The sequence below is a fragment of the Bidens hawaiensis genome, unplaced genomic scaffold (assembly GCF_021521415.1).
Source record: "Bidens hawaiensis isolate Kalapana, Puna unplaced genomic scaffold, B.hawaiensis_p1.1 tig00015452_1, whole genome shotgun sequence".
In the NCBI taxonomy this organism is placed as follows: Eukaryota; Viridiplantae; Streptophyta; class Magnoliopsida; order Asterales; family Asteraceae; genus Bidens; species Bidens hawaiensis.
The window spans coordinates 266,015-338,103 of NW_027492382.1; the positions used below are offsets into that span (position 1 = coordinate 266,015).

At 37.7% G+C, this 72,089-nt stretch overlaps 2 protein-coding genes and 2 pseudogenes across 2 annotated transcripts; 1 reads left to right on the top strand and 3 right to left on the bottom strand.

The window, feature by feature from the left end:
• Nucleotides 1-3,803: 3,803 nt before the first annotated feature.
• On the bottom strand, nt 3,804-5,016 carry LOC143549256 (transcription termination factor MTERF8, chloroplastic-like; annotated as a pseudogene).
• A 4,196-nt stretch (nt 5,017-9,212) lies between these two features.
• LOC143549243 (transcription termination factor MTERF8, chloroplastic-like) lies at nt 9,213-10,534 on the bottom strand. The gene has a single exon (XM_077040188.1). The coding sequence runs from the start codon at nt 10,364-10,366 to the stop codon at nt 9,230-9,232; it is 1,137 nt and encodes a 378-aa protein (XP_076896303.1). The 5' UTR covers nt 10,367-10,534; the 3' UTR covers nt 9,213-9,229.
• Nucleotides 10,535-27,013: 16,479 nt separating this feature from the next.
• Nucleotides 27,014-28,541, top strand: LOC143549244 (uncharacterized; annotated as a pseudogene).
• An 827-nt stretch (nt 28,542-29,368) lies between these two features.
• Nucleotides 29,369-32,871, bottom strand: LOC143549245 (uncharacterized). Its single transcript, XM_077040189.1, has 7 exons — nt 31,289-32,871; nt 30,808-30,898; nt 30,549-30,706; nt 30,415-30,466; nt 30,256-30,335; nt 30,071-30,164; nt 29,369-29,985 (listed from the first exon to the last, which is right to left on the bottom strand). Exons 1-7 carry the CDS (start codon nt 32,849-32,851, stop codon nt 29,369-29,371), a joined length of 2,655 nt encoding a protein of 884 aa, XP_076896304.1. The 5' UTR covers nt 32,852-32,871.
• Nucleotides 32,872-72,089: the final 39,218 nt, after the last annotated feature.

The window sequence follows — 72,089 nt, forward strand, 5'->3', positions numbered from 1 at the left end:
ATTTTGATTTTTCGGGATCGGGATTGGTACCGGTACCATCTCAAGCTCATCTTTACTGTAAAATATAATCCACAACACTAACGTAACATTTGATACACAATTATACATGAATAATAGAGATAGTAGAATGAGTCGGTATCCTCCAACACTATCCACACACACAACATGTTTTTTTATTAGATGGGTCCATTACACCCGTATTTGAGACACACTTAATGACGTGTGTCTCTAACATGTAGAGGTAGCCCTAATATAAAATTTTTGCATTTGCTCCACAAATGAGCATTGCGGGTGGTCTAAACAATCGGTTATCTAAAAGGAACACAACGATTCATTACAAAGCCTAAAACCTAAGCCTACGTCATCCTTTTCATCTCTTTTGTCCTAATTTCCAGGCTCCAGCTACCATCTACTCTCTCTTCTTGACCTCACTTGATCGCCACTCATTCTTGTAATCTCACACATTAACCCAAATACTTTTTTGATCATGTCCTCTATATCTCATTCGTTTATACTTTAAACCCCTCAATCTTGGGCTGCCACACGTACAGAGATTGTTGCTCTGCACTTCAACCGTGCATAGGTATTGATGCTTGCTTCTTTTCAAGCTAACATTGTTGAATAACAAAGGCACCAAAAGAAGCCATTGTTTGGTGAGAAGGTTGTTGGCGATTATAATCATGAGTGGTTTTTATGAGGGTTGAAGGTTGTTGAAATTGGTGATTTATGGTTGTCTTGAAGAATGCATGACAAGGTGATCCAAATTCCATATTCTACTACAAAAAGAACAAATCTTCATTAAAATTATTTTACTTTCAAAATCACATCCAGTCATGCATTACATTACGTACACTCCATCTCGTTTGTCATACTAACATCTCTACTTTCACCTGGCATCTTATCTCTTTATGTATCTTTCTAAAGACAACTTCTCATTCTTCCCTACTCTCTAAGAGCTTTTCCTTTGGGATGTGATTTTCATACACCGCTCCCATGCTAACTGGACAAGCCTATACGAGTCGTATAGGCTACACATGATTGACAAGTGTAAGATGGGGAAAAACAACTTTTTGCAGCCTATACAACCGCATAGGCCTATATGAGCCGTAAAGGTATTTAATTGCTCATATAGCATCTGGTACACCATAAAACATATACGGGTTGTATGAGGCTATATTACCATATAGAAAACTTTTGTAGAAAAACGTTATAATATAATCTTAAACGAAGATTCTCATGGTACAACTACAATTACTTAGCCAAGTATGTTATGTAAATGTAAATTCAATTCATCCTATTCCCTTATTCAACATTTCAATGTTTTACTTATCTTCAAGTCTTTCTGTAAATATAACCTCGTAAGGCAGTGAATTTACACTCTCTCCAACTTTCAAAATAAACATAACAAAAAACATTATATAAGTGTCTTAGAATTTTAAAAAAAAATTATGTCTGTACGCCCGTATGGGCTATACTAGACGTGCACAAATCGGGTTCAACTGGAAAACCCGAACCGGTTCGAAACCGGTTTTTTCACACCGGGTTGTAAAATGGAACCGGTTCCAATCAAGAACCGGTTCGGTTCCCGACCCGAACCGATGCCCAGATATGCTAACTTTTAAGAACCGGGTAGGGTATGAACCGGAACCGGTTTTTACGTAAAAACCGGTTCCACCGGTTTTTTTTTAAATTTAAATATTGTAGCCGTTAGGAACCGGTTCCAACGGCTATATAGCCGTTTTTGACCGTTGGAACCGGTTTTTTAACTACAAATAGGTTATTTTCTTACTATAAATAGCAATGTTTGTTTGTGTACTTGTTAAACCAATTCTAAAACTATAAAACACACTCCAAACCACAATTAACCTTAAACCGACAACAAATGACAACTAATGATGACGTTGTTATGGTGATCGAAACAACAAGATGCCCCGATGTTTGGATTCATTACGATTTGTGTCTCATGACCGACTCACATGAGTTGGCACGTTGCAAATATTGCTCGAAGTTTCTTAAAGCAGGGTCCAACTCGATATTACGAAAACATACGAATAAGTATTGTCGAGAGAAAAGAAGGTTGGAAGCTAAAAAAACGGAAGTGGGAGAGTCGTCCGGCTCTACAACCCAAAAATAAGTATTTCCGGATTAAAACGACGGACTTTGTTTTTTATGTTTTAGTTGTTATGTTTAGTATCGTTTATGTTTTAATAATATTTAGTTGGATGGTCGGGTAAAGGAACGATTTTGCTAAAGGAGTAGTATTTTAGTTTGTTTTTGAGTTTGGTGGTAAAACAAGTGGCGGAAACTAGTTATATATCGGTTTGGGCATCAAAAACCGGTTCCAGCGGCTATATTACCGTTGGAACCGGTTCCAACGGATCTATTGTCTCAAAAACCGGTTCCAACGGCTATATTACCGTTGGAACCGGTTCCAACGGCTAGTTTGACTTTTGTTTGACCCTTCAAAAAAAACCCTTCGGAACTGGTTTTTCCAGGTACGAACCGAACCGGTTCCAATTAAGAACCGGGTAGGAACCGGGTTGGAACTGATACTGACATACAAATAGGAGAACCGGGTACGATTTTCGGGTACAAAAATACCCAAACCGGGTATTGTACCAACCGGGTTGGAACTGGAACCGGTTCCGGTTCGGTTCCACCAGTTAGGTTCCGGAACCGGTTTTTTTGTGCACGTCTAGGCTATACGAGGTACCAGAAACAATGACCGACAACGTCCGACACAACTTGAATGCTATACGGCCCATATAGCTCTATACGAGCCGTATAGGCAAAGGGTGATGTATGAGGATCCTAAGACTTTCCTTTTACTACTTTGACAACTTTGTCCTACCGTTAAGACAACTTCTTCTCTTGTTGTTCAACAACTTCTTCACTTTTCTATACGCAACTCATCTCCTCATATTTTTCTATCATATATGTATCTACAGAGAGTGTGTAAGTTCTCGTTAAAAAAAAAGTTGTCTTTCCAAGTTGTGTGGGTCAAGCCCGGTGCTTGTCAGTATAGGTGTAACTTAGGATTAGATTAGAGAGTGTGTAGTTATTCAAATATATATGTATCAAAGGGCCTTTGGCCTAGCGATATCATGAAATTGGATAAGGTTTTATCTTTCCAAGTGGTGTAGGGTAAAATCCTATGATTGTAAGTAAAGGTGTAATTTAGATGCAGATTAGAGATTGCATGAGTTATCGTTAATATACACACATATGGTAGATAACCCGCAATGCCGGCTATAATTTGCAACGCGGTACACATTACTGTTTGTTTATCAAATCTGTTCAATATGCCTATCAATAGTAATTACTAGAAGAGGAGATGACAAGAACAGATCAGAAATCATCACCTGTAAAATAGTAAATATAAGTTTGCAGAACTACATGTGTTAGCCTCCATCACCATCAAACTCTATAGCGTTAACCGTACAAAAGATTTTATTTGCATGTAAAAGCATTCATCCTCGCCACCACCAGCAATTAGCCCATGATGCTTTAATTTAACAAAACGAAACGTATACTTTTGATATCTTAGGAATCTGCAATGTTGTGAGTTGTGACATGAAAAGAACATGTTTACACTAGACTATGTTCGTCAAAGGTTTCATTAACTAACCTCATTTTATATCAATAGAGTTAACATCTTATCATTAATCTCCTATGGTACATCTAATAAATTAGTATCTTTGGGATTTCAACTAATCAGAAAGCTAAGAATTTGTAAATTCCCAAAAAGGGTTTTGTTTAATTATATGAACAAACACTAAGGACATATTGATATTGTACTAAAAGCCAATAAGAATGTGAATTACAAACACATTGTTAATCCATATCAAAACGGGTCAAAAAATTCATCACATCAAGAATCAACTTACTTATCTGCCTCCTTCAAATGCTTTCGATAAACCTTCAATATTTCAGAAGCTTCCTCTTCATACCTCTTTACAACCCATTTTAAAAACTGCGTTTCCGAGTACATCAGCCACTTTGTAAAATTGAAACCCTCATTCTCCTCAATCACCCCTTTCTCCCCCAAATACTGATAAACCAAACACCTAGGAATAACCCTCTTCTCTAAGCTAAAACACATAACTATCGGCCACTGAACAATATAACTTGGTTTCCAACCCATCGTATTCACAAGAAAATCCAAGATTCGTGAAATCTTCTCCGTTGAAGCTATCATACACCCTGGATACTTCTCAAAAGCAATAAAGATCTCATCTTTAGACCAACCCCACTTCATATAAATCTCCACTTCTTATCCCAAGTCGATTTACTCATAGCCCTAATCGCATGAATCGCCCAAAGAAACCTAACCTTCGACGGGTCAAACCCCATATCCAACACATCCTTAACGACTTTCCTAAACCTACCTGCAGACGTAAAAAAGGTTCTCGGCTGCCACGCCAACATGGCTTGTATTGTTGAATTAGGAACCCCCGCATCTAAAAGTATTCGAATGTTTTCCGCACCATAAACTTGTAAATCGTAAGTTAACGCTAACGGGTAGCGCTTAATGGCATTGATAACTTTATCATCCGACTGTAAAACAGATTTCAAGAAATCAACACACGACGGGGCTGTTTCTTGAAACTTTGCATTGGATATAAGTTTTGGTCTAGAAGTCACAATTTCAATGAGATTACGTTTCGGAAGACCTACAGATTCCAAGATTTGGAAATTGGGCAAAAGGGTGTTTTCGGGATCGGATAATAGGACATTAGGGTGTTTGCTGATTAGTTTAGAAATCTGGGATTTGGTGAAACCTTTGTTGGTAAAGAAGGCAAGAACAGAGTCGGCTGTGTTTGGGGATTTCGATAAATCGAGACGTTTGGGGGCTAAAATTGCAGATTCTGGAGGAAGCCCACATGAGTTAATGAGATAAGAGACTGTGAACGAGTGTCGATTTGAGGATTTGGTTGTGAATTGGTGGGACAGTTGGAGCTTGGTGTAAGGTTTTGCAGGGGTTAAAATGGTTCTAAAGATGAAATTTAACAACATTTGTAGAGAATTGAGGATAAGGGAAATTGAAATTTACCAGGGATGTTGATGATGATGATGATTGATTGATTTGTGATTTAGCAGAAGCATGTGATGAGGATTGAGAGATGAAATTTGGATCGCAAAACCCTAGTTTTTCAAACAAAAACCCAACGGACTCAATACGTAACTAGTATCTAGTCGGGTCATGCGGTGAGGTACACACGAACGTTACTATTTTCAGTATGCTTTTAGTAACGGTACGTTCATATCCTGATGATGGTATGTGCTTAATGTGGCTGGTCGCGTAACTGATGACGGTAAGCAAGTCACACAACGCCTATACGCGAGCAATCTGGTTCGCTTAAACAATGTCATTGTTTTGGTCAAAAATCGGTTTTAAAGATTAAGTAACCAAATCGGTTTTGTGAGGTAGAGTGCTTGTATAAGAACAATGAATATGTAGCAAAAATTGATATGAACACAAAGATTTGTTACGAGAAAAAAACCCTTGATCGATTAAGGATCGCTGACACAAAAACCCCGGGTGATGACAATTGTCGATCACCAATATATTAATCAAAAGAGGATATTACAAATGTGGAGCGTATGATCAGTGAATACAATAAAGCTAAGTGTGAGTAATTGTAGCTAGAATAATCTCTACGAGTATATTATGAAAGTTGTGTGTTAACTGCTATAGCATGCTCTGTCTATTGTGTACGATGTGTGAATGTTGACCTAGCTGATCATAACTCATTATAAGTACACAAAAGATGCTAACTAATATTCCTACAAATCCGCCACTACTCCATGATACGTTGTAACTCTTTGACCACATGCTAAACTCCATAGACTTGTGAACAAATAGGTAGACTTGGTCTCTTAGCGGTTATATCTGTTAAATATAACACCATTCAAAAAGATACAACCGTGAGTGAACAATTAGTACTGAGGATCCTTAATCCTGCGTAACCTAAAACATATCTTAAGGATAACTGATCCAAACATAAGGATAACATAAAAATATGTGCCCTAACAGTCATCTACATAAATGAAGCTTGAACGCGAGTAACTGAGCGAAAATCAAGAAGCAAAAATAAAATGTATAGTAATTTCAAATAAAACATTTTTTAACCCAACCCATTATGGCCCAACATCGTTTTAACTCGAAGCTTGTTTTGACCTGAAACCATCCCGACCTAAACGAAATTAACCATTTTTTGTATTGACATGTTCCGACCCTAATCTGTATTGACCCATGCGTCGAACTAGTCTGACATGTTGCCGGTATTGATTAGTAATCACGTATCATGTTAGTTTTTAAAAATTAATAAACTATTGCAATAAAATACTCAAATTAAGAAGAATAAAATGCTAATTTTTATAGTGTAACTTTTTTAAATATATATATATATATATATACACTAGCTTTTATCTCCCGTATTACGGGGTTGTTTTACATTATTAGTTTTTAATATTTATATATTTTTTGGATTTTAATTTTATTTATGGTTGAAAATTAATAATATATTTAGGATTTGAATATGAAATAGTTTCATAAATAAATAAGATGTTATAATCGGGTTTAGAAGCTATATGGGTTTTATGTGACACATGACCCACTTATTTTTTTAATATAAAATTGTTTCTTAATTATAAATAATATTTTTTTTAAAAAATTGTATATTAATTTTTAGTAAATACCTATTTGTAAGATTTTCATATCAAATATTTGGTGAGATTAATTTATTTTTAATTTAATAAGATGTTACAACTCGTTTAAGAGCTATATGGGTTTGGTGAGACTCATACCCGTCAGGCCCGGCTATGAGGGTGGGCTGGGAGGGCTGAAGTCCCAGGCCCACTCCTTTTTTAGGGCCCATCAGTTTTTAAAAAAAATTATATATGTATATGGCCCATGATATTTGAAGGCCCGTTTGGCTGGGAAAAAAATAATACTGATAATATATAGAAATTGGAATACAATCAGACGCATGATGCCACGACCATCCCGCTTAAACAAACACCGGCTTTCTTACCATCGTCGGATTTCTTCCCTTCGCCGGAGAACTTCTGCGGCTTTGCTTTTCGCCATCACCGAAGTCTGACACTCCGAATCAGTTTCCTACCGACCACGCTTAAACCAGGTTAAACATATTATATGTTATATGTTTTATTTCTTTTTTAATAGTGGGGTATTTCGTATATAAATATATGTTTTGTTATGTTTATACTTGTTTTTGGTGTTTGAATTGTTGATGTAGGGTTGTTTAATTATGATAAATTACATATTTTCATATTATGATATTATAAGTTTTGTGTTTTAAAACTCAGAAGACTGATGGTTTTGGTTTTCGGTAACGTGTATTTAGTTATGAGTGTTGAAAATTCTTATCTATGGAACACAAATTAACTATTCTTATGATTTTATTATTATCTTATGTTATATGTTTTACAATTTAGACTTTTAAGTTTAGACTTTTAGATTTTTGATTGAAAAAAGATAGATTAGTTAATGTTTTTTGTGTTACTAAGTTAATGGAATCAATTTTATGTTATTTCTATTTTGTAGATATCATGCCTTCTAGGCCTAAACACTTATCCGGTAGTCAAAAACGTAAAAATAGAAAAATAGAAGAGGAATCACGATTCATTTAAGTTTTTCATTTTGCTGAAAAAAAAAACTTTCGTTTTTGTTTTATTATTATAACATTTGTCTAAATTATGTTAGAGTTTTTGAGTTCGTATTTTAGGGCCTCTTGCCTTTCATGCCCCAGGCCCACCTCTTTTTTTGTATTCTCAGAGACGGCCCTGATACCCGTGAATTTGGTTCAACTGCATGAGAAGCCTCCGTTTATAAATAAAGCAATCTGGTGGCTTGAGAAAATGTAGGGAGCAACCAGAGAGCTTTTAAATGTTTCGTTTATATATATATATATTCAAGATATATTAAAGTGTGAAAAGGTTGTGGTCGTTTTAAGTCGTGGAGGTGGTTTGTTTAGAATAAGGTTAAAAGCAGTGTTTTGAAACCCCGCCCGGCTGGTCGGACCTGTCTTACTGGGACCCGGTACCTATACAGGTCGAGTCAGGGTATTTGGCCCGTTTTCTAAAAACCTGGTCGAGTTTTCGGGTGGTGGTCGGCCCGAACCCAGTGACCACATAGGTGAACCGGAAAAAGGTTTTTTTTATTTAAATAAAAATGGTGTGAACATCGGGAATCGAACCCGGGTGCATAACCGAGATTAAGTATTGTTGAATATTCCACTGACCAACCAACCAAACTACATTTATGTTAGTATGAAAAAAATATAAATGTTATATATTTAAAAAAAGTTGTGTAAATGCACACTAAAGTTGGTTATTATTATTATTTTTTTATATTTATATTTTTTTATATATAATATATATATTTATATTAAATTTATTATGACATGATGTGTGTCAAACACCGTTCCACCTTACCAGGTCGGTCCGACTTTTAACTTGGTAAGACGTCCGTAGCATCTCTCTCTCCAAGTGACATCTTATCCTTCTCTGTCTCTCTTTAGAAATAGCGTCTCATTATTTCCTACTCCTGGGGAGTTGGGAGCTTCTCCATTTTTTTTTTCTAATTGACAACTTCTTCCTACCGTTAAGACAATTTCTTCCCTCGGTGCTTAACAACTTATCCTTTGTTGTAACTCTACTTTTGTATAATTACGCAACTCCTCCTAAGCAGCTCATCACCTCATATCTTGTATCAATATATGTATCTACATACTTGCGTATTGTTATTATGGTTAATTACATGCTTATCTTGTATAAATAACTGACTTGAGCGTCGGAGGGTATTTCTGGATCACCTTCTAGAGAGTTCTCTATATGTTGCAGCTTGGATCTATACTCGTGAACAACTCAAAAATGCTAGATCGATTAAAAAGAAATACAGTGAAGTTTTGGTATTTTATAAGATAATGGGCTTTCAGTAGTTCTTTAAAACCCCATCCAATGAGGAATATAGAAGCTAACAATAGATCACAAACACTTAATAAGTTACTACAGTTTAGAGGGGTGTTTGCCTTGTCATGGACATGAAAAGAACATGTTTCCACATGTTTGTCAAATGCTGCAGTTTCATCAACTAACCTCATTTGATATCAATAGAGTTAACATCTAATCATTGATCTCCAATGGCAACAAAAGTTTTGAAATTTTTTTGATACACATCTAATACATCCTATCAAGAATTAAATTACATCTTTGCCTCCTTCATATGATTTTGATACACTTTCAATATTTCAGAAGCTTCCTCTTCATGCCTCTTTAAAACCCATTCTAAAAACTTTGCATCCGAGAACATCAACCAATTTGAAAAATAAAAATCCTCATTCTCCTTAATCACCCCTTTCTCCCTCAAACGTTGATAAACCAAACACCTAGGAATAATCCTCTTCTCTAAACTAAAACTCATAAGTACCGGCCACTGAACAATATAACTCGGTCTCCAACCCATCGTATTCACAAGAAAATCCAAGATTCGTGTAATCTTATCCGTTGAAGCCATCATACACCTGGGATTCTTCTCAAAAGCAATAAAAATCTCATCTTTAGTCCAGCCCCACTTCATGTAAATCTCCATCTTCTTATCCCAAGTCGATTTACTCATGGCCCTCATCGCATGAATCGCCCAAACGAACCTAGTCTTTGACGGGTCAAACCCCATATCCAACACATCTTTTAAAGCTTTCCTAAACCTATCTGCAGACCTAAAATAAGTTCTCGGCTGCATTGTCAACATGGCTTGTATCGTTGAATTCGGAACCCCTGCATCTCTAAGCATTCGGACATTTTCCGCCGCAAAAACTCGTTTGTTATAAGTTAAAGCCAATGGGTAGCGCTTAACGGCATTGATAACTTCATCGTCCGACTTTAAAACAGTTTTCAAGAAATCAACACAAGGTGGGGCTGTTTCTTGAAACTTTTTGTTCAATACATCATTTGGGCTAGTAATTACAATTGCGATGAGATTAGGTTTCGGAAGACCTATAGATTCCAAGATTTTGAAATTGGGCAAAAGGGTGTCATTGGGATCGGATAATAAGACCATAGGGCGTTTGCATATTAGTTTTGCAATCTGGGATTTGGTAAAACCCTGGTTTTTGAGGAAGGCAAGAACAGAGTCAGCTGTGTTTGGGGATTTCGATAAATCAAGACGTTTGGAGGCTAAAATAGCAGATTCTGGAGGAAGCCCACATGAGGTAATGAGGTAAGAGACAGTGAATGAGTGTGGATTCGAAGGTTTCGTTGTAAAGAGGTACGACTGGAGGTGGATGTAAGGTTTTGCAGGGTTTAAAATGGTTCTACTTCTACAGATGAAATGAAGCAACATTTAAAGGAGACTGAAATTTACCAGGGATGATGATTGATTGATTGATTTGTGATGCAGAAGCAGCTTGTGGTGAGGATTGAGGTATGAATTAGGAGCGTAAAACCCATGATTTCTCAAACAAAGCCCTAATTAGGACCTGCAAACAAACTCGATGCAAGTTATATGGGTTTTATTTCTCGTTATCATTTTCATTCATTTTGTTATAATTCTCCCTTACCATCTCCTCCCTCTGACTAAGATACGTGAAGCTCGGACTCGTTTGTATCCCTATGATAGAAAGAGATTGGCGCTACTGAGAGTGAGATGTGGATCATCCATGGCACTTTAATATGGCGTGATTGTTATTGGTTCTTGTAATTACATGCGTCAACCCAAATACTTTTCATATCATGTTCTTCTCCATGTCTCATCCATTTATTTCTACTTTCAAACCTTAATAATTATCTAAATAAACAAAAACAGTCAGTCGATACAGTGTGCTACCACACATACAAAGTTTATTCCTCTACACTTCTATCGCGCATAGGTATTGGTGCATGCTTCTTTTAAGCCAACGTTTTTAAATAACAAATGAACTCAACCTTACACTCATGGACAATAGTAATATCTCTACCTTCACGTGACATCTTATCTCTCTATGTCTATCTTTTGAGACAACTTCTCATTCTTCCCTACTCTTGGGAGTTTCTCCCTTTGTTACCTGACAACTTCTTCCCTTGCTTCTTAATAACCTCTCTCTTATTGCAACTTCTTCGCTTTTGTTTAACAACGCAACTCCTTCAAAGCAACTCATTTCCTCATATCTTTCATCATATATCTACATACATATATATATTGTTAACTAGGTTAGATCCCGTGTTACACGCGAACGAAAAATATATAAAATTTCATATGTATATGTATAAGTGTATGTGTGTGTTATATACTTTTAATGAATTGTAAACGTCAGATAATCTAACATTATTATTATTATTATTATTATTATTATTATTATTATAAGATATCACATTGTTGTTTTAATTAAAAGAATTTAACATACAAAGACAAATTGAAAAAAATAACAATTTAAAACATAATTCTAAATGCCACATATTTCTAACTTATACCAGGAAACAAAAAGGACCTATTAATTAAAACTTCATCATCTGCTGAAGTCGTATGTTGTAAACTATTAAGCACAACCATGTAGATGTAACATAAATTGTGTGTTATAAAAACTGTTTTAATTGAAATTATAAAACATATAAGCACAAAACATAAAGAATACTAGAAATATGAATATAACAATAAAATCTAAATCTCGTGACGTAAACCATCATCTCAATCCAAACATCCATACATCCAGTCCAAACATTTATAAATAATTTCCCAAAATAAAAATAAATAAATAAATAAATAACAAAGTCTCAAAAATTTAAAAAATAATTATGAAAACAATTAATTGTCTTTATTACTCAATAAATGATGACTATAACCATTTATTTTGAAACTTTCTCCTACTTAGGAGTTAACGTTTAAAATTAACTAGTTTGAGGCCCGTGTAATATACGAATAATTGATTAAAATTATAAATTTTTGCCATTAAGTGAAATACAATCAACAAAATGATCATATATTGTTAATATAATTACAATTCACATTAAAATTACATAACTAAAATTCACAAACAAGTTGTAAATAAGTAAAATCTTCCTTGTAAACTACATTTGTGATTGTATTGGTCGGTATACATTGTTTATCAAACATCAAAATCTTTAATCAATGTTTGCTTGTAACTCTAGATAAGGTAACATACATGTCTGCTTATAATTCTTCCGTGTGACAAATAAAGTTCTTCATGTATATACCAACTCTAGATAAATGATAATGTATCAATGAAACTAACAAAAAAATATTCATGCACATAAAAATATATATTAAAAAGTCAAAACTTTTGTTCAAAAGAAGCCAAAACTTGTTATAGAATCTTGGTGCAATACAAAAAATAACCAACAAATACGAACGTCGTGTTCAGTTCATGTGTACGATGTAATTTGGTTTCGAGTCGTGTTCGGGTTAGCTAGACCTACCAACCCAATAACACGAGTACACGAACCGTGAAAGAATTTAAAAAAACATTTAAAACAATATTTTGTCGGCTATTGAATCTGAATGTATAATAAGGCTACGGGTTGTCTTTGGGTTAGTTGGGCCTACCAACCTAGGAACACGAGTGCACTAACCGTTCTGCAATATTTTTTAAAAAACACACAAAAAAAAAGAATATAAAGAAAACAAAAGAAATCCAAGTGACCAACAGTTATAAAGCAAGGAATTGTAAAATTACCTAAAAGTAAGCGACAATGGAACGGTTTGAAGCAACGATGGAGATGAACGATAACAGCGGTGGAGATGAACGGTCTCGTAGGTTTAATCAGATAAGGGATAAAGAAGGAAAGTAATGGCAAATTGGCAGTGAAGGGAAGAGGCGCCTGATTGAGTGTCTACATCGTAGGGTTTTTTATTTAGAAGGGGAAACAAATGGATTGAATAATATAAGGATCCACATAACATTAGTTGGACGGGATGACCCAAAATAATACCATTTTAGTGAATATGGGTTAAAAAAGGTGAAGAGTGATGAGAGGTTGACAAGTGGCAATATATAGTAGTCTTTTATTAGAGTAGTAAGATGTTAAAATTAACATGTGAAAATTATATAAATGAAAAACTGGTGAGTTGGAAGTCTATGTGGACATGCTAGTTGAATGCCACATGGAACCTTGTATTGCTTTAATAGTATAGTAAGATGCTTAAATTCATGCTTATATTGTATAAATAACATACTTGAGCCTTGAATGGTGTTTATGAAGCTCTGCATCTGGTCACCTTCTGGAGAGTTCTTTATATTTTAAAACCTGGATATATATTCGGGAACAACTCGAAATACTAGATACGACATAATCAGACAATAACACCCAGCTTGAATTTGGATATAACAACTTTAGGTAAATTATTATAAGTTTATTAAAAGAAAGGCTTAAAGATTAGATAAATAGAGGGCGGTTACTATACATTAATCCCTTATCATACAAACCGTACGCGACAACTTCAAGCGTCCTATATAAAATTTAAAACACGCGTCTCTATTCTTCAAAAAGGGTAAGATCGTCAAATAGTCTTCATTACTCTCCCTAAAATCACTCGCAATAATCAAACTCTAATCAACTGATTACTCTCCCTAAAATCACGCGCAATAATCAACCTCTAATCAACTGATCTCGGCGACGAGGCGTACTCAGAAAACTACTGTAAATCAACTGAACTATTCTACATTCAATCGTAACGAAGATGGATAAAAAGAAGAACCCTAACTCATCTGCTTCTAGGAAGGAACGAAGATCAAAGAAAAAACAAGATAAACCTCAGATTACTGATAAATCAGGTGTTTGTTTATTATTGTTTTAATCGTTATAGGTTTTAGAGAGATTGTAACTATTCTTTTCGTAAGCGTTTGACAAAAATGTGTAATTGTAATCGTTTTAGGTTTTAATTGTTAGTATAATTTGGCGTTTAATAAGTGTTTTGGTATGATTTGTTTTTTATTATTGGTTATTACGTTGTCAATTAATCTGTGATTTGAAGCGTTTGAAATGATTACAACATATGAATCTGTCCAATTAACCTGAATCTAATCTTATGCGTTTGATAAGCGTTTAGGGTTTAGGAATGATTGCAAACATATGAATATGTCCAATTAACCTGAATCTAGTCTTATGCGTTTGATAAGCGTTTGATAAGTGTTTAGGGTTTTGGAATGATTGCAAACATATCAATCTGTCCAATTAACTTGAATCTAGTCTTATGCGTTTGATAAGTGTTTAGGGTTTAGGAATGATTGCAAACATATGAATCTGTCAAAATAACCTGAATCTAGTCTTATGCGTTTGATAAGCGTTTAGGGTTTATGAATGATTGCAACATATGAATCTGTCCAATTAACTTGAATCTAGTCTTATGTGTTTGATAAGCGTTTGGAATGATTGTGTTGGTGCATGTTTTGTAACAGATGATCTTTTGTGTTTGTTAGAATTGAGAGCAACGGTCAAAGGGGAGACTGTTGGTGCATTTTATGACCGTCGCTATGCAATTCAGACCAGCGGAGACGCCATAGGTGAAGTTAGAACAACTTCGCCTTAGGCGAAGTTAGAACAACTTCGCCAACGGCGAAGTTAGGACAACTTCACCTTAGGCGAAGTTATCACAACTTCGCCATAGGCGAAGTTATGAACAACTTCGCCTACTGACGCCTACTGAAGTTTATATATATATATACGTGTGTCTTGTTTAGGTTAAGAATCCAGTAATTCAGAGAGTTGTGTGTTACAGTTTGAGTGTCGAGAGAGAACAAACAGAGAGAGAGAGTGTCGTTAGGGACGACCCGAGGTAGAGCTCACCTCGGGTCGGACGTGTTTCTGTTTATGTTACGGTATGTAACGTGTTTGTTTAATTATTATTATAAAGAATCTGCAGATTTGTTTATCCCGTTCTTGTATTCGTTATTGTATTTGTTCGTGTATTTGTTCGTGTACGTGTTTGTGTTCTTCATCTTTACACCAATAAACGAGTCTAGGAGGATTCCGCACTTCTAGACCTCGTGCGGATCTCGTATCGATCGGCGACGCCCCGGGGGGACCTACATGTGGTATTAGAGCCTTAGGCTCTTATGCTATGGTTCGAGATCTGCGTTTTGGTGTTTCTGGCACGTTTCTGTGCGTTTCTGGCCGAACAGCGCCGCAGGCGAAGTTATTGTTCATCAGGCGAAGTTGCCGTCACTGTTCGTAGGGTTTCAGCGAAGATATAAGGTCTGGCGAAGTTATGGACATGCGAAGTTGCCGTCACTGTTCGTAGGGTTTCGGCGATGTTATTGGCCAAGCGAAGTTAGCAGCCAAGCGAAGTTATGGCCAGGCGAAGTTATTGAGGGGCGAAGTTGACTTTTAGGCGAAGTTAACGAGAGAAAAAAAAAGTATTTTGGTGTTTTCGTCTGTATGGCTCGGTGTACACGATTATTGTGAGACCGAAAATGTTGTTCCGTCAACGAGTGAAACTTGTTATCTCTGGGTCTTACGTGTGAACAAATACGTGTCAACTCTGGATATGGAGTTGAGTTTGTGAATGGGATATTGATTGAAACTGGATATTGACACATATTTGGGTGTTTGTGGGCAATGAAATTGTTGTTGTTCGAGGTTGACCAACTGAAGAAAGTCAAATTGAACTGAAGGTTTTCGTCATTATTGGATTGCGGTCAGAGCATATTATTTATGTTATTTTCAAGGCGTTCGAGAATTGGATCCTGAAACGTGATGTTCATTTATTAGAGTGAAAATTCTGGAACAAGTTGGATTTAATCGGGAATTAAAGTGTTTATGTTCTTGATCGTTATCCCTGGTGATTGAAGATGCTTCAGATTAATTAATGGTCATGTGTTAGATTCTGTCAAGGTGGTTTTGTGATGAAATTGATCACTTGATGTTGAGTAGTTGAAGATTAAACCTTATCGTATGCCGACGAGTTGGTGAAGTTGTGGAGGACGCCCAACTTCACGTGTTGGTGAAGTCAGATGGACTCACGTGATTGGTTGAGATGATCTATTTGCACGAGGATGCATGCATTTCAAAGACCTCAATCATTATAGTCGGAGAAGCTTACACTGAAGGGGAGATCTGATATGGAAGACGCTGGGTGATTGGTAGATTTGTGAAGCTACAGGACAGTTTCAGACACGGCTGGTTGATGAGCAAACAGAAGATCATCAGTTAAGAGGGAGTCTGTTGGTGCATGTTTTGTAACAGATGATCTTTTGTGTTTGTTAGAATTGAGAGCAACGGTCAAAGGGGAGACTGTTGGTGCATTTTGTGACCGTCGCTATGCAATTCAGACCAGCGGAGACGCCATAGGTGAAGTTAGAACAACTTCGCCAACGGCGAAGTTAGGACAACTTCACCTTAGGCGAAGTTATCACAACTTCGCCATAGGCGAAGTTATGAACAACTTCGCCTACTGACGCCTACTGAAGATTATATATATATACGTGTGTCTTGTTTAGGTTAAGAATCCAGTAATTCAGAGAGTTGTGTGTTACAGTTTGAGTGTCGAGAGAGAACAAACAGAGAGAGAGTGTCGTTAGGGACGACCCGAGGTAGAGCTCACCTCGGGTCGGACGTGTTTCTGTTTATGTTACGGTATGTAACGTGTTTGTTTAATTATTATTATAAAGAATCTGCAGATTTGTTTATCCCGTTCTTGTATTCGTTCTTGTATTTGTTCGTGTATTTGTTCGTGTACGTGTTTGTGTTCTTCATCTTTACACCAATAAACGAGTCTAGGAGGATTACGCACTCCTAGACCTCGTGCGGATCTCGTATCGATCGGCGACGCCCCGGGGGGACCTACAGATTGCAACATATGTATCTATTCAATTAACCTGAATCTAGTCTTATGCGTTTGATAAGTGTTTAGGGTTTAGGAATGATTGCAAACATACGAATATGTCCAAACATCAAATCAAACGTCATAAAGTAATCCAAACACGCTCATAACACGCTCATATGATAAAATCAACCATTTTAACAATAATAATATGCACACACTCATAACACGCTCATATTCTATAACATTATAATCAGTCACATTATCGCGCTCATGATACGCTCATAGTATGAACACCAAAAATCAACCATGTTAAAACACTCTTAATATGAACACGCTCGTAACACGCTCGCAAACTAAACTAATCAATTATCATATGATTCTCATAGAAACTAACATACAGGTTATTGCCACGATTATAAACATAGTATACATCTACTGTTGATTAGTTCAAACAGAGCAAAAATTTACATTCACGATCGTCTTCCATTTCAAAACCCTAAATCACAAAATCGATTGAAAAACTGGTTCGTGTACTCAAAAGAGCTCAATTGATAGTTTTCGGTACAAAAATTGTTTCGTAAATAAGAAATTGATTTTGATTAAGCTAAATATCAGGATCGTAACCGTTTATACGCAAATTACCAAATTTAGATTACGAATCAAAAAGACAATCGTACCCTTCTCGCTTAAAATACACGGAATCTTCTCAACCGCTCGCAACTGAATCGAAGGTGTAGATCGACGCTCCCAGATGTCGCGTACGGTTTTGTACGATAAGCATTAGCATATTCCATCATTTCTCTAGTTATATATGGTGACGTGTTGGTGTTTTGATGTTTGATTTGTTAATAACATCATGAAGTTAAAGACTGTTTAATTTATAAAATAGTGGTCTTTCAATAGTTTTAAAAGACCATTGAATATAGAAGCCAATAATATATTACAAACATGTATATGTTATAATATTAGCCTTAATTACAACAAGATTATTGAAGTAATATTTGAACAAAGAAACAAGAGGATAAAAGGGAAAAGATGAGAATGTGTACTAGGATAATCTTTCATTTACATCGTAGTATTATATATACTACACAAAAGTAAAATTGCCGACAAGCTCAAATTATTAGATTTTTACTTGGAGTGTTCATGTGACCATATTTTTGACAATTGTGTAAAGGTGACATACAACTTGCACAATTCGTCGGTGGTTTCATAACACTCCCCCTTGGATGACACCTTTTCAAAACTTCGGGGTCTTGAAGTACTGCCTCATTAAAAACCTTGCTAAAGAAAACCCAATGGGAAAAAGCTTTAGCTAAGGGAAAAAGAGTGCAGTAGATAGCTCCCCCTCAAGTTGCAGGTCGTTACATTGTTCGTACATGGCGCATGCCAATATCATGGACATGTTTTCTGAATGTTGCTGTGGGAAGTGCTTTTGTGAAAAGATCAGCTGAGTTGTTGCTGGATTGGACATATCTCATCTCAACTTGATTTTCTTTAATAAGGTCCCGAGTATACTCAAAGTATCTTGGTGGTATATGCTTTGTTCTGTCACTTTTGATAAACCCTTCCTTCATTTGCGAGACACAAGCTGCATTATCTTCATAGATAGGAGTTGGGATTCGATCTTTCTCTAGACCACAAGAAATCAATGTGTGTCGTGACATAGATCTTAACCATACACATTCTCTTGAAGCTTCATGCAATGCAATGCAATGACTTCAGCATGATTTGAAGATGTTGCAATGAGTGTTTGTTTCTGAGAACGGCATGAAATCGCAGTTCCTCCATTCTTAAATACGTATCCAGTTTGAGATTTTGCTTTATGGGGATCAGATAAATAACCTGCATCTGCATAACCAACTAACCCTTCTTTTGAATCGTTAGGATAAAATAAACCTAAATCAACAGTTCCTTTTAAATACCGAAAAATATGTTTAATGCCATTCCAATGTCTTTTAGTAGGGGATGAACTGAATCTTGCCAATAAATTAACTGCAAAAGAAATGTCAGGTCTTGTACAGTTAGTAAGATACATAAGTGCTCCAATTGCACTGAGGTATGGTACTTCGGGACCAAGAATCTCTTCATTATCTTCGCAAGGACGAAATGGATCATTGTCAACATTGAGTGATCTAACAACCATCGGTGTGCTTAAAGGATTTGCTTTGTCCATATTGAAACGCTTTAAGAGTTTCTCAGTATAAGTTGACTGATGCACAAGTATCCCATTATACATATGCTCAGTTTGTAAACCAAGACAATATTTGGTTTTTCCAAGGTCTTTCATTTCAAATTCTTTCTTTAAAAGAGCAATCGCTTCTTTAATTTCTTTTTGTATTCCAATTAAATTGAGATCATCAACATACACAGCTATGATCACATATCCTGATGTTGTCTTCTTGATGAAGACACATGGATAAATAAGATTATTTGTGTATCCTCTGCTTATCAAATAATCACTCAAACGATTGTACCACATCCTTCCAGATTGTTTCAGTCCATACAAGGATCTTTGTAACTTTATGGAATACATTTCCTTAGGCTTTGAGCTTATAGCTTCGGGGAGTTTAAATCCTTCGGGAATTTTCATATAGATGTCACTGTCTAGTGATCCATACAAGTAAGCTGTGACAACATCCATAAGACGCATCTCTAAATTTTTAGAGACTGCTAAGCTGATTAAATATCTAAACGTAATAGCATCCATGACAGAAGAATACGTTTCTTCATAGTCAATTCCTGGCCTCTGAGAAAAACCTTGAGCTACAAGTCTTGCTTTATATCTTGTAACTTCATTTTTCTCATTTCGTTTTCTCACAAAAACCCATTTATATCCTACAGGTTTCATTGACTTTGGTGTAATGACAATAGGTCCAAAAACCTTTCGATTATTTAGGGAATTTAATTCAGCTTGCATGGCATCTTTCCATTTGTTCCAATCTTGTCGATTTTTACAATCATCTACAGATTTTGGTTCAGGGTCATCATTTTCTTCCATGATATCAGTTGCCACAGAATAAGAAAATATATCATCAATATTTTCCATTTCATCTCGATCCCACATTATATGTGATTGACCATAGTTGATTGACAATTCTTTATTGGAATCATTTATTCCTTCCTGAGGAAATGTTATATCATTTATTCTTTCTTGAGGGAAGGTTTTGTCAATCATTCCTTCCTTAAGGTCAGTATCCTTTTCAGAGCCCTTTCTTTTTCGAGGATTTTTATCCTTTGAACCGATTGGCCTTCCACGTTTTAAACGTATTTGGGATTCATGAGGTGCATTATTATTATTTTGCTTTCTTGGAATCTCAACTCGAGCTGGAGCATTAGCAGCTGGTATATGAGATTTAGTGACCCTGTTTATATCAGTAAATGCATCAGGTAACTGATTTGCAATTTCTTGTAGATGTATTATTTTTTGAACCTCTGTCTCACTTTGTTTTGATCTTGGGTCTAGGTGTAACAATGATGGCACACACCATGATATATCTCTTTCTTGCTTTTTCATTTCTCCCCCTAATGCCGGGAACATTCTCTCGTTAAAATGGCAATCAGCAAAGCGTGCTGTAAATACATCACCTGTTAAAGGTTCAAGGTATCTTATGATGGAAGACGTTTCATATCCAACATATATTCCCAACCTTCTTTGGGGACCCATTTTTGTGCGTTGTGGTGGTGCAATAGGAACATACACAGCACACCCAAAAATTCTAAGATGAGAGATATTTGGCTCATTTCCAGAAACAAGTTGTGTGGGAGAGTATTTATGATTTGCACTTGGTCTCACACGGATTAATGATCCAGCATGCATGATTGCATGACCCCAAATAGAAACAGGGAGTTTTGTCCTCATTATTAATGGTCTAGCTATTAGCTGTAGGCGCTTGATCAATGACTCGGCTAAGCCATTTTGTGTGTGTACATGAGCAACAGGGTGTTCTACAACAATCCCCACAGACATGCAATAATCATCAAAAGCATGTGATGTAAATTCTCCCGCATTATCAAGCCTTATTCTTTTAATGGTATAATCTGGAAAATGTGCACGTAATTTGATAATTTGAGAAAGAAATTTTGCAAAAGTAACATTACGAGTCGATAATAAAGAGATATTAGACCATCTGCTGGATGCGTCTATTAATACCATGAAGTATCTAAATGGTCCACATGGTGGATGAATTGGTCCACATATGTCACCTTGAATTCTTTCAAGAAACATTGGTATTTCTTTATCAACTTTTAATGGCGAAGACCTTGTAATTAATTTACCAAGAGAACAAGATGTACATTGAGACATTTTATCTATTTTGTGGATCGTTTGACCTTTCAGTGGATGCCCATGTGTATTTTCAATGATCTTTTTCATCATTGTGGATCCTGGATGGCCTAATATGTCATGCCATAAGTTTATGATACCAGAATCGCAACAATTTTCTTTGACTGCCATATGTGCTTGAGGCACATTTATATATGTATAATGCAAACCAGAATGGAGCATTGGCAATTTTTCCAATATTAGATCTTTGCTTATGATATGCAAATATTTTTCATTACTAACAGTCATTGACTGAGTATCATATCCATTATGATATATGTTTTTGAAACTCAACAAATTTCTTGTTGATTTTAGGGAAAATAAAGCATTTTCTATTTTGAGCTTTGTGCCATTTGGTAATGCTAAATTAGCTTTTCCACTCCTTCTATCAAGTTTGTAGGACCTGATATTGTATTGATGATCTCTTTTGTTGGTTTCAGTTTATAAAAATATTTTTAAGATCTAAGTATAGTATGCGTGGCTCCACTATCCGCTATACATATATCTTCTTCATTTGTTTGATCTTGAGCTCCAGTGATTTTCATTTTAAATATTGAAAAATATTAAGAAAAATAATAAGTGTATAACGAAGACATTGTGACATTTTAATAAGAACTTTATTTAATTGAAAAACAAACAGTACATGAAGGAAACTACATAACTAAAGATAATGTGAAACACACTTAATTATTGCATATAATTATTTCTTGTCAATCAACACTTATTTCAGAGATCCAAATCTTAGTTTGCAATGCTCAGATCAGCATTGAGATCACCAAAGTTATCAACATGGTTCACTTCTTTTTCTTTTCCTTTGAGAGAGGCTTGGTACAGTTCACACAGATGTGGAGCTGTGCGACAAGCCTTTTCCCAGTGGTTTGTACTTCCACATCTAAAACAGGGTGTACCATTGTTTTCGGACCTACCAGCTTCATTCCACTTATTGTGGTGGTTGGAATTGGTATTATGTGGAACATTATTGGCTCTCTGGCTACGACCACGGCCACGACCGTAAGAATTAATGTTCCATTTAAATGGATGTTTACGATCATTAAAATGCCTTCTGTCAAAATGACCACGGCCACGTCCACGGCCTCATCCACGACTTTGTTTCCATTTATGACCAGAAATTTTGTGAGAATTTTTGTGAGCAACATGTGCTTCTGGTATTGCTAATGAACCCGTGGGACGAGATTGATGATTTTTCATCAATAATTCATTATTTTTCTCTGCTACAAGGAGTAATGCATTTAGATCAGAGTATCTCCTAAAATTCTGCAAACGATAATGTGTTTTCAAGTTTATATTTGATGCATGAAACGTGGAGAAAGTTTTCTCTAACTTTTCTTCCTCTGTTATGGGATACCCACAAAATTCTAGCTTTGAGCAAATTCGATATAAAGCAGAGGTGTAATCATTTACCCTTTTAAAATCTTGGAACCTAAGACTGTTCCATTCATCTCTAGAAGTAGGAAGTAAAACTTCCCTTAGATGACCAAATATGCTTTCAAATCTTCCCATATCATATATGGATTATCACAATTAAAATACTCATGCTGTAGTAATTCATCAATATGTATATGGATGAAACATTAGCTCTTGCTTTATCCTGGTTAGAGCAATCATTGTCTTCTTGGATTGTTTATAACACATCCATTGATTTCAAATGTCTTTTGACATTTGCTGTCCAAGACATATAGTTTTCTCCAGAAATGTTGAGTGCAGGGAATTCAAGTTTTGATATATTTGACATTTTGTTGCTAAACATAATAGAGCAAATAATAAGATAAATATTAGAATCCATATATATCAATCAACAATGAGATACAATACATTGGTAGAGCTATAAACATATAAAAGAAAAAGAAAATGCCGAAACCTTCAGATGGGAGATTAAAAATTAGAATGAGAAGTAGTATAAGCATTATAGTGACCAACAGCAAAACCGGGTGAATCATTTTGAAAGCTTTATCTTGGATAAATTTTATAAGAAGAATGTTTGCTGTAGATGAAATGGGGTTGATAATTGGTTATTTATAGTGAAAATTTATAACCGTTTTACAATGGTTATATTACCGTTTTATAACGGTAACATTACCGTTTGTATGTGTGTGTGTTTATATATATATAATATTAATTATTTTAAAGTAAGATAATAAATAAAGTTTATTTTTAGAAAACATATAACTAGTATGAATAATAATAAGAATAAAACTTGTTAGTGTAAATAAATCTAACTTCTAAATGAAATATTAGTGTGCATATATAAATAAAGGTTAGAATAATTATCAAATTTTAATAACAATGTTTATACACATTATTGTTATTACTTATATATGTATATATATTTTCAATGTACATAATTAAAGAAGTGTTTATGATGCTTATGTGGATACCTTTGTGTCTATTACCTTTCTTGATTAGGATATAAGCGGCTCGTGCTAATAACGTGTTATAATATTAGCCTTAATTACAACAAGATTATTGAAGTAATATTTGAACAAAGAAACAAGAGGATAAAAGGGAAAAGATGAGAATGTGTACTAGAATAATCTTTCATTTACATCGTAGTATTATTTATACTACAGAAAAGTAAAATTGCCGACAAGCTCAAATTATTAGATTTTTTACTTGGAGTGTTCATGTGACCATATTTTTGACAATTGTAAAAAGGTGACATACAACTTGCACAATTCGTCGGTGGTTTCATAACAATATAAGATATATAAATTATTTATTTTAAATAATATATGTTTAAAAAAAGCTATTGAATAATGTAATAATTATTTTATTTTATTTTTCGTACGGCTATAAAGTTTTTAACTAAATATTCATAAAGTTAATACATTGAACTAAATATATGTATAAGACTAGTACGCTAGTCAATGATTTTTGTGTTAAAACTGAAACCAAAAGTAGTCTTGTAAATTAGTAAATTATTGTTTTATTAATAAGTAAATACCTTAATAAAATTGATAAAGCTACATGTCTAAATGTTTTTTATTTATAAATGTTATGACCACAATAATTAAAAGAAATTCGTCCTTTAAAAGAAAGCCTAACATTAGAATAATTTATGTGACATAGTTTGATTAATTTGGGGAAAAAAAAACAACCGGCAATGATATGGTAAACAAAATATAAACGTACGTTATAAAATTTGAAATTATTTACGCTACATATCTCCAAAAGTAAATATTTAGATTTGGAAATAGTGCTTATTTATAATTTACCAAAAAGTATGCCAACCGATCAGTTGATCATTGAAGGTTGATGGATATGCTTTATGAAGCAATTTACAATTCTTCTAGCCGGCCATGCTTCGTGATAAACAATGTAGGACATGATGCCTTTCAGTTTCCACAAATATTATAATAGTGTCTTTCTGTAGGTAAAATAAGTAATATTATTTAAATGCAATGATAATTTGTTGGTTGCAATACTGTTCGTTACAATCTTAGCTGCATACGTTTCGGAAAATAAAAACGTTTCGCTAAAAAACTTAGTTCCATAGTTTTCGAAGGATTTCCATATTAAACTATTAAAGTCAAACTTATCTGACAACGACTGAAAAACTTGAAAAAGATCTTGTTAAAAGTCTGATATTTACGGTGATAGATTTTCAATGAATAATACAAAATTTAAAAGTCTAGTTATATTATTAATGCTTTCGTGAAGAGATGACATGATTAGGGCCGTCTCCAATAATATAAATACCTCGGCTGAGCCAAAATAAAAAGGCTCGTCGGCCTTAACGAAAATTTTTATTTGTTAATTACATTGATAAAACTTTTATCGATCGATTTATTGCATAAACCATTATGAGCATGTAATGATCTCATAAACCATTACAAATAACCTTATTTTTAACACAAAAAGCATATATATATATAATATGTATAAAAAAGTTTATGCCCTCGAAACTTATGTGCCCCGGCCGATGGTGCGGCTCGCACACCCTCTAAGCCTTCACATGATGTTAATGTTCAACATATCTATGGTATATAGAGTAAAATGTAAAGTTAAAATACAAAGAGAGACAAAAATGAGAAGTGTGAGAAGGATTTATGACCACACAAAAAAACCATTAAAAATAAATTCAAAAAAAAAAAAGAAAAATCATAAATCAAAATATAAATAAAAAACGAAAAAAAATTTAAAAACTAAAATGTTTCCACCATCATTCCCGTTCCAAAAAAAAAGAAGAAAAAAATGACGAAATGACAGAATGCCAAGATCAAAGACACAATGACGAAAATGAACAAAAGACACAATAGATCACAAAATATAACACAATTATGCCGAACAATATAACACAATATAAAGAAAATATGACACAATGTCAAGGGAAAAAGACACAATCAATGACGAAAACAAACCCAAAACACAATGATAAACAAAAGACATAACGACTTTTTTCACTCACCTTTGTGTTTTTTTAGAACGAGAAAGACGGTGGAAACGTTTTTGTGTTTTTACTTTTTTCGTTTTTTTATTAAATTTTGAGTTATGATTTTTTTATTATTATTTTTTTCAATTTTTATTGAGAGGTTTTTTTATGTGGCTAGAAATCCTTCTCATTTTTGTCTCCCTTTATAGAATAACCTGACCCAACCTTATAGAGTATTATAACTATTTCCACTTTTTTGGGGTAGTATGCAGATGCTTTAGGTGATTCATCTGTGTCGACAACCATTAAGTCATAATTTTCTATTTCTCTTTTTTAAAGTTTGACCTATGAGTCGGTGATCATCGACATATGTGTCCGTCAATGAACATCCTTTTTTTAGTAGTGACTCTCAATAACAATTAAGACTTCTAAATAGACGTCTCTTCGTATTCTGATCAAAACTATTTTAGAATGACTGATTGCTACTCTATGAGTAACATTAAACGACCAAAGTTGTGTTCATGGTTAAAAACATCTTAGTAAGACTTGAGACATTAATCTTTTTGACTTGATAGATACCTACCAATCTATTCAAAATTGCTATGTTCAACCTATTGGTCTCTTGATTTGCTAGACTTTTATAACTTACTTAGGGCTACATTATTTAACATATATATAACATCAATTTGGGTAAAATCAGATTTGATAATCTTATATATCCTCAACTAAAATATGTTAAAGTCATAAAGCTAGATGTTATACTTCTTTTTCAAACAAATAAAAGGTGATTACTTATAGATTAGAAAAAAAGGGTATTTTATCTTTCTTTAACCAAAAGGTGATGTATTACATGTTATAAGAAGTTGGTACTTGATTGCACTCCAAATAGCACATGCTGATACACCAATGTGAGGTCACACAAAGTGTATATAAAACTGAAAAAATAATATCTGTTTGACCATTTATTTAGTATTAACCAAGATTGATCATAGATACTTGAACCCTAATAACCTTTAAACTCCTAAAAAAGAATCTAAAACAAACATACAATACTTTTATAGCATAATTTGAGAAAATATGAGATTTTATAAATTTAAAAGTATATGAAACTGTACCGTAAACTTGGTCCAACTAAATTCTTAATTTCCTTTTATTTTATTATATCTTCCTGTACATGATCTGAATGTTACCGGGCTAACTCACTTGTATGCATCCTGACCCTATAAAAGCTTTGCCTGCATCCATTCAAAAGCCAAGTTCTATTTCCTGTTAACTGTTTATCTACACCATACATAACTCTAAACCAAACCGGCCACGAAACTAAACGAACCTTTCGGCTCGAGCCTTTTATTCTACCTCGACTGAAGCAGCTATAGGTAACCAACATCATCTTTACATGTTCTTGATGATATTATGTTTCATGTGTTTTTAATGAAACTCTCCCAATGTATACGTTTTAAAGACATTAACTATTTAAGTTTCACTAAACAGTTTTTTTTTTCAGTTATGATGGGAAAAAAAGTGTTGGTTCGGTTTCTTTAAGAGATTTTTCGCTTGCAAGGCCGAATCTAAAGAGGAGAAGGTGAGCTTAATTTTTGACGAACATAATATTATACTGAACAGTGACGGATCTAGGATATTTTTTTACGAAGGTCGGTTCAGATACATAATAATAAGTTACATAATATTTTCAGGGAACTAAGAGGAGAAGATGGTGTTTCGGGATCCTAAAGATCAACCGACGTTATCATGCACTTGAAACACCTGATAGAAAAGTGATCAGCAATGTGGAGGATGATGATAAACAACACACAATGGCTCTAGCCAATGCTATGAAGGCTGCAGCCGAAGCAGCCGTGGCGGCTGCAAATGCAGCTACCGAGCTTGCTAGGCTCATAAGGTTCCCTGTAGACGTTGAAGGGGCGACCCGAACCGCAGCAGCCATCAAGATTCAATCTTTTTATCGTGCGCATCTGGTACTTGCATCTTTCTTTAGTACTAATTGACCCATTTGACTTTTTTGGTCAAATCTGATACTTATTTTCTTTAGCACAAATTGATACATTTTGACTTTTTGGGTCATATTTAGTACTGATATCTTTCTTTAGTATTAGTTGACCCATTTTGACTTTTTGGGTCAAATCTGGTACTTAAATTTTTCTTTAGGACTAATTGACCCATTTTGACTTTTTGGGTCAAACTTGCAAGAGTTGAAGTTGAATTTCATAGAGATTTGGTCAAGTATCTAACATCATTATTCTCTATATGTTAAACCAGTTAAAATATATAGTAGTTTTGATAATATTTTTATTAAATTTCATATTCTTTTTGCTGTCAAAACTTGTATATTTGACTTGTTAGAAGTCAAAACATAGTTTCTGATATGTTATGGCCATTTCTATGTGGTTAACACAGGCACGGAAAGCATTAAACGGACTGCGAGGAGTAGTGAAACTGCAAGCCATGATCCGGGGCCAAATCGTGAGGCGAAAATTCTTAAAACAGATTAAAATCCAACAGATCAAGAATCCACCGAATACGGGTCCCTAAATTTGATCAAGTATTCTCTAACATCTATAAACAAAAACAAGATCTTTTTGACCCATTGAATGATACAAGAAACAAAAATATTATTGAAGATTCAAATGTCATAACAACCCGCAACTGGTTTGACCAAGAGACCTCAGTCGGGTCGAGTCAAATATGCAGAATCAAGAAACTGAGATTCAGACACAAACACCAAATAGAGGAACATAGTTCACCTTCGTTTAGACCGAGAATGTTGTATAATCCAACAGGACACTATCACTTATCACCTGATCGATCAGACGACTCTTCGGTACAGAATTCACCTGTCTTTCCTGCTTATATGGCAACCACTGAGTCGTTCATGGCAAAGGCTCGGTCACTAAGTACCCCGAGACAAAGGTTGTCTGGTATGCCCATGTTGTCATCATCATCATCGTTTAATGGTAGTATGAAAAGCAATATTTACAAGCACATACATTTGTGAACTGCATATTATTTTACATGTTTTGAAACATTAATCCTACCTGACAGATATCTAAATACTACATGATCTATTCTGTTAAGTGTCTTCTGGATGTGGATCTTGACTTAAAGATTCTTTATGTATGAATCTATGTGTGGGATTTATGATAAAAGTGGTTTTCGTTTTATATGTAACCATCAAATTGAGTTGTTATGTACTTATTATTTGTAGCAGAAGTTCAAATTATTATTGTCATTAAACTGAGAAGTACATTTCATAATACAGGACCCATTATGCACTAATGACAGCAATGTATAGAACTCTCTCACAATTATTTTTTGGTTTTAGTATCATCTGATTTGTGTGCAGTTCTTAGATCTGCACTTATTTTGTAGGTACTTATTGTTGAAAACTAAAGGACTTTATATGGAAATTAGGGGTTTTAGTATTATGTAGAAATAATGATTTCTGTACCTTTTAGGGGCTCTGTTTAGAAAGAATTTGATATGAGTAAGGAACCGAAAGCTGTATCGAGCTCTTCGGCCTCAGAAGGTAGTAGTGGCATTGTTCTACCTAAGTCTCCTCATATTTCTAATCCTGCTGCCACGTCACCGCGTTTTATGTATGATTCTATCCATCCACTTACATTATTATACCTCCTTTAAATATTAGATTTGTTATGACATTTTTGGAATTATCTGAACTGACAATGTTATATGTTGTCTTATGTTCACATAGAACTAACAATCTCTGACCTGATATTCATAACATCTTAACATAAAAAGTTTTCTTTACAATAAATCTTTAGAACGACTAGGCAGGCCCCGGGTGTACAAAGGGCCCGACAACGAATCAATACAAAAAAGACAAACATAAAACTGATTACAATCGGCCAACCTTAAATGGCAGACCGACATTTTGAAAAACAGTGATCACACCACTCAACCCTCCGGTCACAATCACGAACCCCCATGCGGTTGCTTGGATGGTCTTGGGACCATGGCTGCCACCACCCCACCCGGGAGATGACATAAAGCTGGGTGAAGGTGATGCCACATCATCAAGCCTGCCCGATGAACCGACTGCTGAGCTGAACGACTCACTGGGCCCTACGCTAGCGTCAGCAGCGTCATCATTGGCATCGGTTGAGGCATTACTCTTTTTGGGAACTGGTGGCAGCGGTGCTGATGATCGATTGCTGTTGCTATTATCATCACCGGCGGCTGGTGGCGGCAGTGTGGTGGTTGACTTTTTTGAGTGTTTTTTGGAATGTATTGTCACAAATGGTTGTTCAAGTTTGGTGACTCCGGGCCATGGCGCTGTAACAGAAACTTCTTTACATGGGAAGTGTTCGTAGGATTTAATGATTAGATGTTTGTGTTTTCCTTTGGTTTCTTCGTGCCTCCAAATGTATACTTGTGAATCTTCGCTAGCGCTTATTATGTATTTCCCATCGGGACTAAAATCAGCTGAAAATTGGCTGTTAATGTTCTTGTAACCTGTGACATATCAATAGTCATTAGTGCATACATACATGTTGACTTCTAAAGTCAATGTTTAGCCTAAAAGTCAAACTATGCGCACCTTTGAATTTCTGGATGAGTTTTGTTCCGTCTAGGATCCTAACACGCGAATCGGCTGATGTCACGAGTACTTCAGATGGGTTAGAATTAGAAAACTGCAAGTCAACATAATATGTTAGGTTGACTTTTGACCGTTGATCTAAAGAACTAATCATATACAGAAGTGTAAAAGTCAAACATCAGTACCTGAAAACCAGTTATCTTTTTAGGCTGTGGCTTCTTTTTAGTTTTGAATTCAAGTTGATCCTTAAGCTCAAGCTTGAAATCTAAGATTATAATTTAATTAAAAGGCGCGTATAAGATAATATATTTGACAGTATTTACAGTTATAGGAATGGTATGTACCAGCAGTGTTGTAAATCCGGCAGATCCCTTTATGAGAACCAACAACCGAAACCTTAATGTGAATAAACAAAAACCATAAGTGATTTTGAACCTACAACTAGAGACAAGTAGTCGAGTTTTTGGATCAAACTTACCTTGCCATCATTAGAATAGCCAACAGCGGTTACCATTTCATGCAGATCGATCCAGTCCATGACACGTCGCTCTGGTATGTTCCATATTCTAACCTTGGCATCTAGTGAACCGCTCATAAAGTAGTCATCATCGGCTGGATTGAACTGAATGCAAGTCACTGTCATTCATATAAGTTGCATGGTCAAAACATAAAACAACATTGTATTTTGCCATTAACAGATTAAAGAACATGTTTCAGCTGGTTTTGTATGCGCATACCATAATCGGTATGAGAAAACAGCTTTAAACAGTTCTTGGTCTCAATAACCCATAGTCTTACTGTCTTGTCCATTGAAGATGAAAGCAAGAGCTGCAATAAGAATGTGAAGTTCATAGAGTTAGATTATGGGTAAAAAGCTAGAAACTGAAAACTTAAACTTCTTAAAAATAAACAGGGAAAAATTACTAAAATAGACATTTTGCAAAATATGCATATCCAAAATATGCATATCCAAAACCAACCGATCATAAACTAGTAATAGCATAACAAATGTAAAGTGTCGACTAGCCCTTTACACGTCTTTTCAAATATTTGTGTGCCGGCTAAACTTCAGTCTTCTTATCTGGTCATGCTTATGCATTCTTTATTAATATTGGTTGGTTTTGGATATGACTATTTTGTAAATACTAAAAGTCGGTGCTTATTTTCGCAAACTGTTAAGCCAAAATGTCTATTTTTGTGATTTTTCTCAAAACTGACCCGAGATTTTGACCAGGATAGATCAAGGACATCATCCAGATGACCATCCAAGGTACAAAATGGCGTTTCCGACAACCCGAAAACCGTTTCAGGCACATGAACATAATCTGGAATCCCTTTCTTTTTCTTCCCTCTCTTCTTCTTCTCGGACACTGACTCGGGCAACGGAGGCCTACAGTCAGGACTAGCCACCATAGCCATCGGGTGAACCGGGGTCCCACCAGCTGAACTCGAATCATCTGCACACTGCATCGCCCTCACATCGAATTCTTGCACTTCCCATATATGAATCACTTTATCCTCACCTGCAGTTGCCAAATATTGACCGTCTAATGTAAATTTCATCGTCCAAATCGACCCGTTGTGACCCTTAATCTCTTGACTCCGATGCAAGGCTGTGAATTCCTTAATCGGTTTTGCATGAACTCGAGCTTTCACCCATTGCGAAGACGGTTTTTGCTCACCCGTCGATGACTGATTATTATTATTATTACTACTGCTGCTGCTACTATTAACCGAAGGCGAACCGGTGATTGTGGGACCCTTTTCTTTATCGGTCTTCGAACCGCCTATTGATCCTAACTTTATGTTCTTAAACAATGCAGCCCCTTTCTTCTTGCTCTTCTTGAAGCTTTTATGGAACGAGGAGTTACCGCGCTTCAGCTTCCGCTCACTGTCCGATAACTCCTTCACCTTGGGCGAATTCCCTGCGTTTTTCTCGAATTCCTCCGTTGTAACATCCTTCCCAGTTTGAACATCACTCAACTTATTCCAATTCCCGTCGTTGTTCGACTCTTTAACCATAAACTCCTTCCCATTATCGAAATTCTTGATCAACAGGATGGATTCGTCCTTACCGACATGGTTCGGGTCGTCACTGTCCTTGTCTGTTTGGTCTTTCGCCACGAAAAGCCTTCGTTGTTGCCCAGAGGATGATAATCCAACGAACGGCGTCGAGAACCCAGAGGACGTTCGGGTAAGGCTTTGTTTCGACACCGAACCGATAATCTCCTCTTTCCTTCGTTTCATATCGATCCAAGACGTGTTTATATGTCCGTCTGATCTGGACCGCAGCAGCATTCCATCTGAGCCAGAAAAAACTGGCTCAAATGGATGCTTGTCACCTGGTCCCGTTGTTCTAGCTTCTATCCTAGCTTCTGTAACAACGGGACCGGGTGACGACCGTTTTTCCTCCTCCTGCTTACTAATGTTTTCAGGAGGAGGAATGTCGGTTATTCTTGATAATATTTGTGTGGAAGGTGTATCATCATGGCTTCCCAATCCCATATCATGCAGAAGACGACGTCGTCTATCGGTTATGGACTCCGGGGTGGACATCCACATGTCGAATCCAGCGGTTTGGAATTCGGAGAACATGGAGGTCGACTCGGAGGCCGTGGAGAAGGACATGCGGCTGTCTTCGAATTCCTCATCTGAGGATGAGGAGCCGAGATCAAGGGGGCCGGCTGAGGAGAGGCGTTGTGCGTCGAAGAAGAGATCCTCGTCGTCATCGAGGTCTTCTAAGCCCTCCCAGTTCATCATCATGGTTCTCCGGCCGTCCATTTTTACGCATTTGTCAAGTAACAAAACGATATGAAAAATGCAGGAGATCTGAAAATGTATGTGTTTGAATTGGAATGAATGAAGGTTGGTTTGTTTTGAGGGGGAAATTGGCGATTGGAAGAGAGGAAATCAAGGGTATGATTTTGATGAATCATGGATTGATTATTAGTTTGAGTTGTCACGTTAGGACATGCAAAACTTAGCATAAGCCTAAAAATGGAATGTTGTTGTAATTTTGTACTAAATTTGGTAAAGGAAATCAAAGTTACGATATATTTTAAGTTCATAATGTTCGGGTCATGCATTAGTTATGTCGTTTATGCCGAGTATGGTGTGATCCAGGGGCGGCCCAAGCTTTTTGGAGGCCTAAAGCAACTAAAAGATTGGGGCCTTATCATGAAAAAGAAAACAAATGTATAGCTAGACTAGACGGGTAATGTAACGGGTCATAAAAATGTCACGCGTAGTAGTTTTTTTTATTAAGAAAGATCAAGTAGTTACCAAGTCAGCTCAACTTCCTACATAAGTGCAACAATCCCAACTTTTATATTATAAAATAAGCTAGTATATGAAAATATTAAATTTGTTTTTTTAAAAAGAAACCAACAAAAGTTGTTAAAACACAACATGAAAGTAACTTCTTTGAAGATATAAAAAACATTTGATAAACAACACCGCACATCGAACATTTTCATTATGGGCATTAACAATTAGAATGTACATATATAATTCTAATACTAAGTTATTGAATTAAACTTTTATTTTAAGATAAACGAGTACTTGAAATAATAAAAAGAATGTAATGAATTTGAAGAAAATAAATATTACTGCAACACTTAAAAATACTTAAGAAACTGAGGGGAAAGGGATTTAATCCTTGGTCTACCAAATTAAATTAAATGTAACGTTTTACCACTACACTAGAATTGCTGTTTACAAAAACACCGATTTAGAACATATATATCATAGATAACTTTTAAAATAAATGAAGCTTCAAAATGTTGGGGGTCCAAAGCCTTAGCTTTGATTCGCTATGCATACACGCAAAATGAGAAATGTTCACAAAATACAATAAAGAATGTGAACATTATATATATATATATTAATTTGAAAGATGTTGGACTCTAAAATATTGATACCGTTTTTCCCCTACTGATTTTTATGCATAGATTACAATAATCTAAAGCATAGTAATGTTGACAGCTGTGTTATACGTGCCATTCTCTGCAACATACTGAACAACCGAAGCCATTATCTTTCTGTTTATTAATAATAATCATTCAATCTCTCATCTCTCTTAAGCCACCCGTAGTGGGCGTCTTGTTTGGGCGATTTTGGGCGACGGTGGACGAGAACACCCTCCCCCCCGACGATTTTTGTGGCAATAGGGGGGCAACTATTTGTCGTTGCTTCTCTTCTGATTATTATTATAATAATTGATTGTGTGTGTGATATATATATACATATACATACATATATATATATATATATATATATATATATATATATATATATATAAGGCTACAACACCATTACACCCCAAAAACAAAAACATACTATTTGCTGACTGGTCGCCACATGACGCAAAACACCCCATTTTGTAGCCCCTAGCCCCTCCACTACACATAGCCTTACTTACATTTTGAAGTTTTCTCTCTCTCTAAACTCTTTGTCTTTTGTTCATTCATTTTCTGGCGATTCCATGACTGTCGTGGATAATCATTTTATTCATCTATGTAGAGAGAAAGAGTGATAAATGGTCAGTTTTAGAGAAAGAAACAAAGTTACAAAGGGACTAGTGTTGCCCCACCGTTGCTGGCGACACTGGTTGTCTATGGCGGTGGCGGAAAGCGTGGCATTTTCTTTTGTTCTCCGTTGCTCGCTTTGAACCTTTTGATTTTACTCGAATTTGGTGACAATCTGACTAGGTGTTGCTCAGTTGTTGCCGGCGACTCCGACTGTGTAACATCCCATTTTTCTAGTTTTGGTTAATAAAATGAAATATGAGTTATTATGAGTCGGGCTAGTGTTGGGTTAAATGGATATGGGTTATGGACTTGGGTTATGAAGGAAGGAAGGGAGGACCATGGGCTTAAGCCCATGATCCATAATTATATAAACCTTAAATCACCCATTTAATTCATTTCACACACATTCCATACACCACCAAAACACACACTTAAGCTCTCTCTCTAATTTCTCTTCTTTCTCTAGCCGAATCAAGATAGAAAACCGATCCCGATCCAAGGTAATGATAGTGTGATGTTGTATGAGCTTAAACCCGTTAGATATGGTCACGAAACGACGAGACAACACCGTTAAACCGCTTAAGTCACGAGATCTGGGTGGAATCGGGTATAAACCGAACCTAAGATGAGCATAGGGATCACCCTAGCTCAGATCTGGATCGAATGGGGGCGAAAAACGGTGAAAAACGAGTCAAAACTCGTTTTTCCGGCGAACCTGCTTTTTTCCGGCGACGGCGCCGGAAAGGCGGCGCCGGAAATGGTACGAGAATAAGGGAATGTCAGAGAATGTTCTGACATTCTCTGACCTAACCCTAGTTCTTTAACGGGGAGTTAACGAACTAGGGGTAATTCGCTAGTTGATTCGTTTAAAGAAGCATAATGAACCAGCTTTAGTTCGTATCCAATTCGTTAAGGGAAGAAGATAACGAATTACCCTTAATTCGTTATAGTCATTCGTTAAAGGAGATAACGAACTGGAAGACCCAATTCGCTACATGGACTGATTTGTCAAGGGTCCAGTTCGTTGTAAGGTCCAAATCGTTATAAGGACCAGTTCGTTAGAGGGTTCAGTTCGCTACGAGGACCACTTCGTTATGAACCCAATTCGTTAGGGAGCCAATTAACAAACTAGAAGTTTAACATAATGACAGAACAGTCTCTTGACTTATAAAAGAATGAGATAATTACATAATAATCCTTGGACTTTGATGATTTATGAAAGATACCTTTAAAGGGTTAATGCGTAACGATTAATTAACCGGTAAAGGTTCAATGAAGTAAAACCGGCCTAGACACTTAAGATTAATTATGTAAACGACAAGAAAAGCTAGAGCCGTATTTAATATATGTAATGATATTACAGTTAGTCGTGCACAACTCAAGAAAGGATTAACTCTAAACGGTGAATGTATTCGCGTTCAGGTGAGTTTCTAGCCCCACTTCCTTGTTATGTTTTCGGGGCTGTGTGCATACTGATGTGATAGTTAATACACTTACCTTAAGTGGTAAGTGTATGCTTAGTACGATTTATGAATGATGATTGCTTGACGGTACGTGAACGATCTTCGGATATGCATGTACCGTCCGGTGGTAGTTAAAGATATGAATGATATATATATATGATGTATGAATGATGTATGTATGTTATGTATGTTATGTCGATAGTATGTGAACGATCTTCGGATATTGCACGTGTTATTAAGACATGTATGTTACAGTAGTATGATACAAAGGGACCAGACCCTAATAATATCTGTGAGGATAGGGACCAGACCCTAATAGTATCTGTGAGGATATGGACCAGACCCTAATAATATCTGTGAGGATAGGGACCAGACTCTTATAATATCAATGATGATAGGGACCAGCCCTAATAATATCTGTGATGTTGGGGACCAGACCCTTATAATATCTGTGAGGTTATAGGGCGGAAGGCTCTTTAAATAGTATGGATAGTTATGCAGGTAAAGTAAAGTATGAATAATGCACACACCTTCGGGCTCGTGTGCAAGTATGTGAACAGATTGTATGATGTATGATTAACTAGAACTCACTCAGCGTAGTTGACTTTTAGTATGCACGCAGGTGAGTAGAATGAGGCAGCTCGCTTGAGGGGAAGCACATGGCATAGATTTGAAGACACTGGCATCTCAATGAAATGTTATGTTATGTTATTTTAAAAGACAACATTTTACGTTCAAATGATTTGAATGCTCGTTAAGACAAGAATGAATGGCTATGTAATGTGATGGGTTGAATGTTTTTAATATTCCGCGAATTCTTTTATTAACTCTGATATTTAGAACTGTGTTTATGAGTAAATCCAACGTCCAACGTAGGGCACCGGTAACGGGGCCTTACAAGTTGGTATCAGAGCAAAGTTCGAGAGATTTAAGCATCCTACATGCTTAGACTCGAACAGAGAATGGGATTTAAGTAAGAAAAGAAAGAAGATGCCAGTTCAAGAATGCCATGTGTCACTCAAGCAAGTTAAGTAAAGGTAAAGTATGTGATTAATTTCACATGTAAAGTAGAATAATGTATGAATGATAACTTAATTTCTAGGGATAGGAGTATACGATGATATGAACTGTTTGATTGTCTAACTGTTAGAAGTAGAAATAGCACAAATAGACTCATAAGAGGAAGTGTATAGGTAAATGGAAAGTAACGTGAGCAGCTAATCACAACTGGCCACTGTTATTACCTATTAGCCTTACTATCCTTGTACTAAATGATTCCGTAAGTGATAACGTTTGTGTTTCCTTATATAGAATACGAATGGCTGGAGCTAAGAAAGCTACTGGAAGAGGAGGACGTACGGGACGCCGTGGTAGACCACGCGTTGTCCGAGAACCGTCAGTAGAGGCAGCCACTAACAATGAAGGCGAAGGAAGTGCAGCTGGTCGAAATCCGAGTAACAACGAGGGAGTTCAACTGGATCCTGCAATTCAAACTGCCATTGCTCAAGCAGTAGCAGCTGATGTGAAAAACATGAATCCTGAAAAGTCTGCTGGGGGCCGTGAAAGAACCGCTGAAAGGGCGGAAGGAGATGGTAATAATGATGATGAAGGGGAGAGGGAGGAATCGAGTGTGGTCAAATCAGTGAAGGTTGATGATAGGAAAAAGAGCCGAGGTAGATGCAACTATAAGTCTTTCAAAGGCCGTGATCCACCGAAGCTAACTGGCTTGGGAGACGCAATCACTACTCTCCAATGGATAACCACGATGGACAAGGTTATTCGAATTAGCGAATGTCGTCCCGATCAAGCTGTGGGTTATGTTACCCAATCATTCGGTGAGGAGGCGATGTACTGATGGGTGTCGGTTGAACAGAGGAAGAGTAGAGAAGAGATCAAGGCTTTGAGGTGGGACGATCTGAAGGAGTTAGTGATGAAACGATTCTGTGCTGATGCTGAGGTTGAAAGGGTTGAAATGAAGTTCTTGAGTATGAAGGCGGGTAAGATGACGCACCGTGAATACACCACTGAATTCAACTGCATGTCAAGGTTGGTGCCAGGTGCCAGACACGATGAACACTGAGGCCAAGCGAATCAAGTGCTACCTTAGGGGACTGCCATAGAATGTTCGCATCTTGGTCAAGGCTGGTAGACCGGGTACTTTTAATTCTGCTGTAGGGTTGGCAGAAATGGTTTATGATGACTTGTCGGTGGATGAGGTGGTAGTGGAAGAAAAGAAGGATAAGAAGTGGGTCGATCCTACTAAACGACCTGGTACTCAGTTGTGGAACCCCAAGAACAAGCAACCAAGAGTTTGGGAGAAGAGATTGTGTAAGACCTGCGGAAATATGCACGGGGGTGAGTGCAAGTGGAGCAGGAGTTCTGATGTTCTAATGCGTGTTATAAGTGTGGGAAGGTAGGGCATTACGCCAATGAGTGCAGTGCGAAACCATCATGTTATAAATGTGGCAAGACAGGCCATATGGCAAGAGAGTGCACCGATGGTGAGGCTGGAGGTAGTGGAAAGAAAGATGCTGATCAAGAGAGGCCGAGGACTAGAGCCTACATGCTGACCCAGGAACAAGCCAGACAGATTCCTGATGTTGTGACCGGTACGTTCTTAGTAAACGGTATTTCTGCTTCACTATTATTTGATTCGGGTGCGAATAGAAGTTTTATAGCTACGACATTTAGTAAACTAGCTAAAATGAAATGCTGCCAAGTGTTTGAAACCTTTATAGTAAAAACCGCTAGTGACGCTTCAGTGAAAATAACGAAAATGGTTAAGGATTGTAAGATAGAATTAGAGGGACATGAGTTCCCTGTTACTTTGTATGTTATGACCTTAGAAGGGTTCGATGTAGTTTTGGGAATGGATTGGTTGTCTAATTATGAATCTCAGATAGTGTGTAAGAGTAGGATAATAAAGCTGAATTCCATGGATGGTAGTGCCGTGACGGTTTATGGTGATAAGGAAAGTTCAGGGCTTAACGTCATTTCGATGATAAAAGCCGAAGGGTTATTAAGACGAGGGTGTGGTGCCTACCTGGCGTATGTTGTCAACGCTACGGCCGAGACGAAAGAAATGAAAGATGTTCCCATCGTGTGCGACTACACAGAAGTATTTCCTGAGAATCTTCCGGGGTTGCCACCAGAGCGAGAGATAGAATTCCAGATAGATTTAATACCAGGAGCCCAGCCCGTCGCGAAATCACCTTACCGTCTAGCGCCGTCCGAGATCAAAGAATTGATGTCCCAACTGCAAGAACTCCTCGACAAAGGTTTCATAAGACCAAGTGTTTCCCCTTGGGGCGCGCCAGTGTTGTTCGTGAAGAAGAAGGATGGAAGTATGAGAATGTGCATAGACTATCGCGAGTTGAACAAGCTTGCGGTAAAGAATAGATATCCTTTGATAAGGATTGATGAACTGTTTGACCAACTGCAAGGCTCAAGTTGGTTCTCACGAATAGATCTCAGATCAGGCTATCATCAGCTGAAAGTTAAAGTGGCAGACATCCCTAAAACAACGTTCCGGACGCGGTATGGACACTACGAGTTCCTCGTGATGTTATTCAGTCTAATGAATGCTCCTGCAGCATTTATGGATATGATGAATAGGGTGTGTCGGCCGATGTTGGATAAGTCACTTATCGTCTTCATCGATGATATATTGATTTATTCAAAAAGCGAGTCGGATCATGCAGAACACCTGAGAGAAGTATTGGAGACTCTGAAGAAAGAAAAGTTGTATGCTAAGTTTTCAAAATGCGCGTTCTGGTTGCGATAAGTGCAATTTCTAGGTCACGTGATTAATCCTGAAGGGATTTCAGTGGACCCAGCTAATATTGAGGCGATAACTAATTGGAAGACTCCGAAGAATCCGACTGATATACACAGCTTCTTAGGGTTAGCTAGAAACTATAGGAGATTCATTGAGGGTTTCTCCAAGATAGCCGCACCATTGACCGGTATGACCCGAAAGTCGATAGTATTCAGTTGGGGTAATTTCAAGAAGAAGCTATTGAGGAATTAGAGAATAGACTCATGCAAGCTCCAATCCTTGCCTTACGCGACGGTGACGAGGATTTGGTTGTTTTTACTGATGCTTCGCATCGTGGGTTAGGTTGTGTGTTGATGCAACGAGGAAATGTGATAGCTTACGCGTCTAGATAGTTGAAAGTCCATGAGAGTACTTATCCGACGCATGATTTAGAGCTTGCAGCTGTAGTGCATGCTCTTAAGATATGGAGGCATTATCTGTAAGGTAATAAGTGTTCCATTTACACAGACCATAAGAGTTTAAAGTACTTCTTCGAGCAGAAAGAACTAAACATGAGGCAGAGAAGGTGGTTGATGTGTGAATAATGATGCTCTTTCTAAATGACCCACAACTAAGCTTTAAATTTATTAAACGAAAATCCTAACGAATCCACACACAACCGGAAAGTGTACCGATCACTAATAGTATAGACCTAAGGAAGTCCGAGTATCGAACACAAGGACACGAGAAAACGAACTTAATACTTAACCCTAACCAAGACTCACCTAAGAATAATATATTTTAAATGATTTTTAATTATTAACTACTTAACCTAACTTACTTTAATTAACTTAAAAGACTTAACTTAAGAAAACTAGACGAAACTATGAGAATAAGACTTATTAATGGAGAAAACGTCTACCTAGGTAATTATCTTATTGAAGGTATAATAAGCTAATGGATTGTAAAATATCACGACACCGGTTCCTAAGGATGACATAACTAAGGTTCACTCAAGAAAGCTAGATCACCTCTCGGTCTCACTAACAAACCCTAACCTACACTTAGTTGATTTTAAGAACAAACCGGGAAATGAATTGCTAAAGTGTTCTGATGTCGACTCTCCTCTCGGTCTCACCGACACACGACCCTAATAGAGACGAATACTACGCAACCAAGGATAGAGGAACCATTTGGTTTAACTTAAACTAGATCAACTAATCGCTCACAAACCCAAACATGACAAGAACCGAACCCGCTCTTGCGTGATCCTAATCCTTACAAGTAAAAGCTATGAGACGACGTTACTTCCTATCACCTCTCGGTCTCTAAGAAGGTGCGTACCCGCTGAATTCAACCAATTAACACACCCACTAAACCCTATGGTTGATCACCCCGCAAACAATCTCTAAACACAAAGTAAAGAGTTCAAACAAGCTAAAATCAATCAAAACCAATTAAATGAATCAAAGCAAGAGGTATATGAGTATAATTAAATAAATCACAGCCACTAAACACAACCTAATTCAATATTAAATCAAACTTTCATTAACAAATCAAGTCATGATGATCAAGCAATCCATATTACTTACTAAAACCTAACAATATTCATCAAACCTAGGTAGAACTAACAAGTTTAGCCTAACATAATCAATGAACAGTAGATAAAATAGATATAAATGATAAACATGTTCAAATAAATCTGTTTACAAAAGCTTTGAATGATTAAAAACCAAAAACGAACTCACAAACGTTAAAATAGTCAAAACCGACAACCGAAGGATAAAAGATAGAACCGTAAGCTTGTCCTCCTTGGTTTCTCCTCTAGAGCAGGTGTTGTGGCTGGAAATATGATGTCCAAATCGTTCATATGATATAAACCCTTTATATATATGTTTAAACATCTCTTTCCTTATATAAATAAGTTAAAACAAGCCCACAAGGCCCACTAGAAGACAAAATAAAATGGGTAGCTAATTCCTGAGCATTCTTGGCAGCCTTTGGGACATGTGGGATGTCGCATATCACAGGCATGGATGCCTCTCCTGGTCGCGCAGCGCGAGCAGGTCCTGGGTGCTCGTTTCTTCGTTTTGTGACTCGTTTATCTTCAAACGCGCATACCGGCTTCATCTGAATCTCGTTTGAGCTGATTCTTTCTTCATTAAACTCGTTTTTTTCACTCTCTTCAATATGGGACCTATCATATACATAAACATTTAATTTCATGCAAGAACAAGTTATATTCGTTAACGGTTTATGTACAAAACAACACAAAAACGGGATAAAACGCTATGTGTTTTGCAACACATCAAATATCCCCACACTTGAACCTTTTTCGTCCCCGAAAAAGAAATATACATAGGATTATAACCAAATGAAAAACAACAAACTCCCAGATTATTTAACATTACTAAAGCACAAGAAACAGCTCGACATATTAACCGCGATTGCCGATATTGTTGTCCACTTAAACCCGACCACTAACCAATCAAGCCCCCAATTGCGTTAAGCGTTTTAAGTAAAAAAAAAATCAAGGCTACACTTACCCCATCTCAGACAAAGAGAGCTAGAAGAACTAGAGTCAAAGCAAACTGGTTCGACAAATTACCATAAGCCAAGAACTCGTTGATGGTACTAATAGATGCACTCGGTGAAATTTTGATGGATGAATGGTCATGTGGAGGTCGTACGAGCTATTCCTAAGTATTATTGGACTTTGTCCTATAAATTCCTAATTTGATATTTATTGACTAAGAACCTTCGAGCCCCAATAGTGTATCCTCAGAGTCACCATCCCCAAGGTAACACGTAAGCTCTAAGTCCCGTCTAGTATGTGCATCTTTGGCCTCTTTTACTAACTTTAAATAATGCTTCTTTGGCATTTTACAATACATAACTTTCTTCACAAGCATTTGCTTTTCTTGAACAACTTTTGATAATACACATAACTTTCAAAACATACTTCTCTTTTTTTTTCATCCTTTTTTTTATATCACCCTAAAGTATATAACTATTTCTAATCTCATAAAAAGATGGACATGTGGTGGTGTGCTGGTTTGAGTGCATCTAAGTATTACCATCTCAAAGTTTTCAGATTATGGTAATCCTCCCTAAGCATCGAAATTCGGTTTCACCGTTTTTCAAATTACTATATATATAAAAACTGCTAAAGAGGACTATCAAGGCTAGTTGGGCCTACTGACACATCCCAAATCATATATGCAAACCATCCCTTCTTTATTATTATATTATATATTTCAAAAGTTCCGAGAGTTCGTTGGCACATTGGTAATAATATCATTTCCTTCTTAACGTAGAACAAAAACAATTTTCAAGGGACATTTTTTTTAAACTTTTTTTTTAATATTCTTTTATTTTTTTTTAAAAATGAAGACGTCAATTCCTCATCCCCACACTTAAATTTCACATTGTCCTCAATGTGAGAAAAGGAAAAGACAAAACTAAACATAAAGAAAAATAAAGTGGAACAGACTCCCCTGGCATATGTGATCATGCAAGTGTGCGGTGAATCATGTTCCTCACCCTACTATTCGAACGCAAGCTTAAAACTCCAGTTCTCTCTATCAAGCTATCACTAACGAACGCAAGCGGAAATCCTTAACCAAATTTCCTACCCACACTTGGTTTAAACTCCAGCTCATCAATCGTCATCAAACAATCAAGGAATAACCTGCAAGTAAGAGAAGAAACACACAGCAAAACTCGGAAATAAAAATAAAATGAAAATAAAATAACAAGAAAAGATATTACCGGGTTGCCTCCCGGGAAGCGCTAAGTTTATTGAATATTCTTCAGCCGGACTCGATCCTGAAACCTCAATCAGGAGGCTTCTCCTTTATCCTCTTCCCATCGATGCTCCTCAATACTCTCCTCTTACAATTGGTCGGGAAGAAACCAATTGCAAAACTCTCATGGGCATGACCATATGAATTAAACTCGGCCCACCAACTCTTAGACTCCCCAAAAAATGACCCCCTAAAGTGAAACAGGAGTGACGAGCTCTTCTGCACACCATGATATCTGAGTCTAGATATCCTCATTATTCTTTTAGCCAACTTTTTAAACCTCAACACGTCCCGAATGGAGATTGAGTACGGTTCATGTTTTGGTTTTTCACATTCAAAGTGCAATGGTGGAAAGACTGATTCACCAACCACCTCATGGCTCTCCTCACAAGACTCATTCTTGATCCCCGCACTTGGCTTGTTATACAATAGATCCTCAAGCAACTTCAAATCGCCAAGTGGGTCTAACTCTCCTTCATCTGTCTTGGTGAAATCCATCAACTCTTCTCCAAACTCATCCTTAAATTCTTCTTCCCAAGAGGGAACATACTCCTCTACTCTCTGTTCCTCCATTCCGGTATCTTCAATCTCACTTAGGGTTTCAAACAAAGGTGAATTAAAATATGGAATATATTCCAAATCCTTTCTAATGGAGAACAATACATCGTCCATTATTGATTCCAATTCTGGGGTTGGCTCTAATATATTTCCCGATAAGTCTTTATACCCTAAGAAGTTCCCCATTTGATCATATGCAAATTGGTATGTAGGAGGCTTTGCCACAAGTGATTCCCATGGAGCTTTCCGTGCCTCAACTTCTATCCTCCTTCGCTCATAAGCATCATGTACCCAGTGATCTCCGCCACACACTTTGCACCATGGCGTTCCAACGTGTCGTCCGAACATATTTCCTGTAAAGAACACTCAACAGAAAAGGATCACGGGCACAAGATAAAAATAGAATAAAATACTTAAAATAAAGTTAAACTAAAACTAAACTAATTAAAATAACTAATCTAATCTAAATATACGAAAATATAATAGGTAAATCCTAACTCGGGTCGTTCTCAATACGCCTCAAACCGTGTCCCCGGCAACGGCGCCAAAAACTTGATGTGTGAATAATGATGCTCTTTCTAAATGACCCAAAACTAAGCTTTAAATTTATTAAACGAAAATCCTAACGAATCCACACACAACCGGCAAGTGTACCGATCACTAATAGTATAGACCTAAGGAAGTCCGAGTATCGAACACAAGGACACGAGAAAACGTACTTTATACTTAACCCTAACCAAGACTCACCTAAGAATAATATATTTTAAATGATTTTTAATTATTAACTACTTAACCTAACTTACTTTAATTAACTTAAAAGACTTAACTTAAAAAAACTAGACGAAACTGTAAGACTAGATTTATTAATGGAGAAAACGTCTACCTAGGTAAGAATCATATTGAAGGTATAATAATCTAATGGATTGTAAAATCTCACGACACCGGTTCCTAAGGATGACATAACTAAGGTTCACTCAAGAAAGCTAGATCACCTCTCGGTCTCACTAACAAACCCTAACCTACACTTAGTTGATTTTAAGAACAAACCGGGAAACGAATTGCTAAAGTGTTCTGATGTCGACTCTCCTCTCGGTCTCACCGACACACGGCCCTAATGGAGACGAATACCACGCAACCAAGGATAGAGGAACCATTTGGTTTAACTTAAACTAGATCAACTAATCGCTCACAAACCCAAACCCGACAAGAACCAAACCCGCTCTCGCGTGATCCTATTCCTAACAAGTAAAAGCTATGAGACGACCTTACTTCCTATCACCTCTCAGCCTCTAAGAAGGCGCGTACCCGCTGAATTCAACCAATTAACACACCCACTAAACCCTACGGTTGATCACCCCGCAAATAATCTCTAAACACAAAGTAAAGAGTTCAAACAAGCTAAAATCAATCAAAACTAATTCAATCAATCAAAGAAAGAGGTATATGAGTATAATTAAATAAATCACAGCCACTAAACACAAACTAATTCAATATGAATTCAAGTCTTTTTGAAAAAATCATCAAAGTGTTGTCAGAAGTGCTGGTAGATGAAGGACTAGTGAAAAAGGAAAGGATTTTCGGTCAAAAATATGAGTTGATGGAAAACACACATGGTGTTAAGACTAGGTTTGACCGTATGTGGATCCCACGTCATGGAGATCTCAGAGGTCGAATCCTAGACGAAGCCCATAAGTCAAGGTATTCGATTTATCCAGGAACTATTAAGATGTATCAAGATTTGAAAAAAGACTACTGGTGGCCAGGAATGAAGAATGATGTGGTAGATTATGTTATTAAGTGCATAACTTGTTTACAAGTCAAAGCCGAACATCAGAAGCCGTATGAAAAGATGCAACCCGTGGAGGTACCGGAATGGAAATGGGAACACGTCACCATGGATTTCATAACTAAGCTACCTCATACAGCTAAGCATCATGATACCATTTGGGTGATAGTGGACCGTTTGACCAAAAGTGCTCACTTTCTGCCTATACGAGAGGCCATCTCGTCAGAAACGTTTGCAAGTTTGTTCATCAAAGAGGTTGTATCTAAGCATGGAGTACCATTATCGATCGTGTCCGACAAAGATACTCTTTTTACTTCGAGGATTTGGAAGAAGTTCCACGAAGCAATGGGAACGAGATTGAACATCAGTACGGCGTATCATCCTCAAACAGATGGATAGTCTGAAAGGACGATCCAAACCCTTGAGGATATGCTACGTGCTTATGTTTTAGACTTTGGAGGAAGTTGGGATGATCATCTGCATCTGGCAGAGTTCTCTTATAACAACAGCTACCATTCAAGTATTGGTATGCCACCGTTCGAGATGCTTTATGGCAGACGATGTAGAACCCCGGTATGTTGGGGAGAGATTGGTTAGAAGGAGATGGGAAGTTTAGAAGTTGTGCAAGAGACTTCTTCAAAGTTCGATCAGATCAAAGCAAGAATGAAGGCTGCTTAAGACCGACAGAAGTCGTATGCTGATAAGCGGCGACGACCGATTGAGTTTAATGTTGGTGACAATGTGATGCTCAAAGTCTCGCCTTGGAAGGGAGTTATTCGTTTTAGGAAGAGAGGAAAGCTGAGTCCGAGGTACATTGGACCGTTTGAGATTTTAGATCGAGTAGGTGAAGTGGCTTACAAGCTATACTTGCCAGAGGAGTTGGAAGGAATTCATTCTACTTTTCATGTGTCTCATCTGAGGAAATGTCTAGCTGATGACACGTCTCATGTCGTTAATGGACATTGATGTTGATGAACAATTGAACTACATTGAGCAACCAATCGAGATAGTTGACCGCAAGGAAAAGCAACTTCAACACAAGGTTATACCCTTAGTGAAAGTGATATGGAAGCATCGCAAAGGATCGGACGCTACATGGGAAGCTGAGGATGAGATGCGCAAGTTTTATCCGGATTTGTTTATGTAATAGTTAGGTTTCAAGGACGAAACCTCTTTAAGGAGGGAAGAATTGTAACATCCCGTTTTTCTAGTTTCAGTTAATAAAATGAAATATGATTTATTATGAGTCGGGCTAGTGTTGGGTTAAATGTATATGGGTTATGGACTTGGGTTATGAAGGAAGGAAGGGAGGACCATGGGCTTAAGCCCATGATCTATAATTATATAAACCTTAAATCACCCATTTAATTCATTTCACACACATTCCATACACCACCAAAACACACACTTAAGCTCTCTCTCTAATTTCTCTTCTTTCTCTAGCCGAATCAAGATAGAAAACCGATCCCGATCCAAGGTAATGATAGTGTGATGTTGTATGAGCTTAAACCCGTTAGATATGGTCACGAAACGACGAGACGACACCATTAAACCGTTTAAGTCACGAGATCCGGGTGGAATCGGGTATAAACCGAACCTAAGATGAGCTTAGGGATCACCTTAGCTCCGATCAGGATTGAATGGGGCGAAAAACGGTGAAAAACTAGTCAAAACTCGTTTTTCCGGCGATGGCGACCGAAAGGTGGCGCCGGAAATGGTACGAGAATAAGGGAATGTCAGAGAATGTTATGACATTCTCTGACCTAACCCTTGTTCGTTAACGGGGAGTTAACGAACTAGGGGTGATTCGCTAGTTGATTCGTTTAAGGGAGCATAACCAGCTTTAGTTCGTATCCAATTCGTTAAGGGAAGAAGATAACGAATTACCCTTAATTCGTTATAGCCATTCGTTAAAGGAGATAACTAACTGGAAGACCCAATTCGCTAAATGGACTGGTTCGCTATATACAGACTGATTCGACGAGGGTCCAGTTCATTATAAGGTCCAAATTGTTATAAGGACCAGTTCGTTAGAGGGTTCAGTTCGCTACTAGGACCACTTCGTTATGAACCCAATTCGTTAGGGAGCCAAGTAACGAACTAGAAGTTTAACATAATGATAGAACAGTCCCTGGACTTAGAAAAGAATGAGATAATTACATAATAATCCTTGGACTTTGATGATTTATGAAAGATACCTTTAAAGGTTAACGAGTAACGATTAATTAACCGGTAAAGGTTCAATGAAGTATAACTGGCCTAGACACTTAAGATTAATTAAGTGTAGGTTCCCTGGATGGATCTGCACGGGATATCTCGATCTACACAGGTGCGGAATCCCTGCGTAGGTCGTTACGAGCGTAGAAAACTAATCGATAAAACACACGATACGAATAAACGAACACACGTTATATTATAACCGAAACACGTGATGTAATATCACTGATTACAGAGAACTCTTGAATACACGTCTGACGACTTACAATTCACGAACTGAACGAACTAGATCATCCACTTAACCTAAGTCGTAACCTAGGTATATATACACGACAACTTCGCCTGATATGTTCAGGCGAAGTTGTTGCTAACTTCGCTTGACTAACAAGTTCGCCAGATAAGCGAACTTGTCAGTAACTTCGCTTAAACATAAACAAAACACAATTAACATTACAGACTCGATTACAGACACTAGACTATGAACTACTGACATTATGCACCAACAGACTCCCCCTTGGCAGTAGCTTCATATCTTTATCTTTAAGCACTTGTCTTGTAATCTTCATGCATGCACTCCCTCTCTTACACAGACCGTGACTACTCGCTGATATTTCCTCGCTTCGTCTTTCCAAGCTGGAATATAGAATATCTTCTTCTCGTTTAACACCTACAGATCAGCTTTAGATAAATTAACAAGATGCATCGGATCATACACTCTTAGCACTTCTTGTTCGTCTTCGTCTTCCATCACGGCTTCAGCAGTCTGGCAATCCACATACCACCATTTCAGATCTTTTAGCACATCTTGAGGCATAGTCTTCATTGGAACCTCTTTCAAACACCGAATCGGCTTATATTTCATCACCATCCAAGGTTTGCCATCTGCTCTCATTCCTCTTTCAGTATCTTCAACTAATTTCCCTTTCTGTGGTTTTAACAACTCAAACTTTTTCTCTTTAATACTTTCTTTCCATACTATCTTCCCAATAACTCTGGCCATATTATCATCACTTCTATTAATCAACCCCAGTCTGGCCAAATCCTTTACCTCACACTCAGGTAAGGTATTTAGAGATCTCAACGTCCTCTTAAAGTATTGGATCCCACATATCTTTTCACCACGAACACTTTTAGCTGTTCATCATATAACCAACAGATAATGGCTTTCTTTGACTCAGCGTACCCTTTAATATTATAACTTTTCTTGAACATTGTAGGTACCACTGGCTTCTTCGTTTTGATAAACCAATGAGCATAGCCTTCCTTCCATCTAGGCTGCTCCTCCCATTATGTATCATCAACTACTGTATCTTCACGAACTGAACGAACTAGATCATCCACGTAGACTTGCACCAGCAGGAAGTCGCTTTCTTCTCTCTTGAAGAACAACGTGCACCACCAAAGCTCACTCTCCCTCCTTGAACAGGTTTCAAATCGTGTAACAAGATTTTGTTACCCGTCATGTGCCGGGAACAGCCGCTATCCACAACCCAAAGATTATTGGCAGCCCTGTTCAACTGTTCCTGCACGATTAAAGCAAAAGATTAGAATCTAGGGACCCAAGACCAATTGGTCTTGGATCTATAAATCCCGAACTTTGGCTTTCCAAAGTTAGTCTCTGTATAATTCCTGTAAGTCCTATTAGTATACCTCCTTGTAGATTGATTGTGAGGCCTTCCAAACCTTTGTGAATTGAAAGAATTATAACTTACTGTTTGGTTATCAGCAGTGTGAAACTAAGATTGGTTTCTTTGAAAACCTGAATTAATCTGATTTCTGAATTTTGAATGGTTTTCACTTTTACCAGTATTATAATTACCATTAGGCTTAGTCTCAGTTTTGGTATGCCTCACACCTCTGAATTGCTGCTTCAGAGGGCAATCTGCAACTAGGTGCCCTAATTGATTACACCTAAAACAACATCTATGCTCAACTTTCTTTTCAACAATTGTTTTGGATGTCGAGGCTGTACTACCGCCCGTTCGTCTCACATATGGTGGGACATACGGGTTTAGCGGAGAACTCTTTTTAGTTGTTTTATCTTTCTCTCCACTATTTGGTAATACAACCTCCTCCTTTGTCTTACCCGACTCGAATGACTTATCCGAATCTGATGAGACCGGACTCGGAACAGAAATTTTAACACTTGACACAGGCAGACTTGTTTCGCCTCTACTAACATCTGGTTCTTTACTAGTTACCTTAATTGGAACTGTCTGAACAACCTCAAAGTCAACAGATTTCTGATTACTAGGATTAAAAGTGTAATTGTGATTATAAGGTGGTGGAACCTCATGATAACCAATTCCTCCCCTCTTAACAGAGGAACCTTGATCACTAACAAGGTGATCAAGAATAGCAGAGGAATTTCTGAACTGCTCAAGTTTTCTATTCAGTTCCACCACTTTCACCTGGTGATCAGCAATCTGTTTTTCTCTTTCAGCTATTAGTTTGGTTTTTTCTTCCAAAACTTCATAGCTTAGATCAATCACTTGAATTTTTTCAGCAAGTTTTGCTTTTAGACTTTTAATATCTTTTTCACAAGCTTTTATTTTAATTTATAGCTATTTTCTCTTGCTTTTGTAAAATGATGATCTTCTTTTAGGGTTTTAAATTCAGCATCCAACCTAACATACTGATCGGTTATTGTTGCTAATTGCTCAGACAAGTTTTCACATTTAGAACAAGTAGGTTTAGAACATACCTCGGAGAGCTGGTCTTTAGCATCAGCCATGAAAGCTTTTTCTTCTCCATTAGCTTTCTCACTTTCTTCATTTTCCACATTCGCCAAATTTGCCTGTTCAAAGATTTCTTCAGAATGCAGGTTCCAGTTATATTCACCATCTTCTCTGGAAATCATGGCACTATAATCTTTACTACCCCCATTATGCCGTGTAGACTTGCCTTGACCACGTTCTACACGCTCATATCTGCACTCCTTAGCAAAGTGGCCGTTTTGCTGACAGTTGTAACATCTTACCTTCGTCTTGTCAAACCCTGGCCTTCCACCGACAAACTTTCTTCCGGTCTTTTTCATAAACCGTTTCACTCTTCTCACGATCATAGCCATCTGCCATTGCAGATCCATTCCTTCCAGATCATCAGCATCAATATGGTCATAGTCTTCATCCAACATAGCTGGATCAACAATCTTCCCCTGAATGTAGTTCTCATAGGAAGCAATAAAAGAAGCATAGAGAGCAAACTGCTCTTCAGCAGATTTGACACTCATAGGCATCTTAGAGTAGTTGTTGCTAGGAATACTTGGAGAGTAACTACTCTTGCTTGCTTGCGGTTTAGATGCACTAGATCCACCTGCTACAAAGCAAACATCACCATTCGTGTTGACTGACACATGCCCCTCATGTGATGAGTTGGCGCCCGACTCTCCCTTCGAGTAGTAGGCAGCTGATTCAGTCTTCGAACCTAAACTAGAGTTGACTTTAGCACCATACATACCTGGATCTTGAACCTGATCCGTAGGTGTCTCCTTTCTAACCATGTTAAGCTCAAAGGTTCGGAGCTTGTTAACTGCTGTCTCAAGGTCATAGTCAGCAAAGTCCTTATCTTCTCTCATTAACACAGTATACATCTCCCATTTTGGTGGGAGAGCATCAAGAAGCTTCTCAACAATCTCATCTTCTTTGTATGCAATTGAATAGTTGTGAATAGTCGAAACGGGACGATTTCTACACCCGCGTGAATATCCCGACCCACACAATCGAGCAAACGCTCTGATACCAATTGTAGTTTCCCTGGATGGATCTGCACGGGATATCTCGATCTACACAGGTGCGGAATCCCTGCGTAGGTCGTTACGAGCGTAGAAAACTAATCGATAAAACACACGATACGAATAAACGAACACACGTTATATTATAACCGAAACACGTGATGTAATATCACTGATTACAGAGAACTCTTGAATACACGTCTGACGACTTATAATTCACGAACTGAACGAACTAGATCATCCACTTAACCTAAGTCGTAACCTAGGTATATATACACGACAACTTCGCCTGATATGTTCAGGCGAAGTTGTTGCTAACTTCGCTTGACTAACAAGTTCGCCAGATAAGCGAACTTGTCAGTAACTTCGCTTAAACATAAACAAAACACAATTAACATTACAGACTCGATTACAGACACTAGACTATGAACTACTGACATTATGCACCAACATTAAGTAAACGAAAAGAAAAGATCGAGCCATATTTAGTATATGTAATGATATTATAGTTTGTCGTGCACAGCTCAAGAAAGGATTAACTCTAAACGCTGAACGTAATCGCGTTCAGGTGAGTTTTTAGCCCCACTTCCTTGTTATGTTTTCGGGGTTGTGTGCATACTCAATGTGATAGTTAATACACTTACCTTAAGTGGTAAGTGTATGCTTAGTACGATTTATTAATGATGATTGCTTGACGGTACGTGAACAATCTTCGGATATGCATGTACCGTCCGGTGGTAGTTAAAGATATGAATGATATATATGATGTATGTATGTTATGTATGTTATGTCGATAGTATGTGAACGATCTTCGGATATTGCACGTGTTATTAAAACATGTAGGTTCCCTGGACGGATCGCACGAGATATATCGGTCTACTCAGGTGCGGAATCCCTGCGTAGATCGTTACGAGTATAGAACACAAACCAAACAAACACACGAATAACCGAACACACGTTATATATTATAACTCAAACACGTGACGTAATATCACTGTTACAGACTCTCGTCCTCACGTTACAATGAACTCGAACTACTGAAACGAACTTAAAACGACTGATTCTAAACCAAGCCTTAAGCTGGTATATAAATACACGACAACTTCGCCTGGCATGTTCAGGCGAAGTTGTCCATAACTTCGCTTGACTAACAAGTTCGCCTGTTAAGCGAACTTGTCAGTAACTTCGCTTAAACATACAAAACATAATTAAACATTACAGACTCGATTACAGACACTAGATTATGAACTACTGACACTATGCACCAACAGACTCCCCCTTGGCAGTAGCTTCATATCTTGATCTTTAAGCACTTGTCTCGTAATCTTCAATCTTGTATCTTCACGCATGCACTCCTTCTCTAACACAAACTGACACAACTCTTTGATACTTCCTCGCTTCGTCCTTCCAAGCAGGAATATAAAAGATTTTCTTCTCATTAAGCACCTTCAGATCAGCTTGCGATAAGTTTACCAAATGCATCGGATCGTAAACTCTTAGGAGCTCCTGTTCATCCTCGTCTTCTATCACCGCCTCTGCTGTCTCACAATCCAAATACCACCACTTTAGGTCTTTAAGCACATCCTTGGGCATTAGCTTCATCGGTACTTCTTTAAGGCACCGGATCGGTTTATACTTCATGACCATCCAAGGTTTTCCATCAGCTCTCAAACCTCTATCCTTGTCTTCAACAAGTTTTCCCTTCTGCGGTTTCAACAGCTCAAACTTCTTTTCTTTTATACTCTCTCTCCATACAATTTTCTCAATGACTCTAGCCATATTATCGTCATTTCGATTGATTAACCCCAATCTGGCTAAGTCTTTCACTTCACATTCCGGCAGTGTATTCAACGACCTTAACATTCTTTTAAAATACTGAACGCCGTCATACCGTTTAATCACAAAGAGCTTCAACTGCTCATCATAGATCCAGCAAATAATCCCTTTCTTCGCTTCGGCATAGCCTTTAATATTGTAACTCTTCTTAAACATTGTAGGGACCGCTGGTTTCTTCGTTTTGACGAACCACTGAGCATAGCCTTCCTTCCACCTAGGCTGCTCTTCCCATTCAGTCTCATCATTTTCCATCTCATTACCCATATCGGCTTTCTCAATATCTGGGATCTCGTGTTCAACATTTTCTTCTACTATTTCACCTTCTTCAACATCTTCTTCAATCACAATCTGTGCGCCAATCTTCTCAATCTCCTCAATAGGCAGCACATCATCATCAAACATCACATCATCATCTAGCATATCATCATCTAGTTCTTTCAAAGCATCAATCACATCATCTTCATCATCAACCATCACCACCTCATCACCACCAACTGCACCCGCAGACTCCCCCTGAGCTGTGGAAGTCCCAAGAGCTTGAGTAGTTCTTGGCAACTCACCACCTGCACCTTTCGATGCATTGGGATCATCGTCTCTATCATTTCTCTTCTTTGTCCTTAACTCGTCGCCTCTACAGCCTGTCTCCCCCTGAGATGCCAAGAACTCCTTCATAGCATCTATAATTTTCCCATGTTCAACCAGGAGGGACGACTGTAGTTGATTCTCTGCTACAAGGCGCTGAATAGCCTGGGTCTGGACAAGATTCACCCTTGATTGTTCAGCCACGACCCGCTCAAGTGCAGCTATTCTCTCCGAGTCTGAGAGGGTTGCATCAAAATCAAACCTCATGTTAGATGTGTCTTGAGTATACTCAGCAGGGATCTCGAATGTAACCGGGACATCAGAAGCAGTTGTGGACGTAACCGCAGGTGGTATCGTGACCGACAACCCTGCAGTTGCAACGACTGTCGACTCTACAAATTGTGCAACCACCTCTGAAGGAGTAAGCGTTGGAGGTGGTAACGACACAATTTCCGGAGTCGTCAGCTGGATAGTAGTGATTGATGGGATGCCGACAGCTGATGTAGCCACCACGGGAACATCCGCGGCGCTTAAACCTGTGACCTGTAGTGATGTAGGAACAATCGACATACCTGACAGTGCGGATGGAGCAAAACGTACAACTCTTGAAGTCTCTCCAGCTCCCATACCTGCACCTGTCCTTTCACGTCTTGATCGTCTAATCAGCTTGTGAATATCCTCTTCTTCTTCTGACTCGCTATCATCAACTGTTCTCTTCCTCTTGCCAAATGTTCTCTCTTGAGTCACCAACATCCTTCTCGCCTCATCCATAACATCATCAAGATCTGAGTCAGCCACCGTCGTAGCTGCTCTAGTAACACGCACACTCGAGACACGTTCAACTGGAATCTGAACGTTCTCCTCTGGATCCACCCGATCCATATCGAAGAACCCTTGACCTCCGAATTCTGCATCAAGGTCCACTTCCTCCTCTGGTGACACAACAGGAGCAGCAGGTATAGCATGAGTTGCTCCTGCCTGTTGTGGTGCCGGGTCTCTGAACTCATCCCCACGAGCTGGCACATACCCCGGGTTTATTAAGTACCCAAAGAGTGGAGTATGCCTTGGACGCAGTTCAGGCTTACTCCTCGCACTGGATGTACGGCATTGAGCGAAGATACGTTTGCTCACATTCTCCACGTATCTTATTGGACGTCGTTGAGGCAACGTGGGAGCAACATGATTCAAGATCATCTGAATGAATCTTGGATACATGATGAACCTCTCACGGGCCATCGCTCTCCTCTATCTATCGATCTCATAAAAGACCATCTGACTGAAGCTATAACGTTTGTTATAAGTCAGAGCAGTCATTGCGGACTGCATGGTCGCACCCATACCATCAGTGCCCGCCTTCCTCCCAGACATGCAGACACTCATTACGTGCATGAGGAAGCGCCACTGATCAAGCAGGAAACCCTTCCTCCGTTGTGTATCGCCCAATGGACCAGAATAGCCCATTCTTAGAAATGCTCCATCGCGAAACGGAGCAACAAACTCCGTAGGGTCATCCCTAGTCTCCTCTCCAAATCGTAACGCCACCCGTATTTGTTCAGATGAGAACTGAACTTCTTGATTATTGATGGTTGCTCTCATAACCGGGGGCTCAACACGGCAATCGTATTCCACCGTCTGCCAGAAATCCTCAATATTGGGTAAGGAAATCGGCAGAGTCGTAGTGATTGCGTGGAATATCCTCGAGCGAAGGAGGAATGTGATTATCTCGCGGTAATCCTCCACACCACTCGCTTCCGGGTCTAAGGTGATGAACATGTTGTGACCTGGGAAGAATTGCCTCTGATTATCTCCATCGTCACCTCCAGCACCTCCAGCACCTGCTACTGCAGCCATATCTGCAACAAACGAACCAAGTTAGATAAACATTAAGGCGTACCACAAGTTCCCTTGTTACCATGTGCGAAGTTGTGATAAAATCTGTATAGGCGAAGTTAAAGTTGGGGCGAAGTTAGGAACAACTTCGCTTCATCTTTAAGTTCGGCTAATAATTAAAAAATTAAAAGGTCCAGGCGAAGTTAATGATAACTTCGCCTCACCACAACATCGCCTCAGGCGAAGTTACGGATAACTTCGCCTAAACCTTAAGTTCGCCTGAATCTGAATCGGCGACAGTAAGGATTTCGAACGACGTGCCGTTGGCGAATTTAACTATTGTGGACTCCGTAAAACTCGATTTTATGATGGTCTAGACGTTCAAGTTGTTCACAACCACGTAAAAACAAGTTTGAAAAATGGTTTCAAAAATCCGACGGTCCGAGGTTTCGTAACGGTTCGACACGACCTTAGATAAACAAGAAAGAACATGTGTTATACGATATGTCGACACCACGAACCTTGAATCGTAACAGAAACTGAGAAAAAAGAACAAAGATGAAACGAAACGACAAGTTCACCGAGATTTCAGATAAGTTCGCTGAAAAGTCGGAGGATAAGTTCGCTGATAATGAAAATAATGAACGAATGACTTTTGAAAATCCTTATATAGGGGCGAAGTTATACAGGCGAAGTTACGGTTAACTTCGCCTAGGTGAAGTTATTCACAAGTTCGCCTGTTTAACAACATCGCCTATATTTACAAAATCAACCCTTATAATTTGAACATTTTGCAATTAACTTTTAAAACTTCCCTTTAAGAATCAAATAACACGATCAAGTCCAAGTAACCAGATACAAAATTACAAAACTACCTAAGTACAAGAAACTTTTAAAAATTAAAGTATAAGGGATCAAATTTCAGTCTCGATAGGTGCCACTACGTTTTAGAAAAGATCCGAACAGGAATCATACTAATTACGTGACTGTCACATAGATCCGTGTTTAGCTGTATTATGACAGAAGGAAACAGGTTGTAGGCAGGTAAATAACTTAAGATGGTTTTCATCGTTTCTGTGATACGAGTTAAGTTCAATTAATCTCAAAAATTAAGTGAGCAACAACTCAGAGATTATGATGCCTCCTATCTATTCTCAAAGCGTATTTGGCTTTCCCCAAGTCACCCCGAATTGACTTCGACCCATAGTGTCTAATTAAGTTTGTAAGTACTCTTCATCTGCTTCCCGTTCTCTTTCTTACTCCATGATTAAGAAGTCTTGATATTTTGAACTCTAGAATGTTTTCATAACTCATAATTTTTTTTTTATGATAAACATTTACATAGACTTCAGAGTAGTAAACAACTGCAAGTCCCGAATCTGGATCATTGCAGTTTCTTGAAACGCTATCTTCACGGGAATCAGAACACTTACGGGCTCGTGTATGACTGGGTAATCGCTTTTCTGCCTATCATTCGGAAAGATATATATGAAGACATGCAAAACTCGTAAGGAGTTTCCACATAAAATCAAGTAGTTTTAGTTTGTATCACATCTACTTTTACGCACCATAAAAAGCTACCATGACATACAATAACTGTCCTAAAGCCTTTTAAGCCTAATAACTTCACTAGTTAAGCACACAGAATCAGATATCTATCATTTTCCAAGGTTGGATCAATTTTCTGTTAAACATAGAAAACGAACTTCTTACGAAGTAGCAGACTTGAAAAATAATTTCATTTCCCTTTAAAAAATTTTAACATTAATCGCCCCGACCAAAACAAAGTCTTCAGGTAAACGGCTATCCCGAAGATCCAATGGATAAGATGGACCGACCACGTACTAGTATGTGTCCTTCTAACTAAGTATGGTCGACTAATTTTAAGCGAAAGAATGAAAACTCATCATAAACCGCCCCGGTCACTTTCAGTCATCTGGTTAATGGCTATCCTCAAAATCTACAAGTAGAAAATGAGGACCAAAACATATCCGAAGACAAGTCCTTCAAACTGAGGTAACCGACATATTTTATGCGATAGTGACGTTTTTTTTTTTTTTAAATATAACATGAAAAGCATGGTTACTCGGGATTGATCATCCCATTCAGCTCGATAAGGTTTTGAAATCTTGTTTTGTCAAACGCTTTAGTATAAAGATCAGCGAAATTATCAAGCGTATCCACCTTTTCAAGCACAATCTGTTTCTTCTCAGCACAATCCCGTATAAAATGATGACGTATGTCAATATGTTTAGTTTTACTATGCTTAACGGGATTGTTAGTTACTGAGATAGCAGCTGTGTTATCAATGCAAATAGGAGTAAGTAAGAAATTCAGACCATAGTCGCGCAACTGTTGTTGAATCCAAAGAACCTGGGAGCAGCAGTTGGATGCTGCCATGTATTCTGCTTCACAGGTTGAAATTGCGACTGAAGTCTGCTTCTTGCATTGCCACGACACCAATCTGCCACGAAGAAACTGACATCCTCCAGTTGTTGACTTCCGACTTTGATTGCACCCTCCATAATCAGAATCTGTGTAAGCGACTAACTCCAAGTCTCCTCCTCTCGGGTACCACAACCCCAGCTTCGGTTTGCCCTTGAGATACCGCAAGATCCTCTTCACACCCTTCATGTGAGATTCCTTTGGGTTTGCCTGAAAACGAGCACAAAGACAAACAGCAAACATTATATCAGGCCTAGAAGCAGTTAAGTACATTAAAGAACCTATAATAGCCCGATACTGAGTTGGGTCCACATCTGCATCACCGTCTGACTCAGCACCCAATTTGTGATTGACGCAGATTGGAGTGTCGAATGGAGTGCTGTCCTCCATCTTGAAGCGTTTGAGCACATCATGGACATACTTGGTCTGATGAATGAACATCCCATCCTTCTTCTGATCAACCTGCAATCCTAAAAAGAAAGTTAGTTCACCCATAGCACTCATTTCAAACCTCTTTTTCATGACGGCCTCAAAATCTTGACACATGGAGACATTTGATGCAGCAAAGATAATGTCATCCACGTAGACTTGCACCAGCAGGAAGTCGCTTCCATCTCTCTTGAAGAACAACGTGCTATCTATCTTCCCTCTTTCAAACCCATTTTCAAGCAAGTAATCTGATAAAGTTGAATACCAGGCACGAGGTGCCTGATGTAGTTCATACAATGCCTTGCTTAACTTGTACACGTGATCAGGAAAGTCTGGGTCAGGAAAACCCGGAGGTTGCTCAACATACACTACCTCATCAACTTTCCCATTCAGAAACGCACTCTTCACATCCAACTGAAATACCTTCATCTTCTTATAAGCAGCGAACGCCAAAAACAATCTAATGGCTTCCAACCTTGCGACAGGAGCGAACACTTCATTATAATCAATCCCCTCTTGTTGATTAAAACCTTTAACGACTAGCCTCGCCTTGTTTCTTATGATAATCCCTTTCTCATCTCTCTTGCACTTAAACACCCATTTTGTGCCTATCGCATGCACATGCTTCGGTTTTTCAACCAAAGTCCAAACTTCCATTTTCTTGAATTGAGCCAACTCTTCTTGCATGGCTTCGACCCACGAGCTGTCCTTGAGAGCCATTTGATAATTCTTCGGTTCAATCTGGCTGATAAAGCAGGTGTACAAGCATTCATTGATTATCCCTGTCTCCTTGATGCTTGTGTAAACACAGGTGTGCTCATTCAAACTACGTCTTGTTTGTACACCGGAGGACACATCACCAATCACATTCTCCAAAGGGTGATCTTTATGAATTCTCGTGGTCGGAACAGAACCGACATGCAAATTGTCTTCCAAGTTAGAAGAGAGCTCGTCAATGGTTGTTTCATGCTGAGAGTGAAATGGATTGAAAAATTCTTCTTCAGTCGAGGCAGCAGGGGTATCGACAGCATTTGATGAGGAAGGTTGACATTTATTGATCAGCTGTCTTTGCAATAGGTTTTCTTCCTCATCAAGGATCATCTTCGTAGCAACTCTCTCTTCTTCTTCAGCAATATCCAAATACGGTATGTTAAAAGACTTAAAAAGTTTAACATAGTCGAAAAACTCAGCAGGTCCGTTGCTTGGTTTTGGCGGTTGGTAACTTGTGATATCGGTGTTACACACCACCTCAACCTTGCTGGTCGATGTATTGAAGACACGTCTGTTGGGAGTCCCAACAACATAACCGACTAAGATTCCTTCATCGGCTACTTCACCAAATTTAGAATTTGTCTTCAAAATCGAACAAGGGGACCCGAATGGTTCAAGACCACTCAAGTTGGGCTTTCTCCCATGCATAAGCTCATAACACGTTTTACCAAGTCTTTTAACAGTTAAGACTCTATTCAGAACATAACAGGCTGTAGCAACAGCTTCAGCCCAAAACACCACAGGAAGCTTCGAATCAGCCAGCATTGTTCTGGCTCCTTCAATTAATGTTCTGTTCTTCCTTTCAGCCACTCCATTCTGTTGCGGTGTATACGGAGCGCTGTATTGGTGTTCAATCCCTCTCTGAAGGCAGAAGATCTCCATCTCAAAATTCTTGAACTCCGTTCCATTGTCACTCCTGATGAACTTAACCCTTTTATCCATAACGTTCTCAACTTTGGTAATCAAATTCTTCACCATCTGAGCCGTTTCGTCTTTTGATTTCAGGAAATATACCCACGAATATCGTGAGTAGTCATCAGTGATCACCAAGCAATAAGAAGTACCTCCTAGACTTTTTGCATTCACGGGACCGAAGAGATCCATGTGAAGCAATTCTAGAGTACTGGCAATTGAATTGACTTTCTTGGTGAGATGGGATTTCTTGTGCTGCTTTCCCTTCTTGCACGCTATACATTTATCTTCAAAATTGAAATTCTTCAAGGGAACGCCCAGCACAAGTCCATTCCTGACAATGTGGTTCATCTTCTGAAGATGAATGTGTCCCATTCTCCTATGCCACAATTCGGACTCTGATTCACTCGCTTTTGTCATAAGGCATGATTCTTCCGTGGCCATTTCAGTTGATCTCATATCCATAATATATGTATTTCTTTCACGTGGAGCCTTCATCACAATCCACTCCTCTGGTATCTGAAAACCAGGTTGCAACACAATCGCCTCATTCTTAGTAAAATGAACGGTGTACTCCTTATCACAGATCTGCGACACACTCAGCAGATTGTGCTTCAATTCTTCTACAAAGTTAACTTTCTCCAATGTCATCTTTCCGTTCGACACCGTTCCCATTCCTGTAATCTTGCCACCACTTTCACCGGCAAAGCTCACTCTCCCTCCTTGAACAGGTTTCAAATCGTGTAACAAGTATTTGTTACCCGTCATGTGCCGGGAACAGCCGCTATCTACAACCCAAAGATTGTTGGCAGCCCTGTTCAACTGTTCCTGCACAATAAAGCAAAAGATTAGAATTTAGGGACCCAAGACCAATTGGTCTTGGATCTATACATCCCAAACTTTGGATTTCCAAAGTTAGTATCTTGATAATTCCTGTAAGTCCTATTAGGAAACCTCCTTGAAGATTGATTGTGAGGCCTTCCAAACCTTTGTGAATTGAAAGAATTATAGCTTGTGGTTTGGTTATTAGCAGTGTAAAACTGAGATTTGTTTCTATGAAAACCTGAATTAGTCACATTTTTGAATTTTAAATGGTTTTCATTTTTAGCAGCATGATAATAACTATTAGGCTTATTCTCAGTTTTAGTAGGCCTTACACCTCTGAATCGCTGCTTCAGAGGGCAATCTGCAACTAGGTGCCCTAATTGATTACACCTAAAACAACACCTATGCACAACCTTTTTATCAACCGGTGTTTTAGATGTCGAGGCTTTATTACCACCCGTTCGTCTCGCATATGGTGGGACGTACGGGTTTAGTGGAGTACTCTTTTTATTCGTCTTATCTTTCTCTCCACCATTGGGTAATACCACCTCATCTTTTGCCTTACCAGACTCGGATGACTTATCCTAATCCGATGAGACTGGACTTGGATCAGAAATTTTAACACTTGAAACAGGCGAACTTGTTTCGCCTCTACTAACATTTGGTTCTTTACAACTTACTTTAACTGGTACTGTCTGAGCAACCTCAAAGTCAACAGATTTCTGAACACTAGGGTTAAAAGTGTAATTGTGATTATAAGGTGGTGGAACCTCATGATAACCGATTTCTTCTCTCTTAGCAGAGGAACCTTGATCACTAACAAGGTGATCAAGAATAGCAGAGGAATTTCTGAACTGTTCTAGTTTTCTATTCAGTTCCACCACTTTTACCTGGTGATCAGCAATCTGTTTTTCTCTATCAGCAATTAGTTTGGTTTTTTTATCCAAAACTTCATAGCTTAAATCAATCACTTCAATTTTTTCAGCAAGTTTTGTTTTTAGACTTTTAACATCTTTTTCACAAGCTTTTATTTTGACTTTATAGCTATTTTCTCTTGCTTTTGTAAAATGATGATCTTCTTTTAGGGTTTTAAATTCAGCATCCAACCTAACATACTGATCGGTTATTGTTGCTAATTGCTCAGACAAGTTTTCACATTTAGAGCATGTAGGTTTAGAAGATACCTCGGAGAGCTGGTCATTAACGTCTGCCATAAGAGCTTTTTCTTCTCCGGTAGCCTTCTCATTTTCTTCAGTTTCAACCTTCGCCAAATTTGCCTGCTCAAAAGTTTCTTTAGAATGCAAGTTCCAGTTGTATTCTCCATCTCCTCTGGAAATCATTGCACTATAATCTTTAGAACCCCCACTTTGCTGTGTAGACCTGTCCTGACTTCGTTCCACACGCTCATTCATGCATTCCTTTGCAAAGTGACCGTTTTGCTGACACTTGTAGCATCTCACCTTCGCCTTGTCAAACCCTGGCTTTCCACCGACAAACTTTCTCCCGGTCTTTCTCATAAACCGCTTCACTCTTCTTACGATCATAGCCATCTGCCATTGCAGATCCATTTCCTCCAGATCATCAGCATCAATCTGGTCATAGTCTTCATCCAACATAGCTGGATCCACAACCTTCCCTTGAATGTAGTTCTCATAGGAAGCAATAAAAGAAGCATAGAGACCAAACTGCTCTTCAGCAGACTTGACACTCATAGGCATCTTAGAGTAGTAGTTGCTGGGAATACTTGGAGAGCAACTACTCTTGCTTACCTGGGGTTGAGAACCACTCGATCCACCTGCTACATAGCAAACATCACCATTTGTGTTGACTGACACATGACCCTCATGTGATGAGTTTGCGCCCGACTCTCCCTTCGAGTAGTAGGCAGCAGATTCAGTCTTCGATCCTGAGCTAGTGTTGACTTTAGCTCCATACATACCTGGATCTTGAACCTGATCCGTAGGTGTCTCTTTTCTGACCATGTTAAGCTCAAAGGTTCTGAGCTTGTTGACTGCCGTTTCTAGATCATATGTGGGAAAGTCTTTGTCTTCCCTCATCAGCACAGTGTACATCTCCCATTTTGGTGGGAGAGCATCTAGAAGCTTCTCAACTATTTCTTCTTCTCGGTAGGAAATTGAATAGTTGCTCAATTCAGTCATCAGATGGTAATATCGAGTGATAATATCATCTAAAGATTCATTCTTCAAATACTTGAAGACTGAGAACTGGGTTTTGAGCAATTTTATCTTTGAAGCCCGGATTCCTACATTCCCTTCAAATCTGTTCTCAAGAGCTTCCCACAGCTCTCTTGCTGATGTGTACTTTCTAAACGTATGAAGGATCTCTTGTGGAAGAGCCATAGTAATAACAGCATGAGCCTTGCTCTCGGCCTCATACATCTTTTTCTCTTCTTCTTCCATTTTGCTATACTTTTTGATTTGATCACGACCTTCATACTCCATAACTGGTGGAATATAACCATCCTGGATGCATACCCACATCTTCGCATCCTGGTACTTGACATATTGTATGAACCGATCCTTCCATGCAACGAAATCGGTTCCCTTCAGCAATCTTGGGGCCTTAGTAGCTGACCCTGCTTCAACTTCCATCTTCACTAACTCAGAGATGTTAATCGACGACATTTTTCCCGAAAAGTAAGAAACCCGAAAAAAACAAAAAATTTTCTGAAAAGTACTGTAGGCGAAGTTACGGATAACTTCGCTTAAGCCTTAACTTCGCCGCTGATTAACTTCGCTGAAGAACTTCGCAGAAGATTAACTTCGCTTAAGGTAAGCGAACTTAGGAGGTAGGCGGAGTTGTAGAGAACTTCGCTGAGTAAGGCGAACTTGAGAAGGTAGGCGAAGTAGTGGATAACTTCGCTTAACCTTATATCTTCGCCGAAACCCTACGTATCCTGACGGCAACTTCGCCTGATGAACACGGACGTTTTTGCAGATCTAGAATTTGGATTTTACAAGGTTTTTGACGGTGCAAAGGCTTGAACACGATAGTAGGAGGTAAGATTGACTAAAAAACACAGAAAACACGTCCCGCGAATAGTCGAAACGGGACGAATTCTATACCCGCGTGAATATCCCGAACCACACAATCGAGCAAATGCTCTGATACCAATTGTAGGTTCCCTGGACGGATCGCACGAGATATATCGGTCTACTCAGGTGCGGAATCCCTGCGTAGATCGTTACGAGTATAGAACACAAACCAAACAAACACACGAATAACCGAACACACGTTATATATTATTACTCAAACACGTGACGTAATATCACTGTTACAGACTCTCGTCCTCACGTTACAATGAACTCGAACTACTGAAACGAACTTAAAACGACTGATTCTAAACCAAGCCTTAAGCTGGTATATAAATACACGACAACTTCGCCTGGCATGTTCAGGCGAAGTTGTCCATAACTTCGCTTGACTAACAAGTTCGCCTGTTAAGCGAACTTGTCAGTAACTTCGCTTAAACATACAAAACATAATTAAACATTACAGACTCGATTACAGACACTAGATTATGAACTACTGACACTATGCACCAACAAGACATGTATGTTACAGTAGTATGATACAAAGGGACCAGACCCTAATAATATCTGTGAGGATAGGGACCAGACCCTAATAGTATCTGTGAGGATATGGACCAGACCCTAATAATATCTGTGAGGATAGGGACCAGAATCTTATTATATCTGTGATGATAGGGACCAGACCCTAATAATATCTGTGATGTTGGGGACCAGACCCTTATAATATCTGTGAGGTTATAGGGCGGAAGGCTCTTTAAATAGTATGGATAGTTATGCAGGTAAAGTAAAGTATGAATAATGCACACACCTTCGGGCTCGTGTGCAAGTATGTGAATAGATTGTATGATATATGATTAACTAGAACTCACTCAGCGTAGCTGACTTTTAGTATGCACGCAGGTGAGTAGAATGAGGCAGCTCGCTTGATGAGAAGCACATGGCTTGGATTTGAAGACACTGGCATCTAAATGAAATGTTATGTTATTTTAAAAGACAACGTTTTACGTTCAAATGATTTGAATGCTCGTTAATACAAGAATGAATGGCTATGTAATGTGATGGGTTGAATGTTTTTAATATTCCACGAATTCTTTTATTAATTCTGATATTTAGAACTGTGTTTATGAGTAAATCCAACGTCCAACGTAGGGAACAGGTAACGGGGCCTTATATACTGTTTATGGCGGCTTGAGAAGTGTTGGGATGAGAAAAGTGCTAAGTGAAGTTTGGAATCTTTTCAACCTCTCTGAAATTGGCTAAGTATGAATATAGAGCACACTTAGGCCTCCGAGCAAAGTTTTACTTATTCTAGCAAGGTATTTTGTCTTTCGGGCAAGGTTATTTTCTTGAAGTTTTCTTAAGTATCAATTCGAGCAGGGTTCACTTTGTTTAGCAAAGTTGTTCTTCAAGTTGAGCAAGGTGTAACATATTGGGTTTTTCGTTCCCTTTCGGTTTTGTAATTATTACCCAACCCGGGTTCGGGTATTTTATCAATAAAGTTCATAATTGTTTAATATTTTATTTATTTATTTTATTTATTTATATAATTGATTATAACTTTGAACATCATCTACCCCCAAACTAACAATTTATCCACTTTGCATCCAACCCCATAGACCAAGGACCTAATTGTAAATAAACAAAATATATTTTCTTCCTCCTTCTCCCTCCCCCACCTTTCTTGGACCATAATTTACGGGTTAAATCAAGTAATTGACGAAATCAAATCATTAGCTTACCTTATACGCATCACACCGACACTCCAAACATGGAAAATAGTTACAATTGACAGCTAACATACCAAAACGAACCGCGGCTGCCCTCGTCTCTAAAACCCTATATAAACTCATTTAAAATTCAATTAATTGTGCATACACACTCCTTAAACTAGCGCAAATCATAACCCTAACCTAATTACAACATAACATACAAAGTTCGTTAATATCATATTCGATAATCAAGTTTGAGCCGTAACCCTAAGGTGTCGTTAACCCTTAATCCGCTACTGTCTCAGGTAATTAATTCATGCTTACTGTTCGTTTATAACCCAATAACAGTAACCCCAAATCAACTGTAACAAACATGGATCAGTTATACGAATTTCGAATTCTAGGGTTTATATTTGAGTTTGGGGATTTCTTCTTAGTATCTGTTCAAATATTTTGCAAATCATACTTTTCACAACTTAAAGCACCAGCCTGATGGCTGGTGCGTGTTCTGTTAAAGCTCTGAAACGGTCCAGGGCACGGGTTCGAACCCCTGGACCCGTTTTTTGGGTGAATTTTTTATATTAACATTTTTGTCTTAATTTTCTTGGCAAAAAAACCGAACTTTTGAGTCCTTTGGAACCCGGTTTCGATTTTTTAAATTAATTGTTATTATTTACTTTTAACCAAACATTTTTTTAATAATACATTTATAGTTAAATATGCGCGTTCCTGATAAAACGAACTCCGGATTTAATAATTTCGTGTCTTTGGACTTGTATTAATCTTGTATATATATATGTCATTCATATAATAATAATATCAATAATAATAAGGATAACAATAACAACAATAACATATATAAATATAACAATAACCCTTGTAGTTAACAAAAATGTACCTAATAATATTTTAAGCTTACACAACCTTATCGAATCTCAAAACCCGTCATAAATCTTAGTATTTCGCTATGATTTTATCTAATTCTTGTTATCATCAAAAACTAGGAATATTTGTCAGTGAACCTCGAGGAGCTTGACCGCTTTCATCCTAGTTCTTTTTTTTTATTATCTCTCCTCACTTAGTTCACTCATTAAAGGTAAGTAAATTCACATCCCCCTTTTTACCGCTTCACAATTTTGGGGGCGTTATGCATTCAAAATCAATTTATTGTTTTCACTACAATTTCATTATATGCATAATTGAAATTGCTCGATTAGTTGTTATGTGCGAATATGACTATGTGTTTAATTTATGATTGGTTGGTACCTCATCCTCATACTCATTAGTATGATCATACGCTGTCGAAGTAAACCGTTATCAATACGATTCGGTTGAAAAGACAACTTATATTTATTGTTACTAGTTGTGGTAATTTACGATTATTGCATGGAATTGTCCTTTTATTATTATATATACTCAAAAACTGCGGTTTACTTGCTCAACGTTATGTTGACAAAAATATATATTTTCACGCATGATGCATGTAGATTTATTGGATGAATCAAGTATTGAAGTTAGTTGATACCTTAGGTTGCTTTGATGAATGAAGAACACGTTTGCTTTAAGTCATTTATGTTTCGAATATTTATTTGTAACAGTATTTTAAGACAATGTTTGTGCTTTTGAACTTTGATATATGAATGAATAATTTAGATATTGATACGTGTATTTTACTTAGTGTCTTCAGAGCTATGATACAATAAATGTCGTGCCCTGGCATGTTCAGCCGTAGGTTGGGGTGTGACAGATTGGTATCAGAGCAGAAGGCTATAAGATAGGTGGTTAGACGTAACGACTTAGTAACATGCTTAGGGTCCCTATACGCGTTCCTATACGTGCACCCTAGTTGTTTAAATTTTTGTACATAGATTAGCATATTTATATTGTTCATCATATACAACTGTACACAAAAGCACACACTTAATTCGAGGCTATGCCTCACTTTTAAAATTATTTTCAAAACTCTAGGACGATTTTTAATCGGGAAATTCCTTAAGAAATCCCACCTTTCTACTCCCCTCTCCTTGAGGATGATTCATGGGACGGATATGTAGTAACTGAAAGAGGGACGCACTTGTTTACCGAACCCTTGACACCAAGGCTTGCGAGCCTAAGGAAGTGCAATGTGCATAAATCTCAATCAACCGCGAGACCTGGTTGCCTTCCTGGAGTGTTCGGCAAGGGTATGGAACTTATTAGGCCAAATCATATCACACCAACATACCCGAATCCTGGTGATTCGTGGCTAAATTTGGTTTTTCCGTATTGTGTTTTGTTGAACGGATGGATGAAGTATGTACAATGGGGTGGTTCCCAAACTACTTCAACCATCTAACTCAACACCCCCATCAAATTCGATTTTCGATTGATTTTGTTTATTTGGTGTTCGATATTTTTCATTTGTTGGAAGGACCCATGGTGGTTCGTAAAGCCCTAACCAACAAATGAACCCATGTATTTGGATTTAAGTTATGTTGTTATTATTTTTCTCAAAATGATAAAGATGATAAAATGTTATACAATCAAGTCTTGTAAGTATTGAAACTCTCAATCTCAACCACAATCACAACCTCAAATTATTAATAAAATTCTCAAGTATCAATTTATGCAAACTCATATATTTACAAGAAATTACCCGAGCCTCGCAAAATTTTACGCATTTTCCCCTTGCAGTATGTCTTCCTGCCTCATCAACCGTAACCGTCGCACCGACAAATCTAGCCGCAACATGTCATCCTGCATTGCTAAGGGCATCGTAGAAGCCCTCCCAACGATCATCTCTCAATTGCAATCTATGAATGCTTCTACATCATCCACAACTCTGAACTCAATTGCTTGCTCCCTCAAGCAATTCAAGAGTGCTAACCCGCCTTAATACTTAGGTATCGACGGTGCTACCATTCTCCTCCAATGGTTCGAAGAAATGGAGAGAGTATTCCTCCATTGCGAATGTCCCGAGGATAAGAAAACCCACCTACGCCTCGAGCGTACTCAAGAAGAATGCCCTCAATTGGTGGAACGGTGAGAAGCGCACGCTTGGCGCTGAGGTTGCCATGGCCTTGCCATGAGATGACCTCAAGAAACTTATGCTCAAGAAGTTTCACCTGAAACACGAGCTTCGAAAGTTGGAAGAGAAATATTTGGAATTTTCAACAAGAAAGTGGTAATGACACTATCTACAATGATCGTTTCCATGAACTGAGCCTTCTCACCCCCCACATGTTCACTCCCCCGAAATTTAGTTATCTCAATTAATTATCCCATTTTTACTACTTAATTAAAAGTCAATCCCAAAATTTTTCAACCGCTGGCATTGGTTTGTCAATACTGGTAAAATTTAACAAATTTATTTACACATCTATTATTTAAAGATTTCAAAATAAATATGTCACTTAAACCACACAATGGAACGAACTATGTGGACCATACGACGATCTAAATAATTATGGCTGCACACTTAATTATCGAAATCTCCGTATGGAAGCCATAGTAAGTGCGGTTGTGTGCGATAACTCAGACCCAAGAATGATAGCGGAAAAATGGTAGAAATGAGAGTTATGATAAGGGCATGGTGGATACGCCACTGGTACATCCTATATATAATTTCCTTTATTATGTTCTCATTTGTGTCGTTTTTCGAGTCATGCAAGGATTTGGCATTATTCTTTTGTCAAAAATTTTTCTTACAATTGCTTTACTAAAAAAGACATTCGTTAGTAATTACCTCTTTACTCTAAGTTTATTTTAATTTCAGGACGAAATTTCCAAAAAGTTGGGGATATTGTGACATTCGTCAATTTCGGGTTATCTTGTATTTGTTTTTATGTTGTAAACCGACCCGATTTATATCTCGAACATTTTCAAATATATAAAATATTGGATTTTATGTTACTAAATTATTCCCACTTGTTCAATTTGAAAAACACCTTTTACGGATTCGAAAACGTCTTTAAAACGCTCAAATTACATCGAAAACGAACTTCTGGGACGCAAAACGAACCACACAAGACGAGCTGACCAACCCAACCCCTCTAGCACGCCGTGCCGCGTGGCCAGGGAGGCTAGGCTGTTCGCGTTGCGCGGCCTCAGACCTGCAGATCTGCCTTTTTGTGTTTTCTTGTTTGTTTCTTTATCTAAAATCCGGTTTTTACCCACTAAACCTCTTTTTTAACCCCCCAAACCTTGTCCTATAAATACCCAACCCTTTTCCACATTAATCCCTACTCGTAAACTCTTTCCTCACTCAGATTCAAAGATCTTTAAGGTTGTTTTTTATTGTTTATGTTAAGTTTGACTTTGAAAGTCAAACTGATGTAGTTCTTCAATTTTAAATGGTTTACTTAGTCTTAATTAATACTTGAAGCTTATGGCACAACATATATATAATATACATCCCTTTTTACCTTTGGTAGTTACTTATCCGGCCTTGGCTGGTTATGTTGCAGGCCTCGTAAAGCAAGGCTACATGGAGGACTTCGTGTTCTTGATATATATATATATATATATGTATATATATTACTATATAAATTGTTTATTCATACTAACCATGACTAACTTCTACTCATTTTAGTTTGTTTATCATATTTATGAAGTTCTATGGTTATGGGTTTGAAGAGTCTAGCCTTGGTTTAACCGTAAGTAGCTCTAAACCGTAAATCGAACTTTGTTTACTAGTTTTGTTAAATAATTGTTAAACATGCTTTATGTTAGATTTAAGTTTCTAAAATCATTTTTATAAGTTCTATGGTTATGGGTTTGTAGATTCTAACCTCGGTCTTAACCTGAAACTAGATCCGAACCGAAAACCAAACTTTCGTTTAAAGACTTTATTGTTAACTTTTTGGTTGTAAAACTTAAGTTTCTTCATTTATAAATTATTATACAAGTTCTTTGATATTTGGGCATGTGGCAACCATCTAGAAACTTATTGTGAGATGGAAACCGAACCAAACCAAACCGATATAAACCGATTCTTACTCGCTTAAGACACACAAGTGTGTTTTTAGCTATCAAGACTTGTATAAATCTTTAAAAACACTTTATAAACTGATTTTAATTATTTTCTTAAGTACTTGGAAATTTTGGATCCAACTTGATCTCATAACAAAGTTTGGACCGACAAAACCGAACACTTGCTTAACGGACGTTGTTAGTTCTAAAACAATAGAACTACATACTTGGTTAAGTCTTATTACATTTTATTGAGTTATCTCATAACATTCATTATTTTGGAAAATTGACTTTGGGTTTGACCAATTATCAAGACCCGAACCAACAACCCGAAACACTCGTTAAAACCCGTTTTAGTATCTATATTATAAAGGGACTTGCATTCTAGTATTTTAACTCGCCTTATTACTTAACATAGGTTGAGTAAATATTAAGGCTAGATACTTTAACCCAGTTTTGAGAAAACTTATATTTTTAAAGACTATTATTATGTTTTCCTTAAATATTTACATTTTAAACCTCAAACTTTAAATTGTTTGCATTTCTTACCTTTTATTTTATTTAAAGACTTCCTAGACAACCTTTCTAATACAAGACTTCTTTTCACCTAGACCTTGCTCGTTAAACCTCATCCTTCCGGTTACTTGTCATTTTTACCGAATCAAGTTTGTTACTTAAATGTGAGTACTTTTCATCCTTCCGGTTTCATTCGCCCGAGTTCGTCTCCATGGGGCGCACCCATCTTGTTTGTTAAGAAGAAAGACGGTACTCTTCGTATGTGTGTAACATCCTAAATATTATAATATTAAATAAAGAAAGATTTGGATA

What these genes read in the sequence shown, in the direction of transcription:
- LOC143549245 (XM_077040189.1), bottom strand. Translation starts at nt 32,851, where the DNA reads ATGGACGGCCGGAGAACCATGATGATGAACTGGGAGGGCTTAGAAGAC. An exon ending in GTTTTCTCATACCGATTATG is followed by an intron (nt 30,707 to 30,807) that starts GTATGCGCATAC and finishes TATGAATGACAG; the next exon opens with TGACTTGCATTCAGTTCAAT. An exon ending in CCGGATTTACAACACTGCTG is followed by an intron (nt 30,336 to 30,414) that starts GTACATACCATT and finishes TTATAATCTTAG; the next exon opens with ATTTCAAGCTTGAGCTTAAG.
- LOC143549243 (XM_077040188.1), bottom strand. Translation starts at nt 10,366, where the DNA reads ATGTTGCTTCATTTCATCTGTAGAAGTAGAACCATTTTAAACCCTGCA.